General features: G+C 35.1%; 1 pseudogene; it reads right to left on the bottom strand.

Annotated features, from left to right (window-relative positions):
* Window positions 1-21,823: 21,823 nt before the first annotated feature.
* Window positions 21,824-66,955, bottom strand: LOC141512240 (ER membrane protein complex subunit 8 pseudogene; annotated as a pseudogene).
* Between the last annotated feature and the right edge of the window lie 5,134 nt (window positions 66,956-72,089).

The following is a 72,089-nucleotide window of genomic DNA, read 5'->3' as shown; positions in this document are numbered from 1 at the left end:
AAGTGGATAAAACAAATTTTTTGTAGTGAATAAAAGTATTATACTCTAAACTTGACCTTTATCATTTCATTGACAGCATCACTGGTAACACTCTAGTTCTAGAGACAAGAGAAATGATGTTAACCTTCCTTCTGTACCCATATGATTCTGACACTAGATCTCTACATTTTCAGTCTTCCTGTTCCATATTTCTTAGAGATGATGAATATTTTATCTAAGAAGATATATTAAAAACAATGTTCTCAAATTTTAATGAATTAAAATAGTGACTGAACAATTTTGTGGGCAACATTTCAGGATATGGAGAGGTTATGGTTCTATTATAATTTATTGGTTGAGACTTTGAAGTCTATATTTATAGTATGGGCATCTACCATCTCTCTGCCCATTGAAGATAGCAAAACTTCTGATACATAATACTAGCCACCAGGTCACATATTGCTAGATATTTCCTAGGTGATAATTTTTTTTGGCCTGCACCCATATATGGAACAGTATGTGCCATTTATTTGTGAAGTCTGCTTTGATAATTGAAATTTAGTTCTTTATGAAAAATTAGCATGTAATTCTGGTAATAATGATGTAGTCCTAAATTGTCATCATAAACATTTCTTCCTCTAAACAAATCCATTTAGCTTAACCATTTGTTAGATTCATCTTTATTGACATATTGCTGATAAGTTTCTATGGATATAGATTTTGATTCCATTTGTAGATATTAGTTATTTCATAGACTCCATTCTGAGGTTAGCTACTTTTGGTCATATTCAACAAATCTATTGGTGTATACCTGTTCTTAGTTTTTACCATTGCATAGTGAAAATATTTCTACTTATTTCAAAAATATACTGGTTTATCATGTGCTCTAAAAACATGTAGCAGTCCTTTGTAGTGAGAGAACAATAAAAATATTTTTATAACTACATTCAGGTAATAACACAATGTTTAATTAATATTTTATAGATTTTTATTAGGATACTTTCCAAATCTGTTATGGTACATTTCACAACTTTAAAAATTATGTGCTCATACTGATTTTGTGTAGGTGTTTAATACCTTGAATATATTATTTTCATTAAATTTTTGAATTCAATATGCACATATGAGGAAAATCAAAAGAGATGTTATGAAAAACTGGAAAGGAGAGAATATCTGGAAGAATATGATTGACAAAGACTGTGATAGGCAGTCAAGAAATATGAGAATTAGATTTGCATTTAAGAAATCATTGATAGGTAACTTTAGAGACAATAGTTTGTTTAATAATGAGTTTAGAAGCTAGATTGAAGAAGCTTTAAAAGAGAGAGGAGAGGAAGTTGTACAATTTTAGATGACTTTCTCAAGGAGTTTTACCATGAAAGTACCAAATCATGAATTATTTCAAAGAGATGATTTCTATACCAAAATTCTATTCAATTACAAAAGTCTTCTAGTCAATTACTATTACCTATGCTAGTCTACATAGCATTAAGTATTAAAAAATAAGACAGAGATTTGTATAAAGACAAGAATCATATAATAACACTCTAAATAAAAGCAAATAATATATTGTAGAGAAGCAAAAAAAGAGGATCAACTCCAATATCACCTCCAAAATACCCAAATTCAAAGAGTACAAAGAGCAACTTATTGATTCAATTATTGGACAAGCTACCCCCAAATTACATAATACTTATATTGATATGTTTAGTCTAAAGACTTTAACTCAGTTTGATACTCATGGCCTATTTGTTTTATTTAAAAATGTAAAAATGGGGGTGGAGTCAAGATAGTTGCATGAAGGCAGCATTTCCCAGGAACTCCTTCCCCTCAAAACTCCAAAAGCCAACAAATTATGACTCTAGCCAAAATTTAGAGGGGCAGAATCCACAAAAAGACTGAGTGATACATTTTCCCAGTCCAAGATAGCTTGAAGGTTCTACAGGAAAGGTGTGTTTTACTGAGATCAGGGTTTGGAAAAAGCCCCATTTGCAGCACAGCCCCAGAACAGCTTAAAGGAGTGGGGAGAGAATTATGTTACAACAGAATGAGTGTGGAGTGAGGAGCACTGGTCACAGAATATGCAGCAAGAATCTGGAGAAAGCAGCCTGCACCCCTCCAAGCAAAACCCACAGACAGTAAGGGGCTCAGGGAAGACTACAGAGATTTCTCTGCTCTTCCTTGAGATAAGACTCTATTGCTACCCCACATTCAGATACAGGTTACAGTTTGGGCTTCCATAAGAAATAGCGAAGCAGGACCCCTTCTGACAGCTCCAGGACAGAGGGAAGTGGGGGGGGGTCATCTACATATCAAAGGACAGGAAAGAGAGCAATTAGACTTTGGAGGTGTGAAGGTCCAAGGGGGGTGTCCCAGAAAAAGAACCCAAAGCCTTGGAGGTGCTGCAAAATGGTCTTGGGCTGAGGAAATAAGTAAACAACAGAAAAACAAGAATCTGACCATAGAGAATTTCTTTAGTCCCATGGAAGATCAAAACACATACTCAAATGATGACAAAATCAAAGCTCCCATAATCAAAACCTCCAAGAGAAATAGAAAATGGGCTCAGACTATGGATGAGCTCCTAAAAGACTTTGAAAAGCAATTAAGGCAGGTGGAGGAAAAATTGGGAGGAGAATGCAGAATAAGGGCGATGCAGAAAGATCATGAAAACCAAATCAACAGCTTGGTGAAAGAAATAAAAAAAAATACCGAAGAAAATAATATGTTAAAAACCAGTTTATGTCTAATGGAAAAAAGCAAAGCAAAAGGCAAATGAGGAGAAGAATGCCATAAAAAGCAGAATTGGCCAGCTGGAAAATGAGATAAAAAAGCTCTCTTAAGAAAATAAATCCTTCAAATGCAGAATGAAACTAAAGGAAGCTGAAGACTGCAAGAAATCAGTAAGAAATAAAACTCTTTCAAAAAAAGCAAAAAAAATAGAAGAAAATGTGAAATATCTCATTGGAAAAAACAACTGACCTCAAAAACAGATCCAGAAGAAATAATTTAAAAATTATTGGGCTATCTGAAAGCCATGATCAGGAAAAGAGCCTAGACTCCATTTTTCAAGAAATAATACAAAAGAGGTGGCTAGGTGGCACAGTGGATAGAGCATTGGCCCTGGAATCAGGGGTACTTGAGTTCAAATCCAGCCTCAGACACTTAATAATTACCTAGCTGTGTGCCTTGGGAAAGCCACTTAAGTTCATTTGCCTTGCAAAAAGCCTAAAACAAAAAGAAGTAATACAGCAAAATTGCCCTGGGATCATAGAAGCAGAGGGTAAAATAGAAATTGAGGGAATTCACCGATCACCTCCCAAAAAAGATTCCAAAAGAAAAACTTCCAGGGGCAGCTTGGTGGTGTAGTGGATAAAGCACTGGCCTTGGAGTCAGGAGTACCTGGGTTCAAATCCGGTCTCAGACACTTAATAATTAGCTAGCTGTGTGGCCTTGGGCAAGTCACTTAACCCCATTTGCCTTGCAAATACCTAAAAACAACAATAACAACAACAACAAAAACTTCCAAGAATATTATGGCCAAATTCCAAAACTCCCAAAACAAAGAGAAAATACTACAAGCTCCCAGAAACAAACAATTCAATTACTGTGACTCCATAGTCAGGATTACACTGCATCTGGCAGCATCTACATTAAGGGCTCATAGGGATTGGAAGATGATATTCCAGAAGGCAAAAGATCTTGGTTTACAACTGAGAATCAACTACCCAGCAAAACTGAAAATACTCTTTCAGGGGAAAAGATGGACTTTCAATGAAACAGGGGACTTTCAAACTTTCCTATTGAAACAACTAGAGCTGAACAGAAAGTTTGATCTCCAAATACAGGACTCTGGTGAACCATAGAGGGGGTGGATGAGAAGGACTAACTATGAGGAACTTAATGATATTGAACTGTTTGTATTTCTGCATGGGAAGAAGATATTGATAACTCATATGAACTTTCTCATTTATAAGAGCTGTTAGAAAGAGCATATATAGACAGGACACAGGAAGTAGCAGAATATAATGGTATAATATAGTGAAAAGATGGAGTCAATGGGTGATAAAAGAAAGTACTGGGCAGAAGGGAAAGGAGATGAAGAAGAAGCTAAGAAATTTCACAGAGTCAAGAAAAAGCTTTTTCAATGGAGTGGAAAGGGGGAAGGCAAGGGGGGAATGAATGAGCCTTTATTCTCATCAGAAATGGCTCAGAGAGGAAATAACATACACACTTAATACAGTGAGGAAATCTATCTTACCCTAGAGAAAAATGAGAAGAAAGGGATGAGATAAGGGGGAATTGGGGTAGGAAAGGGGGCAATATGTGATAGAAGAGAGGGAAGCTTGAGAGAGAGTATACTCAGATACAACATAATTTTGGACAGGACCAGGATGAAAGGAGAGAGAGAGAATAGAATAAATGAAAGTGAGGAGGAATAGAATGGAGGTATAGCTAGTAATAGCAACTGAGGGAAAAATACTGAAGCAACTTCTCTGGTGGACTTATGATAAAGAAAGCAACTAACCCCAGAGACAGAGCCATTGGAATCTGAACTTGGACTGAAGTACATTTTTTTCTCTCTCTCTCTCTCTCTCTCTCTCTCTCTCTCTCTCTCTCTCTCTCTCTCTCCCTCTCCCTCTCCCTCTCCCTCTCCCTCTCTCTCTCTCTCTCACTATTCTTGAGGTTTCTCATTTTCTTGGGGGTGGGTTGGGGAGAGGGCTTTATGTTTATTCTTGTAACAAAATTATTGTAATAACAGTAATAATAAATTAAAGTTCACTTGCAAAAAAGGAAAAGAAACCAGGAGGAATGGAAATTCACGGAAGCCTGGAAAGATTTGCATGAACTGATGCTGAGCAAGATGAGCAGAACCAGAAAAACATTGTATACCCTAACAGCAACATGGGGCTGATGACCAAGCTTGATGGACTTGCTCATTCCATCAGTGCAACAATCAGGGACAATTTTGGGGTATCTGCGATGGAGAATACTATCTGGATCCAGAGAATCCTGGAGTTTGAAAAAAAAAAGCTCAAAGACTGTTACATTTAATTTAGGGGGAAAAAACCCTCCGTTATCTTACTATGTAATTCTTCTACCTCTTATACTTTATTTTTTCTTCCTTGGGGATGTGGTTTCTCTTTCATCACATTCAACTTGGATTGGTGTTTTCCATGGAAATATTGTGAGGACTGGCAGACTATCTTCTGTAGTGGGGAAGGGGAGGGAAGGAAGATTGGGGAAAAATTGCAAAACTGAAAATAAATAAAATAAAAATAAAAATGTAAAAATGTAAAATTAACCCATATTCAAAGTCAACGTGGAAAAATGTTTTCTATTTGAAATACAGAATTAACATAATAATGCTAAAGGAATAGAAATAAAGTATGACATTTTTAAGGGACACAACTTAAATCCCTCATAATTTTGTCTAGGCTTTAATTCCTATATTTATTGTCATAAAAAGGCCAAGAAAGACAATTTAATGAAGAATTTTTATCAAGACAGTTTATTAATAACTTGATATAAATGAATAACATAATACAAAATGACATGACAACAAAAAACAAGTTGCAGAAAATAAGATGTAGAAAATTTGTGCATTCTTAATATGAGGCCTAATAGAATGACTCTACCATGGTGGTCATCATGCCATGAAATAGGAATGAAAATTCTACCTTCTGTCAAACTAGAAGTGGCAGAACAAGATAATATCCATAATCATTAGCTCAAATGTTTCATAGTAGGCAACAAAATATTTGTAAAGCACTTTACCAATCTTCTTTCAGATACATATGATTCCACCTTTCATAATGGAAGGCATTACATATTTATCCCCAAAAGACAAGAACACCAAATATTCCACTAAATATAGAACCATCAAATGTTTGTTATCTACTCCATAAAAAGCATTTACAGCTTTCTAACACTTAAAAAATCCATAATGACTCACAAAAAACTAATACATTAACTAAAGAAAAGGATATGGAAATATTCAAAAAATTTTCAGGGATGTAAAGATCAACTTATTATTGGTTTGATAATTATTAATAACATTGCCCCATAGTACCATAATGTCACCACTGCCTTTATTGATTATCACACTTAGATATACCCAAATTCATAGTGAGTTCATGTTACAAATCTTTAAAATAGAACTAAATGTAGTGAGATTGTTGGAGTATTTGATATATATCTGGAAAATTGTTGTTTATTAAAAACATTACACTAACACTATGATAACAAGTGATATTTAATGTAGCATTTTTAAGGAGACTGATTAAGTCCATTAGGATTCTGCCTAGCATTAAATTCATTATTATCTTGCCTAAACAAAACACAGCATGGTTTCCAAATGAAAGAGGGAGTTGAACCAAAGCATCTTATTAATACCTTGTTGTACATGAATGATACCAAATTGTGTCCTTTTTACTGAAAAACATATTAAATAGCATTTCTAGCTCATAGAATCTTCATCCAATCACAGCAAAATATCATTTGGACTTGATAAGTGTAACATTCTTAATCTATGACAAGGAAAGAAAGAGACTGAAGGCTTTGAGTTTGAATCCAGAGGTCAAAATTAACAAGTGAATGAAACTGAAATTTATTGATACTTTGGTTTTTCCTAAACAAGGCACATCAAAGCATGAAACTATTAAGGAGAAAATTAGGAATTTTTATGTCAAGAGAATTATTTACATTTTGAATTCAATACTTAATGGGACGAATACATTTAAAGTAATAAAATCTACACAATACCAATCGCCATACATTTTTTTGAATTGTATGAATTTTGAAATTGAATTTTGAAAATATCTTAACAATGCTCTGTAAAATATTAAGCAAATATTTAAGACTGCTATGCAAAGATTAATAGGTCCTTATCCAAAAAAGAAGAGAGTTGATAGATATTATTAGAATACCTGATATACAGACTAAACAGCTGGAACAATAGGCATTTTTTGCTGGTTTCAGGTTTGTCTGACTCTTTATAATCTCATTTGTGTTTTTCCTGGTAAAGATTCAAGAATAGTTTTGCCATTTCCTTCTCTGGTTCATTTTACAGATGAGGGAACTGAGACAAAAAGAGTTAAGTGACTTGCTCAGGGTTACATAGATAGTAAATATCTCAGGTCAGATTTGTATTCATGAAGGTGAGTTTCTCTGATTTCAAGGCCAGTGCTCTATCCATTGTGCTGTCTATTCATAATTTTACTGACTGACCAGAAGTAAAGATTGACAATAGGTTCAATAATTTGGGAGTTGTTGAATATAGCTGAAAGTAGTTTCTTAATAAATAGAACATATGAAAATTCCAGTGTTCAAAGGAGTAATTAAAAGCCCCTGAATTAGTAGCTTCCACTGAAAATCATCCAACAATGTATCACTATGAAATAATTAAAAAGTCTGAGTCATGTACATTTGTCTTTGAAATTGAAAAGAATCATGATGGCAATTTGGACACAAGTCCTCAACTTTGGAAATTACATATAATTATAGCTTGACTCCTAAAAAGCCAAGACAAGACTTCATTCTCCATGATCACTATGTAATGGTTGAAACTGAATACTGCCTACTTAATCAGCACCTCTCTAATACCTGGTAAAATATGACTAGTGGCTAGAATCATATTTTAGAAATTTACTACTATTATACCCCAAATGTGGATTTCAAAGATCCTTTCAAATTCAACCAATAAACTGAATTATATACAGACAATTTTTATAGGTAGGTCTTCTATTCACAGTTATCTGGATATAATATGCATCCACAAAAATTTAAGAATAGCATTTTGAATAGTTTTAGTTATATATAAAATATAATTCTCAAGTTATATGGAATGAGAAAAAAAGCTTTCAAACCTAGCTTAACAAATCAAAACAACCGATAAACAAAATGAGATACCCTCCCTGTCTGCTAATGGAATTATCTCAATGATGTTTTTAGTGAGTAGACAGAAGGATTTGCATTCTGATACTTTTTATTCAATTTCAATTTTTTTTCTACTAGTGCAAAAATAATAGCAATATAGCTAATTGTTCTAGTTTCTATATAAACCAGTGAAAAGGATGAGAAGGAAATGAGATGAATAGTAAGAATAATAATGACATGATATTAAAATATCATCTTGCCTCAATAGGTATAAGTTTATTTGTATTACTGAAGGAAACAGATACCAAAAACTTCAACCTTGAATATGGAGGTCAAACTAAACAAAAAATGAGAGTTTTATTTGTAAATAATTTGGTCTCATCCAAGAAGACACATCAAGCATAAACTTTCAAGGAGAAAACTGTGCCTCTGTATATAAAGTGACTTACTGGCATCCTGAAATCAAAGCTCTATAGAAAGAATACATTTAAAGCAATTTCCTCTTATACAATACTAATTTTAATGTATACTTAGGAGACTATAAAGTGAACTTTGCTAGATTTGGAAGGTATCCTGGCAAGACCTCCCAATATACCCTAAGGAGTTTTAGAAAGATGAACCACTCGCTGCCTTTTCTAAAAGAGGAAGAAAATTGATAGATGGTCTTAGAACATCATCAAATTAAGAAATCTCCATAAAATTTCATTACAGGAAAGCATCATATCTCTAAGTAATAGTAAAGCCTGACAGCAGAGAGAAATTACTGGATTTGTTGAATGAACATAGGTAAGATTGTTTTACCTTTTTTGATGGAGTCTATGGGATGGCTAAGGTCTTAGAGAGGAATCAAAAGGCACTCCATGGGTAACATCCACATGAATTCAGCATATTGATTTAAAAAAAAAAGAATTAGCAAGCATTCTCTGAGGGTAATTCACTATTAGTACCTCACCACCAGCATTTTCAGAATTATTCTTCTTAAAGAAACCAAATATTAGCCAATACAAATCATGTAAAGAAATGGTACAACATTCAACAATTTACAGAGCATTAATTATAAAGGATTATAATTTGTTGCAGAATCATTTGAACCGATGAGAAACAAATTGATGAGGAAAAAGAAGCAATAATTATTGTAACAGCAATAATAACAGTACTGTCCATCATCATACAAAATAGCATGTGTTCATCTGGTTAAGGTGATTACCAGTGGGTAAATCTATCTAATCTTATCTAATCTAAAAGGAATTTATGAAAGAAATAAAGAACAAGACCATAAATCCTAAAGGAAAAAGATCATATTTGATTCGATTATGGCAACAGAAGTAAAAATGGCATGTCTGAATGACAGCAGTAGATAAAAGGATAAAGGTTCAAAGAATAGTTCATGATCAAAGCAACAACCAAAAAAATCCTAGCTGCAAACTGGTTGGAGGAAGAGCTCAAATTGTTCTTTTGTCGTACTTAGGTTAATGGTATTTTAATTGTAGATAAATGAAATAGCAAAAGCTAGTGTCTTTGATATTCCATTGCTTTGGGAATAACTGTTTATCTCCTCAAACTCCTCAAAAGTAAACAACTATGTTTAGGAATTCAATAAATTGTGAAGACTTTGGACAATACCCTCTCTTTCTCTTGACATAAAAGATACAAACCTAAATAACAAAACCACTTATAACAGAAAGCAATGAACATGAAATACTGGGTCATTTGATCTGTATCAATAGTTGAGTTTAATTTTTTTTTAAAATGAGAGCTGATTTCTTGATAAGAGCCAATACAGAAGAAATTCAGAATTTCAGTCTTGCCAATATCATTTATTAGTCCAAAAACTTTACAATGATTTTCCAAGCTTAGCCTCTTCTCTGGATAAAGAATGCAGATTTTCTGAAATATTAATGGACACTAAGAATAAATGAAATGAATGAATGATTTAATGAAAATTATTGTGTTCCACATGTGTAAGCTTAGGGATAGAACATAGGAATATAAATAGATAAGCAAAATAGTTACTATCGATTACAGAAAGACAAATTAAAACAACCTAACACTTATCAGAAATGATAAATGCTGGAGGGGAAAAGGGAAAATAAGTACACTAATTAGCTCCCAGGGGAGTAGGGAAGTGGAGAACAATTTGGACTATGTGCAAAAGGCTATAAAATTTTGGATAACCTTTGACCCAGTAATACCACTATTAGGTGTGAATCCCAAAGAAGTCAAAGGAAAAGGAAAATTACCTACATGTACAAAATCATTTATAGCAGCTCTTTTTGTGCTTACAAAGAATTGGAAATTGAGGGAATATTTATAAATTGGGGAATGGCTGAATAAATTACAGCATATAATTATATATGTACTATGAGAAATGACAGGGAAAGTATATATATAATACAAAGGGAGAAGTGGAAGATCATTGTGCACAATAGCAGCGTTGAATTGATGGTCAGCTGTGAATGACTTGGCTATTCTGTGTAAAGACTTGGCTATTCTGAATCAAACAATGATCCAAATACCATTCCAAAGCACAATGAGGAAAAACTACTATTTAGTTAGAGGGAGAGCTGATGAACTTGGAATGCAAATTGAAATATAATTTTCCTACTTTATTTTTTGTACTTTAAAAAATATGAATAATAGGAAAATAGGTATTGCATGATTTCACAAGTGAAATTGATAACATGTGGGGTGGCTAGGTGGCATAGTGGATAAAGCACCGGCCCTGGAGTCAGGAGTACCTGGGTTCAAATCCGGTCTCAGACACTTAATAATTACCTAGCTGTGTGGCCTTGGGCAAGCCACTTAACCCCATTTGCCTTTCAAAAACCTAAAAAAACCCCAAAGAAATGGATAACATGTTACTCATTTTCTCAGTGGGGGGTGTAGGATACAGGAGGGAGGGAAATAATTTGGAACTAAAAATTTAAAAAGAAAAGGTTAAAACATGTAATAAATTAAAATAAAAAATGATAATTATTCTCTAGGAAAAAACCACTTATAATATGGGGGAAAGAAGCAATGCACAAGAGGGCTTCAGCTTCAAATAAGATGAAATGATTCCATGGTTTTAGGGGTATAGGAGAAAAGTAGATGGTAATGAATCTTCTTTTTTGTAATTTCCATTGACAAAAACCACATACATTTCTGATGCTGAATTATTGAATAGAGCAGGAATTTCTTTCTCAGGGTCTTCAATATCTATGAGGAGTGATTTGTTTATGTGCAATGTAGAGTCAAAAGATGGAATTTTTTTTTTTTCAAGGAAGGGAAAAAGCTAACAATTTTCATGCCTTCTTTAGGAAAAAAAAATGATTGTCTTCTATCTCTAGTCCACAGCTTACATTCTGAGCCTGTTCAGTCTCATTTATCTAGTCAGTACCCCTTAGTTTCTGGCCTCTACATCCTTTAAGAGTAAGGGCATAAATATCAATATATGCTGGTGATCAAGGATGGTCAGAAGGAATCAACTAGTGCAAGTAAAAAACATGGTCCAAGCCAATGTCCAAGAGAAAATTTTGCTTTGGACTCTCATGAAAATCAAAAGTTAATCAAGGGCTATAGAGAGAGTAAGCTGAGGGCAGTATAAAATAAAAGGTTTATATATCTATAAGTATACCTTTTAAATACTACAGGGAGAAAAGTACAATGCATTAATGATTGTCTTGTGAAATACCACAATTATGGTATATTACTCAATAGTTCTGACTTCAGAAAGAATACTAAGGGAGATGGGATATTATGATCACATTTGCTTGAATTCTAGTTTTCTTGCAGTATTAATGTCAATGTTGATGCTTTTTAAAATTTCTTAATTTAATATTCATGTTGAACTTCTCTGAACTGCTTCTTTTTTAATGTTTGACTCTGAAAAACTATTGTTTTCAGAACATAAAAATACACCACAAGATTTTAATCACTGGTTATAACCTTAAAGGATGTTGACCAAAATCTTTTTGAAACTAACCTTCTTCGATTAGCTGTCAAGTAGAATCTTTCTTTGTACCAAGCCTAAGTAAGTCATTACCCTTGATACGGTTCCTTTTCTTTCATCTCATTAACTCCCCTGCATTAAGCCTGTCCCTCTTCTTCCAGCGAAGGAGAGATGTTTAACATTTAAATATTAGGATGGCAAAAGTTACTAAGAACAAAGATCATTCAGCCCTGTTTAAAATAAATCACATTCAATGGCAACCTTGAGGTACCATTTACAGTAGGTACTGGGCAGGCCTTTCTGTGATCCCAAACCCTTTACTTGTGTATTGGATGAAAGTGTAATTTTTTTCTCCACTTGGCTATAAATCAATTGAAATCCCACAAAGGAAAGGAAGTGATTTAACTAAATTTGGCAATTTTCTTCTCCATTTCATTGGTTGGTAATGACCTTCCCCTCATGGTTCATACAGCACTTTGTTTTAGAATCTTCTAAGACCTTCAACATGTATTATTATAACTCATAGGTAATGGCAGATCTCAAAGTGCAAACTGATACTCCAAAACTCATTCCAGGATGGAATAGCAGTGGGTCTCAGCTAGGCCTGGATAGGACTCCCACCCTTTCCCTTCCATCTGCTATCTTCAAGACAAAATTGCTATTCTTAAATATAGAATGAGAAAGCATTTTAAGATCAATGTGCATAGTAAGAAAGAGAAAGTCCTAAAACAGACTGATAAGAAATAGAGGTGACAAAGCCTGAGATTAGCCCCAAGTTATCTTGACCCTATTTGACAATCCTCTCCTACCCCTGCCAACCCCTCCCCCCTAACCCCAGATAGATGTCTTATTCAGCATTTGGAAATAGAAGAAATAACAGGGAGGGAGATCATTTCTATTTTGATGCGATAAAATGCTCATCAAGACCTAGGACAGGAGTCTGGAAGAGAGACACAAGAGAGGAGACTCTTCTCTAATATAATTGCCACTTTTGATTCCTGTATGCTTAGATTGGTAAAAGCACTATGAGCATTATTAGGGTCTGAGGGTTAATTTTAAACTGGATTCCAAACTCTAGGTGGTGTATATGGGGTGGAATGTGATTTAAGAATGAATTCTGATTGGGATTAAATTTGTCTTGGTTGAATTTGGCCAGTATTTATAAGGTGAGAACTTTTGAATTTTTCTATTTCTGCTATTGAACTATTCCATGGCACCATCTTCCTCCCAGTTATCTAGGCTCTCAGTCTCAGGGAAACCTTTAACTTCTTATTCTCATTCACTCTACATATCCAATCTATCAAATGTTGTTTCTCCATTCACAAATATTTATACACACAGACATGAATTTGTGTATATATATATATATATATATATATATATATTATAATTTAAATGTATGTGTGTTTATATACCTTTATTTATGTATATATATATATGGTGTTTTTCCTTTGTTATCAAAGAAAACTATGGCATCAGGGAGGTAAAGCCATGATAAGATTCTGAATTGGATTTGAATGAGGGGATGCTGTGCTAAGTCACCAGCCTCACTTTCTCCTTCAGAACCATCTGGGTCCAGTGGTCAGATGCAAATTATGATGACTAGAGATGGTCTGATTGCAAGGCAATCAAGATTCAGTGACTTGCCCAAGGTCACATAGCTAATAAGTGTCAAGTGTCTGAGGCTGGATTCAAACTCCTGAACTTCTGACTTCAAGGACAGTGCTCTCTGCTCTCTGCCACCTAACTGTCCTATTCATACCACATATGTAGCCAAATCTCTCTCTCTCTCTCTCTCTCTCTCTCTCTCTCTCTCTCTCTCTCTCCTCTCCCCCTCTCTCCCCCTCTCTCCCTTCTCTCTACTCTGACACTGCAACAATCATATTTAAGGTGTCACCCAAACACTTTATTTCCATAGCTATCTATTAATTTCTTTTATAGTTTAGAGAAAGGCATTGATCAATTAAATTAGCTTTGACATATTCCTCAATGTCCAACAATATCTTACAATTTATTATAAGGACTAATGAAAGACCTAAGTAACTCAAGATGAATTTCTCTAACATAATACACTCTACCATCTCACAATGAACTCAATTGTCTGACAATTCAATCCAGCAATTCACAATGAAATCCAATGTCTATAATATTCCTGTGTCTCACAATGAGCTTCAGCACTTACAGCATTTGCCAGATGTTTCACCATGAACTCCAGTATGGGGTAAGCCGATCAATATCAAATCAGTTCTTCTGTAGTTTGATTAAGTTTTGTGGACAGAGCTTTAGTTAACAAGTTTCAAGAAAAGGAAGTATTTCCAATTACCAAATAAAAGCAATGTTAATCATTAATTGATGGATCTGTCCTCATTACAGTAAGCTCCACACTTTTAAAGGACCTTTAAATTTTTTTTTGCAGTGACATTTTGTTTTAATTAGTACATTGTAGGTGACTTGTACTTCCAGTGTACATTGGAAGCCTTGGTGGGTAGAAGCAGAATTCAACATATTACTAGTTCTAATTTGGACATAAGAAATGATATAAAATGATTAGGTAAATGGATGACTGGGAGCAACTAGGTGACACAGCAAATAGAAAATACCAAGCTAGAGTCAGGAGAATCTGTGTTTAAATCTTGCCTCAGACTCTTACACAATATGACAAAGCAAGTTACTTATCCCTGATTTCTCCTGTGCTCCCATAAAGAATAGACAAAATAATAGAAAAAGAAAGCTCTATAAATATATAATACATATACATACATAAATATATTCATGTAAATGTATATATACATTATATGCATACATTTTGATCAGTTTCATATATGTATGTGTATATTTACATAGATTTAAGTTTTAATAACTTAAAACTACAATGAGACTTTTGGAACCCTATGTATATATAGAGAGAGTTATACTATAAGAACTTAATCAGAACAATTTGAAGTGAAAGAAAATCTATCAGAATAAAATCAATAGATAACAATATTTAAGAACATATGATCTCACCCAACAATTGGGGAATGGCTAAACAAGTTTTACTATATGAATGTTATGGAGTACTACTATTCTATAAGAAATCCTGAATGGTTGAACCCTAGAGAAGCATGGAAGGAATTACATGAACTGATACTGAAAGAAAGGAGGAGAACCAAGAGAACATTGTACACATTAACAGCATTGTGAGTTGATCAACTATGATAGAAGCAGCCTCTCTCAGCAGTTCAGAAATCTAGGACAACCCTGGAGAACTTATTATGGACAATGCTATCTACATTCAGAGTGGAAAATAAACATTATGTTTTTCTTTCCTATGTTTTCCCTTAGTCCTATTTCCTCATATACAAAAAGACTAATACATAAACATGTTAAACACAAATGTACAGATACAACATTTACTAGAGTATTTGCTACTGAGGGGAGGGGACTAGAAAGGGAGGGTGAAAGAAAATTATGTAACACAAATATGCAATTGAATTAATGTTGAAAAACTTTCATAACTAATAATTGTAAAATTAAATAAAATAGCAATCAAAAAAGAACTTATGATCTGAAGAGTATCTTCATTTTGCATTTTTCTTAATTATTCATGCTTTGCAGCATTTTTCATATGGTTGTTGATAGCTTTGATTTATTACTCTGAAAACTTCCTGTTTCTATCCTTCAGTCATTTATCTATAAGTAATGACTCTTGTTCCTCCTCATATATATAAAATTGTTAAATCTATGAATTGGTCCAGTGTCTGTTGAAAGCAATATGGAACTATGCCCAATTAGTCGCTAAAGTACAGATACCCTTGGCATTGGTCCTTTATACACCCCTCAAAAAATCAAAGAAAGAGGGAAAAAAAGGGCTCATATGTACAGCAATATTTATAGCAGATTTTTTATAACAAAGAACTTAGAACTAAGGAGTACCCATTAATTGGAGAATGGCTGAAAAATGACATATAACCATAATGAAATATTATTTTGTCATAAGAAATTATGGAAGGGATAATTTCAAGGAAACCAGGAAGACATATGAAATAATGGAGAGTTAAGAGATCAGAATAAGAACTACTTGTACAATTACTGCATTTAATGAAAACAACTTTAAAAGACTTTTTAATTCAGAATTCCATACTCATGAGGAACCATCCTACCTACATCCTCAAAGAGAAGTAATGAACTCAAGATAAAGAGTAAAACAAATAAAAATAATTAAGACATTGTTAAAATGAGAATTTGTTTGCTTGCCTGATAAAAGGGATCTCTCCCTCTTCATCTCCTCCTCTTCCTCTTCTTCTCAATTCTCTCTTTGTCTCTTATTTTTTAGATTTTGTTTTATTTTTACAATTACACATTAGGAATGTTTTTCAGCATTCACCCACATGCATATGGATATATGCATAATATCCTACCATGCTTCCTTCCCACCCCTCTCCCTTCAGTGGTGAGCAGTCTGATGAACATTGTACATATGCATTTGTGTTAAACTCCACCATCAGTTCAGTAATGTCCTAATCCTCCCACAGCCTCTCCAACTTTGATCATAGGGCAGTTAGGTGTCACAGTAGATAGAGCACTAGTTTTGAAGTTAGGAAGATGGGAGTTTGATTCCAGCCTCACTTGACACTAATTAGCTTGTGACCTTGGGCAAGTCACTTAACCCTGATTGCCTCACAATCAGTGTCATCTCTAATTCTGACATTGGATCCAGTTGACTCTGGAGGAGAAAGTGAGACTAGTGACTTAGCTGTTTTTATTTGCATTTTTCTAATCAGTAATGATTTGGATAATTTTTTCATATGTTTAAATTTAGCTTTAATTTCTTCATTTGAAAACTGCCTGTTTATATCTTTTGATCGTTTATCAACTGAGGAATGATTTTTAACCTTATAAATTTGATTAAATTCTCTATTTTAAAAATGAGACCTTTATCAGAATTCTTAGTTGTGAAGATTGTTTTCCAGCTTTCTGCTTTCCTTCTAATTTTGACAACATTGATTTTATTAGTGAAAACCCTTTTTAATTTAATATAGTCAAAATCATTCATTTTGCAGTTTATGATGTACTCTGTATCTTGTTTGATAATTAATTTGTCCTCTTTCCATAGGTCTGATGGATAGAGTGTTTCTTGGTCTATTAATTTAACTTTGTTGTCAACCATTATATGTAAATCCTATACCCATTTAGACCTTCTTTTGGTAGAGGGTGTGAGATGTGGGTCTATGCCTAGCTGTGCCAAACTATTTTCTAGTTTATCCAAAAAAAATTTATCAAATAATGAGTTCTTATCCCAGAAGATAATGTCTCTGTGTCAAACAGTAGATTAATGTAGTCACTTGCTACTATTTCTTTTGAACCTATTATAATCCACTGATCCATTACTCTATTTCTTAACCAGTACCAGGTAGTTTTGATGACTGTTGCTTTATAGTACAGCTTTAAATCTGGTAGAGCTAGGCCACCTTCTTTTGCATTTTGTCCCATTAGTTTCCTTGCTATTCTTGACCATTTGTTGCTCCAGATGAATTTTGTTACTATTTTTTTCTAGTGCAATAAAATAATTATTTGGTAGTTTGATTTTCATGGCATTGAATAAGAATTTAATTTGAGTAGGATTGCCATTTTATTATATTAGTTAGACTTAACCATGAGCAATTGACATTTTTCCAATTATTTAGATCTGACTTAATTTGGTTGAGAAGTGCTTTATAATTTTGTTCATACAGTTCCTAGATTTGTCTTGGGAGGTAGATTTCCCAAGTAATTAATGTTGTCTATAGTTACTTTCAATGGAATTTCTCTTTCTATCTCTTGCTCTTGGGCTTTGTTGTTCATTAATAAAAATGCTGATGATTGACATGGGCTTATTGTATAACCTGCTACTTTGTTGAATTTGATAATTGTTTCAAGGAGGTTTTAGATGTCTTTCTTGGGTTCTCTAAGTATACCATCATATCATCTGCAAAGAGTAAAAGTTTTGCTTCCTCATTACCATTTCTGATTCCTTCTATTTCTTTTTCTTCTTGAATTGCAAGAGCTAACATTTCTAAAATGTTGAATAGGAATGATGATAATGAGCATCCTTGTTTCACCCTGATTTCATTAGAAATGCTCCTAGTTTATCCCCATAACATATAATATTTGTTGATGATTTTAGAAAGATTCTACTTATTATTTTATGAAAAACTCCTTTTATTACTAAACTTTTTAGTGTTTTTAATAGGAATGGATGCTTTATTTTATCAAAAGCTTTTTCAGCCTATTGAGATAATCATCTGATTTCTGTTGGTTTTGCTACTGATATGTTCAATTATGTTGAGTATTTTCCTAATATTGAACCATCCCTGCCTACCTGGTATACATCCTACCTGATAATGGTGTATTATCCTAATAATAGGTTTCTGTAATCTCATTGCTAAAATTTTATTTCAGATTTTTGCATCATTGTTCATTAGGGAAATTGGCCTATAATTTTCTATGCCTGTTTTGATTCTTCCAGGTTTAGGTATCACCACCATGTTGATGTCCTACAAAGAATTTGGAAGAACTTTTTCTTCTCCTATTTTTTTTTTAGTTTTTGGCAAGGCATGGGGTTATGTGACTTGCCCAAAGTTACACAGCTAGGTAATTATTGGTATCTGAGACCAGATTTGGACTCAGATCCTCCTGACTCCAGAGATGGTGCTCTATCCACTATACCACTTAACTGCCCCTTCTCCTATTTTTAAAATAGTTTATGTAGAATTGGAATTAATTGTTACTTAAATATGTGGTGGAATTCACTTGTAAATCCATCTAGAATTGGAGACTCTTTTTTTTAGAGAGTTGATTGATGGTTTCTTCAATTTTTTTCTGAAGTGGGGTTATGTAAGTATGTTATTTCCTTTACTGTTAATTGGAGCAGTATGTATTTTTGTAAATATTCATCTATTTTATTCAGATTATGAAATTTATTGGCATAGTTTGGCAAAGTAGCTCTGAATTATCTCTTTAATTTCTTCCTCATTGGTGGTAAGTTCACCCATTTCCTTTTTTTTTTTTTTTTTTTTTGCAATGTAATGGGGTTAAGTGGCTTGCCCAAGACCAAACAGCTAGGTAATTATTAAATGTCTGAGGTCAGATTTGAACTCAGGTACTCCTGATTCCAGGGTTGGTGCTCTATCCACTGCACCACCTAGCCACCCCCACCACCCTTTTCATTTTTGATACTGGTAATTTGGCTATCTTCTTTCTTTTTTTTAAAGCAGATTAACTAAAGTTTTATCTAGTATAGTGACTTTTTCATAAAACCAACTCTTAGTTTTATTTAATAGATCAATGGTTTTCTTGCTTTCAATTTTATTAATCTCCTTCATTTTCAGAATTTCTAATTTGGAATTTAATTGGGGATCTTTAATTTGTTATTTTTCTAGCTTTTTTAGTTGCTATTCATATAAACATTTAGAGATATATAAAATTTCCCCTCAAAATTGCCTTGGCTGAATCCCTTAAATTTTGGTATGATGTCTCATTATTTTCCTTTTCTTGGATATAATTATTGAAAATTTCTATGATTTGCTGTTTGATCCACTCATTATTTATAAATTAAGTTACTTATTTTCCAATTAGCTTTTGGTTTATCTTTCTATGACCTTTTATTACATGTAATTTTTATTGCAGCAAGATCTGAGAAGTATGCATTTGTTATTTTTGTCTTTCTTCATGTTATAAGGTTTTTATACCCACTTTTAAAATAGGTGCCATATATTGGCAAGAAAAAAAGTATATTTTCTTTTCTATCCTCATTAAATTTTCTCCAGAGGTGTATCATATTTAATTTTTCCAAGATTTTATTCACCTTCTTAACTTCCTTCTTATTTATTTTGTGGTTAGATTTATCTAGTTCTGCGAGGAGTTTAAGATCCCCTATTATTGAAGTTTTGTTGTCTATGTCTCCTTGTAATTCACTCAACTTTTCCTGTTGGAATTTGGATGTTATACCACTAGGTGCATACATGTTAAATAATGATATAGCTTCATTACCTATGGTACCTTTTATGAAGAGATAGTTTCCTTCCTTATTCCTTTTAATGAAGTCTATTTTTGCTTTTTTTCTTTATCTGAAATTAGGATTGCTACCCCTGATTTTTTTTTACATCCACTGAAGCATATTATATTTTGCTCCATCCTTTTACCTTTACTCTGTATGTATCTCTCTGCTTCAAGTGCATATTTTTAAACAACATTTTGTAGGATTCTGCTTTTTAATCCATTCTGCTATCTCCTTCCATTTCATGGGACAGTTCATTCCATTCTCATTTACAGTTAAGATTATAAATTCTTGCTATCTTTCCCCATTTATCCCTGGATTTGTCCTCTCATTTCTCCTCACCAAAGTTTTACTCCCAGCCCTAGAGTCAGGAGTACCTGGGTTCAAATCTGATCTCAGACACTTAATAATTACCTAGCTGTGTGGCCTTAGGCAAGCCACTTAACCCTGTTGGATAGATTTTTAAACACAAGTAGGAATGTATCTAATACTCTCTCTAGGTCAACTCTGTTGAATAGAATTTACTCAGTGTTCACAACCCTCCCTTCTTTCCCTCTAAAATTATAAATCTTTGTGCCTCTTCGCCTCTTGTTATTTATCACTCAAATACTATTAAATAGCTATCATCAGTCACAGCTTGATTAATTGATTGCTTGATAAGCTCAAAGCGGTTTCAGGAAATTTTGGAATTCCTCTATTTTATTAAACATCCATCTTTTCCCTTGACAGTATATGCTGAATTTTGCAGGGTAACAAATTCTTAGTGGTAATCCAAGCTCTTTATGCTCTGATATATGGTATCCCAGGTCCTCCAGTCATTCAATGTTGAGGCTGATAAGCCCTATGTGAGTCTGATTGGGTTTCCTTTGTATTTAAATTGTTTCTTTTTTGCTGCTTGCAGAATTTTCTCCTTTATTTGAGAATCCTGGAATTTACTATAACAATCCTTGGGAATTTTATCTGGGGTCTCTTTCTGGATGGTATCTATGTATTCTTTCAGTGGCTACATTGTTTTCCTGTTCTAGCAGATTTGGACAGTTTTCCTTAACAATTTCCTACAGGATGTCAGGTTATTTTTTTGATCTAGGCTTTTAGTAGTCTTTAGTAGTCTGATAAATTATCTCTCCTGGATCTATTTTCCAAGGCATTTATTTTTCCTAAAAGGTACTTTCCATTTTCTTCAATTTTTTTAGCCTTTTTATTTTGTTTGTTGGAATCTTGCATTCTCTTAGATTCATTCATTTCTATTTGTTCAATTCTAATTTTTAGGGTTTTATTTTCTTCAATTAGCTTTTGTGTGTCCTTATCCAGTTGGTTATTTTTACTTTTTAATGGAGTTGATTTCTTTGGTCAATTTTTCATAATTTTCATGTATGATTCTCATTTCTTTTTTCCATTTTCTCCTTTTTCTCTTTGGTTTTTAAGTTTTTTTTTTTTTAGCTCTTCTATATTAGCTTTTGGATTTGAGTCCAATTCAGACTCTTTTGAGACTTGTCTTGTGAGTAATTTTTATTTAGGGTTTTTGCAAGGCAAGCAGGGTTAAGTGGCTTGCCCAAGGCCACACAGCTAGGTAATTATTAAGTATCTGAGGCTGTATTTGAATCCAGGTACTCCTGATTCCAGGGCTGGTGCTTTATCCACTACACCACCTAGCCACCCCACTGTGAGTAATTTTTCACTGATTTCTACTTCCGTTTTTTTTGTTAGTTAAGATCATTTAATAAGAGCATTCTTCAACAAACAGAAATAGCTTTGATTTTGAAGGTTAGAACAATATACAACTGGGAAAGAATCTGCAGGGACAGCTAGACTTGACAGTTTGTATCTCCTCCAGAGATCTTTGTTTTAAAAAGATGACCACTTAGACACATTGCCTCTTTTGATCCTCATGCCATTTCTGAAAACTGTTGCCTTTCCAAACAAGTTATGAGATATTATTCTAGTTACATTTAAAAATATTTCTATTTTCCTCTTCTGTGTAGTGGAAATGCCCATAAATCAGTCAGTGGAATCCCTCCCTAAAATAGATATAGAACAGCTTTATTGATCCCTGGATTTGTCCAATCATTTCAGATGTTATCCAGATGTTTATCAAAATATACAAGGGTTTCATAGGACCTGCTTTCCAAGAGAGATGCTGTGATCCTCTGGGCTTCCAGTCAGTCTTCACAATAATCATAGTGTGGATCTCTGTACCACCATTTGTTTTCATGTTTATACACATGAGTAGTGGGTCCTAAGCACTCCATTGTAGAATTTGTGTTGTCTATCATGATGAGTGCAGTGTCATTGAAGCCCTCTGCAATTCTGGAAGCTGCCTTCTCAGCAAGTTTGGACTGGCATCCTTTAAATGATTATTGGCTTGATAATAACCAGCCACCTCCATCATGGGGGCTAGGGTGCAGTGGAAGAGAGAGATGCAGTCCATGAAGAGGGTCTGCAGCAGTTTCGGGCCTCTGTGCGAGGGCTGCTCCTTGCGGGGCTTCTGCTTCTCCACCATTAGGAGTCTGTTGACGGTGCAAGTGGGGGTACTTGGTGCTATGCAACACCATCTTGCAGTAGGCCTGGATGGCAGCCTGACAGGCTTCCAGGCACAGCTCAGACCCCACCCCCCCTTCAGCAGCGTGGGTTTGCTCTGGCCCTGTGGCCTCTCAGTATAAAAAGACAGCTTCCACGGCTTGGCACAGCTCCCCCAAGTGCCCTGCCATCTTCTCTCATCTGTTGGTGATCACGGGGCTGTCAGCTCTGGTCCATGGGTCTGGAAGTGCTCAGCAGCCACAGATTACTCCAGAGGTCAAAGAGCTGCCTGGCTCCTCTCAGGGGGCCTGGCCACAAAGCAGTGACTGATTTCTACTTCTGACATGGCATTTTTATCATCTTTATCTGTAATGTAGTTTTCTATAGTGAGCATTCTTTTAACTTCTTTGCTCATCTTTATTGTTTTAGCTCTGTTCCTGGGACATAGGGAATACAGTATAGATCCAAAATTTTTTGCTGGGACTGGGGCCTGATCCCCAACTTGTCATTGACCAAGGCCTTTCCTATGCAGTCCAGGCCTTATCTTTGCAAATGTTATTTCTTCCTTTATGTCCAGGTTCTGCCTATGAAGTAGTTTGTTTGCAACTCAGACATATTGCTGCTGGGACCTCCGAGTTGCTGCTGGGACCTTTGCTGTTGTCTAGAATAGTAATGGAGATAATGGGCAAGCTTATTTCATCCTTGATCTTATTGGAAATGCTCCTAGTTTATCTACATTACATATAACGTTTGTTGATGGTTTTAGATAGATGCTACTTATTACTTTAAGGAAGACTTCATTTATTCCTATTCTCTCTAGTATTTTTGATAGGAATGGATGTTGTATTTTATCAAAGACTTTTTCAGTATCTATTGAGATAATCCTATGATTTCTGTTGATTTTTCTATTGATGGGTTTAATTTCCTCCTCATTGGGGGTAAGTTCACCCTTTTCAGTTTCGATACTGGAAATTTGGATTTCTTCTTTCTTTTTTCAAATCAGATTAACCAAAGCTTTATCTATTTTATTGTTTTTTTTCATAAAACCAACTCTTAGTTTTATTCATTAGGTCAATGGTTTTCTTGCTTTTAATTTTATTAATCTCTCATTTGATTTTTAGAATTTCTAATTTGGTATTTAATTCAGGATCTTTAATTAACTTTTTTCCTAATATTTTAGTTGCATATCAATTCACTGATCTCCTCTTTCTCTATTTTATTCACAGAAGTATTTAGAGATATAAAATTTCCCCCTAAAAACTGCTTTGGTTATATCCCATGAATTTTGGTATGATGTTTTATTGTTATCATTTTCTTGGATGATATAATTATTACCAGGATTTGTTGTTTATTGTTTAATCCATTCATTCTTTAAAATAAAATTATTTAGTTTTCAATTAATTTTTGGTGGATCTTTCTATGACCCTTTATTATATATTTTATAACATCATGATCTAAAACTATGCATTAATTATTTCTGTTTTCCTGCATTTCTGCTTTCCTACATGCCCTAGTACATGGTCAGTTTTGGTATTGGTGCCATGTTCTGTAGAGAAAAAAAGGTATATTTTTCTGTATTCTCATTCAGTTTTCTCCAGAGGCCTATCATATCTAAGTTTTCTGAGATTTGATTCACCTTTTTAACTTCTTCCTTGTTTATATTGCAGTAAGATTTATCTAGTTCTAAGAGATGGAGGATAGTTTTGCTGTGTATGTCTCCTTGTATTTCATTCAGTGTATCCTCTAAGAATTTGGATGCAATAACACTAGATGTATGGATAGATAGATAGATAGATAGATAGATAGATAGATAGATATAGATGTAGATATAGATAGATAAAGATATATCTACATCTATCAATATCTATATCTACATATGATATACATAGATATAACTTCATTGTTTATGGTGACTTTTAAGAAGATTTACTTTCCTTCCTTTTTCCTTTTAATGGGATTTATTTTTGCTTTTGTTTTACTTGAGATCATGATCACTTCTGCTGAGTTTTTACTTCCACTGAAGCATAATATATCTTGCTCAGCTTTTTATCTTTATCCTGTGTATATCTCTCTACTTCAAATGTGTTTCTTGAAAACAACATTTTCTAGGATTCAGTTTTTTAATCCATTCTGCTGTTTCCCTTTTGTTGGGAGAGTCCATCCCTTTCACATTTACAATTAAGATGATTAATTCTTTATTTCCCTCCATCTTATCTTTCCCCATTTGTACCTTTTATTTCCTCTTATTCTTCCTCACCAATATTTTGTTCTGTTTCCCTTTTAAATTTACTTTTAAATCTTGGCTTTCAATTATGCTTTCAATTTCCCTTTTATTGGTCCATTCTTCCTTTTTATTTCCCATTCCTCCCTACTTCCCTGTAGGTTAGGAAAGATTCTTTTACCCAATTTAGAATGTTTGTTATTACTTCTCTGGGTCAAATCTCTTGAATAGGATTTACTCAGTATTTACACCTTCCCTTCTTTCCCTCTACTCTAATAGAAGTACTAATTAATACTAATAATTAGTACTAATAGTACTACTCTTCATCCCTCTTCGCTTGGTGTTATTTATCCACTAATGCCTAGTCTTCTTTTTATGATTTTATTGCTTTAATTTTCATATTCAACTACCTCCTGAGCCTTGTCTATATATGCTCCTTCTAATCCCATGGAGGAATACAAACAGTTCAACATCATTAAATCCCTCATCATTTGTCCTTCCCATCCACCCTTCACCTGAGTCCTTTACTTGAAGATCAAACTTTCTGTTTAGCTCTGGTCATTTCAAGAGGAAAGGTTGAAAATTCCCAATTTCATTGAAGGTCTATCTTCTCCCTGAAAGAAGATATTCAGTTTTGCTGGGTTGTTGATTCTCAGATATAATCCAAACACTTTTGCCTTTCAGTATATCATATTCCAAACCATATCAGCCCTTTATGTAGACACTACTAAATCTTAGTTCCATGATGTTTGAATTGTTTCTTTCTGCTTGTAATATTTTCTTCTTGGCTCTGGAATTCTGGCTACAATATTCCTAGGACTTTTTATTTTGTTATCTCAGGCGATGATCAGTGGATTCTCTCAATTTCTATTTTACCCTCTGCTTCTAGGATATCAGGGCAATTTTGTTGGATTCTTTCTTATTTATAACAAGATAATGGGGTTAAGTGACTTATTCAAGGTCACACAGCTAGGTAATTATTATATGTCTGAGACTGGATTTGAACTCAGGTCCCACTGATTCCAGGGCCAGTGCTATATCCACCATGCCACCTAGCTGCCCCTGGATTATTTCTTGAAAAAATGAAGTTGAGGGTCTTTTCTTGGTCATGACTTTCAGGTATCCCAATATTTTTTCAATTATCTCGCCTGTATCAGTTTTCCAGGTTAGTTGTTTTCCTAATGATTTATTTAACATTTTCTTCTAGTGTTTCATTCTTTTGGTTTTGTTTTATTGTTTCTTGATTTTTCACAAAGTCATCAATTTCCCTTAACTCCATTCTACATTTTACAAAATTATTTTCTGTAGAGAGCTCTTGTATCTCCTTTTCTATCTGGACAATTCTTCTTTTTTTAAAGCATTCTTCTCCTCACTGGCCTTTTTGGACTGTTTTTTTTTTCCATTTGACCTAAACTGGCTTTTATTTTCTTCAGTATTTTTTTGTATCTCCTGCTTACTTGGTTTTTCATGAATTTTCCAAATCACTCTCATTTAACTTTCCAATTTTTCCTTCCTCTTTAACTTGATTTTTCAAAATCTTTTTTTAAACACTTACATAGCCTGAAACTGATTCACATTTTTCTTGGAGGCTTTGGATATAGAAACTTTGAATTTCTTATCTTCTGATTGTGTATTTTGATCTTCCATGGGACCAAAGTAATTGACTGATAAGATCTTTTTCTCCTGTTGTTTGCTCATTTCTACAGTCTGTGACTTGATTGTGACTAATATAAGATATGACTTTGCTGCCAGAGAAGAGAAAACACTTTCCTAAGCTTTTGAGGGTTTTTGCAGCTGCTTTCAGGGACACCTCCCCAGGGACCTCAATTCCTTCAAAGTTTTATGAGAGGCTTTGACTGCTCTCCAGGCCTGAGCTCTGGACTGTGAATGACTACAAGCCCTCCCCTCTGTCCTGTAATTGTGAGAATAGTCCCTGCTCCACTGAGGCAGTAAAACTCCTTTTCCTAAGACTGGGACCCAGATGGTGTGAGTATGGGCAAAGCAACAGGATCCTGCCTCAGGTTCTGCCTCTGCAGTCTCCCCTGTCCTCCTTACCTTCCATGGACTCAGAACTCTGGAAGCAATTGCTGAGTCCTCACTGTCTGGTGTCTCTCCAAGTTCCAGGTCTTTGCTGAGGTCTAGACTATTGTGTGAATTCTCATACTGCAGATTTTTCCCACTGAACTTCCAAGTTGTCCTTTCCAATACCTGGATAGAGAGGTCTGGAAACAATGGCAGCTGCCATGGACTCAGGTTCCCAGGGACCCAGGCTCCCCATGGGCTGTTCCTGGATGGCTGGAGTCAGTTTGCTCTGATGGTTGTCATGGTCTGGGCTACACTGTGACCTTTTCCAAAAGGAGTAAATAACCTATCCTGCTGATCTTCCATGTTGTCTTGGGCTGGAAAATTGTTTCACTCAGTCTTTCTATGGGTTCTGCCACTCTAGAATTTGGTTAGAGTCATCATCTACAGGTATTTGAAGGGTTCTGGTGGAGAGCTCCCAGGATTTCTTGTCTTCACTCCACATCTTTCCCTGTAAACTTCAATCTCTCTCTTTTTTCAATCTCTTAAATAACTTAATGTCCTCTTTGATTTCCTCATCTATAAAATGGGAATAATAGCATTTACTTCACAAAATTACTCTAAGAATCAAATAAAATAAGGAGAAAATATTTGTAGCAAGTGCTTAGTACAACTTCTGACGTAAAATAGGTATGTAAATAATATTCATTTCCTTATCATATGCATGTCTGTATTGATTATCTACATATCTCGCTATTTCTATAACTACTCTTCAGCAGTGTATGTTGAACAGTCATGGAATGCTTGTATGATAGTGTCCTTGTGGAAGACCTACTTCTGTAAAGTCAGGTTGACATGAAATGGAAGGACCCTGTTCCCCAATTTGTATGTAAAGACATTTCTACAATTGATTCTAGTTTCCCTGTCATATATTGAAGAGGAAACTGAAGGGCAGCTAGGTGATACAGTGGATAGAGAACTGAACCTGAAGTCAGGTAGACAGTAGTTTGAATCTGGCCTCAGATATCTGACACTAAGTAATGGTGTGACTTTGGGCAAGGCACTTAACCCTGATTGCCCCACATCTAGGGCCATCTCCAGTCATCTTGATCTATTTCTGGCCATTGGACCCAGATGACTCTGGAGAAGAAAGTGAAGCTGGTGATTCAGTACAGCACTCCCTCATTCAAAAAATCCAATTCGTGTTCTTGTTATGGCATCACCTGCCCTTCGAGAATGAAGGGCAAAACATCATCATCATTGTCATCATTGAAGAGGAAACTTTTATTTAACTTTGGAGCTAAAACTTTGGAGCATCCACAAATAAATAAATAGCTTAAGCAAGTCTCTTGGCTCACTCTGTCCTGCTTGTCCCTGCTTGTCTCTAGAGGCAATGAATACTGTAAACCCCATAATGGGAAGAAAGAATTCAGGCTACAAATGCCTGGACATTCTTTGGTTTTGGTCTTTGTTGTGTCAGTTCTTTCTGGATTTAGATGGAGTTTTAGAGACAGTTATGGCTTTAAAAGTTTTGTAAAGCCAGAATGGTGAAGTTCTGGAGTCAACGTCCACACAGGGTTGTGACTCAGGATCCGGGGCCTGAGAAATTACCTTTGGAATTGAACCTGGAAGCAAGGCAATCAGGAATCATTTGAGCCACCCAGCTCAATAACCCAGCTAATAAGGTTAAGATTCATTCAGTGACTAAAAGTTAGGCATAATATTTGGGCATGGTCAAAGTGAGAATTTTCTTTGTGTGACTGAATATTTGTGACATTAATGGAAAAAATAAAATAAATTAGAAAATAGGTGAATTTGACAGGAAGAATGTTGTATAAAACTACTTTAAATAAGAACTTTCTCTGAAAAGGGACTAAATTGCTATTAGGAGTAGGAGGAATAGTAATACTTCTGTTCTTATTATATCAATGAAATTAATTCATTTATATTAGTTGGTTAAATTAAATTGGAGAGTTAATCACTGGTGGCTAATAGGGAGGAGTATGCACTAGAATGGGAAACCAAGCTGACAGCACTAGAATAAGACACTTCAGACCTTTCAAAGGATATCCCTTGAGATATAGTTGGCATATCTGAGGAACCCAGACTACTGTGTGTGTGTGTGTGTGTGTGTGTGTGTGTGTGTGTGTGTGTGTGTGTGCTAAATCTAGGCCTTGGCTGCAGAACCTGTAGCTCTAGTTGATGAGTCCTTCAGGATTGGATGAATCTTCTCTTTGTATCCCTAGTGTACCTAAATCAGTGCCTGAACAGATAATAGATACTAATATGCTTATTCACTGTTTTCATTTCTGAGAAAGGACTGAACAAGAACCTTTTGAGTAGATTTTGTCTGGTGAAGGAGAACTGGATAGAGAAGGGAAACAATTTTTTTTAAATTGATATTTCATTTCATTTTTCCAATTGCACATTATAGAAGTTTTTCAACATTCATCCATTCATATATTTACAGATTAAACATTTTTCTACCCCCTCCTTCCCACCCCTCTCCCCTTGTGGCAAACAGTCTTTTAAAAATTGTACATATACTTTTGTGTTTGACACAAAATTTCTATCATATCCTATCATATTTAAATATTAATCATTTTATATATGAGGAATTAGGACTAAGGGGAAAGAAAGAAAATCATGGGAAAGAAATTTTTAAAAGGTGAACATAATATACATTCAGATTCTGGGTTTTATTTTGTTTGTTTGCTTGTTTTTTCCCCTCTATATGTGGATGTCATTGTCCATAACAGGTCTCCCAGGGTTGATCTAGATCTTTGAACTGCTGAGAAGAGCTGCATCCATCATAGTTGATCCATCCACAATATTGCTCACAAGTACAATGTTCTCTTGGTTCTGCTCCCTTTGCTCAGTATTAGTTCATGTTTTTTTCCCATACTTCTTTAAAGTTCTGTCATGCATCATTTCTTATAGAACATTATTACTCCAACATTCATATACCATAACTTGTTCAGCCATTCCCCAATTCATAGGCATTCCCTCAATTTCCAGTTCTTTGCCACTACAAAAATAACTGCTCTAAATATTTTTGACCCTTTGGGACTTTTCCCATTTTTTATGATTGCTTTTGTGTATAGGCCTAGTACTGATATTTCTGGGTCAAAGGGTATGATGAGTTTTATTGCCCTTTGGGCACAGTTCCAGATTGCTCTCTGGAATGTTCACAACTCCACAAACAGTACATTAATATCCCAATTTCCTTACAGATTCTCTAACATAGATGATTTTCTATTTTTGTCATCTTAGCCAATTGGTGTCCCATAGTTGTTTTAATTTGCATTTCCTTAATCAATAATGATTTGGATCATTTTTTTTCCATATGACTAGATATAGCTTTAATTTCTTAATTTGAAAACTTCCTGGAGCCAATCTTTTTAGGGATGTATGTGCTGATAGTGGTACCAATTCATAAACTCCAGTACTTTAGATTTGATATTCAAAGAAAATGAGGAACCCATCGATCATGGAACATTAATTAACAAAAGGAGTTTTCTTTAGCCTTAAAATAGCAATTATATTCAATAAGAATACAGCAGCATTATATTTAGTAGATGCTTCCTTGCTTGTCTCCACACTTTTGGTCAGTAGAGTGAAATGTGATAACTAATGTGTTGGAATATTCATTAAGTCTAAAAGTTGTCTACCCACAAGAGTGGACTTTTACTATTCTTTTAGTTAATCAGAAAACCATGAATCTTTGTCAATGAAGTGACAAGGAAGTGTGACCCTTGCCTCCTTCCTGGACTAGTTAAATCCCAGTTTTGTTGCCTTTTAGTTAAAATTTAACCTGAGCCATGTTTTAGGAGAGAGAGAGAAACTCTGATAACTCTTGAGCCCATCACACCATTCAGGGACAAAATCACCAATTAATTGTTGGAAGTGAACTAGGTTTGTAGATATATAGGTTCATCCCCACAACTTTCTTTCTTCAAACTTTTAGATGTTTTGACATTTAACTTTTTTTTTGTTTTTACCTAAATAGTTGGGAAAATCAGATGACCTTTATAGCTTGTGTTAATTTTAACTCTGAGCTAAGACTCCTGCTACCTCTAAAATTCTGTGATCTTAGACTAAATGAGGAAGAGATAACTCTTTCAGGACCTTAGTATGCTTACCTATAAAATGAGATAATACTAGATGATTTCTAAAATCTCTTCTTTTTCTGAATACGATTCTCTAAATAGGAGGATTGCTGCCTCTTCTTGGCAGAACAGGACCATAGATCTCGAGATGAAAGGCATCTTTGACATGAACAAGTACAACCTCCACATCCAACCCCACCTTTTTTTTAATTACTGAGAATATTGAGGAACAAAAAAGTTAGGTAACTTGTCTAAGGCTACATAATTATGTTTGCAAGGCAGTGTTGGAATTTAAGTCTTCCTGACTCCAAGTTCAATGTTGTAGTCACTACTCCATAATAACCACAAAAATGTGAGGAAACATTTTTGTTTTCCTTATTTTCAATGCAAAACTCTGCAAAACTAAGTTTTTATAGAAAACAAATGTTACATGGATAAGAGCTGAAAATGATATTCATTAAAATTGGAAATGCATTATTCACTAAGGAGAATTTCTTATACTCATGTTAAAACACAATTACTATAGGAGATTTTTAGAGATATGGAAATAGCTATATGTATGGAATACTTTGTTAAGAATCAACTGATTATGTATCTCATAAAATGCATCTCATACTCAGATCTGATAATAACACTAGTAAGTTGCAAAATTTGTTAGAATTTAGTAAGGAAGAAGAGGAACAGGCAGAAATGCCCAGCAGAGAAGTCCTCAGGCTCCTCTTCCACCAAAGTCATGTCTCATAATAATCCTTTACCTAGTAAGTAGAGAAGACATGGAGATTATCAACCCGAGTAAGGAAGATTATGAGCATTTGCTGTCCAAAGCTAATAGACTTCCAATACCTGTTACTCCCCTCACCTCCTTTTATTCCCATCTTCTTTAACCATTATCAACTGCTCAATAAATATCCTTCCTTACCCTATTATCATTTTTCTAACCCTTCTGCTATGTCCTTTTAGATTCTTTTCCCACTTCTCAGTAATGAATTAATTCTAGATTTTTTCTCCTGATACTCCTTCCATTCTGTATTCATGAAGAGCTCTCTTTTCTTGGGTTACATCATAGCCTTGATAATTTAGTAAAATGTTGACTGTAATTTTCCTCACTTGACCCATCTTTCACACTTGCTCTTAAAGAGAGAAGGAATATTCCTTGGTCCCTACTTCCAGATTCCTTGTGATCAGTTTAACTGATGTGAAGAGTTCAGAAATAGGAGTAATATGTAATGAAATTAGAAAAATATGATCTCTGTTTTAAATATATTGATTTTAAGAAGCCAATGTGACATCTAGTTTTTAAATGTCCAATAAGAAATTGGAGATGTATAACTGAAACTCAGGAAATAGATTAGGTATGTACATATAGATTTAGAAATTATCTATAAAGAGTCTATTATTAAATCATGGGAACTATCGATGTTATAATTAGAGAGAAAAGAGAGCCCAGGGCTAAAATAGGGAATGCTATGAATGATGATCCAGCAAAAGAGACTGAAAAAGAGTTGTTAAGCTACACTCAGCAACACATAAATGGAGGCAGACAAGATGGATAATCAAAATTTATGATTTGAAAAGGTGCATTGATAGGCTGAGAAGATATGGAATTTATGAGTTAAACACACTGCTTTATAAGATAAAAGTGCTTCATAAGATAGAGATACCAAAAGGAAAAGTGAAATTAGAGCAAATGTGATACTATGAGAAAGAATACTGAGGGATTGGGGGATTGTGAGGATAAAGATTAGACTGTAGTAAAAGCTATTTTTCTATAGATAGAGTTAGAAAAATCAGAGGTTATGCTCTGAAAGGTTTTTGATCATGAAAGTGAAACACTCGTTTCAAAGGAAGGTGGAATTATGTAATTGTGTATCTAATAGAATGAAAAACCAGTCATGAAAGCTGAGAAGACTAAGAAATTAGGATAGTAGGGAAGGCTTCATGAAAGAAATAAGATAGGTGGAATTTGAGATGCAGATGTGGATTGTTTAGAGCAGATCTCTCCCCTAACGATAATAAAATCCCTGATTATTATCATTCTCATTTTGGTGTCTTTGACTACCTTTTGTTGGCAATGGAGAAAGCAGAGAAAATGGTTAGTTTCAGGGTTAGGCTATTCATGGATTGAAAGTATGTCTCAGGGAAAACAAGGACAGTAATATGGTTACAATATTGTAGATAATGAAGATCCTTAAATGATAGGCTAATCCTTTTTTTTGTTGTTGTTTGGTTTTTACAAGGTTTTTTACAAGGGTTAAGTGATTTTCCCAAGGACACATAGCTAGGTATCTGAGGCCAGATTTGAACTGACTCGAGGGCCAGGGTTCTTATGCACTGCCCATCTAACTGCCCTGAATTTCAAATTTTTTTTTGTAGGCCATGGGAAGGCAATGTATATTTCTATGTAAGAGAATAATGTGATTGAAACAGTATTTCAGGAATATTACAGCAGTATTAGTATTTATGATGGGTTGGAGAGAGGTTAGCTAGTTAGGAGACCATTGTGACATTCTAGGAAAAAAGTAATGAGAATCTTAATTAAGTGATTATAGAAATGATTAGAGAGAGAGAGAGAGGTAGATGGAAGAACGATTCTGAAAAAAACTAATTGCCAAGATTTAGCTAATAGTAGGATGTAGAGGGAGGAAAGTAAGAAAGCAACAAGACTCAAACACAGATTTAGAGCTAAAAGGGATTTTAGATGCCATCAAGTCCAATTCTTTCATTTTCTAGATGGAGAAACCAACGTCTAATGAAGTCAAGTGACAAATCTAAGGTCTCACAAGATGAAATCATGTTTAGAATTCCAGATCTATAAATCACAATCTAGTAGCTTTTGCTGGATCCATGCTGTAATACACTGCATGTTCTTGAGTTAAGTTAACTGGGAGTCCTCAGTCTAGGGAAGGAAATTATCTTTGGAAAAAAATATCAGTAAATCACTCTCCTTGTCAGCGATTTCCTCTAATTCTCATTTAGTTACTGTGAATGAGTAATTTCTTTACCCATTCATTTTTGTTTAATATTTTCAATATCAGATTCTAGTCATTCTTCTGGGTCATTGTTAAGAACAACTGACAAAATATTCACCTTTATTAAACACAGGCCAGTGGGACCGGTTAGTAGGCAATAACCCCTTTCAACATCATATATTCTGACTTTAATTCTAAGCTTTCCAGAGAGAAATCATTAATCACTGATCTTACTCATACTTCTGTAAGAAAGAATAAAGACTGATCAAAATTGAAAATTGCGATCTACTAACTATACAAACAGAATTTGCAGCTGGTAATTAGATTCACGTAACAGCACAAACATTTCAAAATGTATCAGAATAATGGTATAACTAGATTGAAAAAATCTATTAATTAAAAAATAACTTTAAGGAATAATAAAATCAATTCATTTAGATTTCATTTCAATATCAAGATTTGTGAATTTGGAGTAACAAATAATTATTTTGTGGTCCTGTATGTAAGATAAATTTTGTTATTAAATAGATTTAATTTTTTTCATCAGGGAAAGGTTTGGATCTATTATTTAAATCTCAGTGTAAGCCATTATCTACTGATTCCCCAGGGTATTGTCTCTCCTTTTTCAATAAGTTCAATGCTTAGTCCACAGTTTCCTTATCATCTCATCTCCCAACTTTTTACTAGAGAGCTTCAACAAACATTTTGATGTTTTCCTTCAACCATCATGCCATTACAACTACTCATGGGGGAACCAAACTGTTGTTCTTGCTTCTTTCAATTTCAAGAACTCCTAAATTGCTTTATCTTATTTTAGTCTTTTCTTTTCATTCCAACTCTCTTGATGCTGTACTACTCCTAAAATCATTTGTCATTCTCACCATATTTTTTCAATTAATGAATATTTGTCCTTTCCTGCTCTAGCCTCTCTTCACACCTCCCCTCTGCTTATACTAATAAAAAAGAAAAAAAAAAAGAAAATCTCAGTAGCATATATAGGTAGTTGGGGCCACTAGGTGACACAGTAGATAGTGTAACAGCCCTGGAGTCAGGAAGATCTAGCTTCAAATCTGGACACTTAATAATTACCTAACTGTGTGACCTTGGGCAAGTCACTTAACCCCATTGCCTTGAAAAACAAAAAAAATAGCAAATATAGATAGTCAAGCAAAACAAATTTCTATATTGGCCCTGTCACAAAATGTATGTTTCATTCTGTGTATTCAGTCTATCAGCAGGTGTATGTCTGTGGTCTTCTGGGATTATGGCTGGTCATTATCTCTAGGTATTATATCAGGACATTTCTATTTTATCTAAATTTCTTTGATCTCACTTTCTGGGTGAATCATGAAATCTCTATATTATGCTCTAAACCCTTGTTCTCTTTTCCCATCACTGCACATCTCTCTTTTTTTTTTGCAAGGCAATGGGATTAAGTGGCTTGTCCAAGGCCACACAGCTAGATAATTCTTAAGTGTCTGAGTTCGGATCTGAACTCAGGTACTCCTGACTCCAGGGCCCGTCTGCACCACCTAGCCTGCACTGCACATCTCTTACCAAAGCTGAATACTATATTACTCCCCGCACCAAATCATTCCTATCTATATACTGCTGAGTAGAGTTGTAAGAAGTTAAAAAGAAACCTGAACTAATAAGACTCCACTACAAATCTAATGTCTAGGTAATTTTATTTGGTTTCTCACCAATATAAGGAAATCCTTATACTCTCTTCTAAAAGTTCTCTATCTCACCCACCACAACAGCTGTTCCAGACTTTCTTTTCTCAAGTTTCCAATAACACGCTCTGACTTTCTTCAAAAAAAGAAAAAAAAAAGTTCAGGTTGTTGATAGGGAGCAGCTTTTTTATCCTACTATTTGTTGCCTGGACATAATTTCATCTCTACTCCATTCATTTTATTGATTAAAAAATGATCCTTCTTTCATTATCAATCCCCTTGTATATACTCTTTATCCCATACTTGCCACTTTCAGCAAACTGGTTCCTTTTTTATTCACCCCTGCCTCTAATCTTCAATCTTTATCTATTGATTTCTCTCTAGATACTCCCATATTTTCCCATCCTTTAAAAAAACTAACTAGATTCTATCCTTCTTGCTAGATCCCTCTTTCATCCCTCTGCTAATTCTCTGTGTTTTGCCTCATTTCTCATCTGACTTCAAAATCTGAAAGGCTTCATCATCTGTAAACTCCTCACCTTGAAAATGCCTCTATAACCCCTCCTACCATTGGTAAATTCCTCCAGGACCTCCAATTTAGAGTTGAGTTCAGATGGGCTATTCTTCATTCCACTCTTGGCCTTCTTTCTGACTCTGGATTTCAGCACCATTTCAAGAAGGGGTACTTTCTCCTCTCCTTCCCCCTTTCTGGTTCCCTCTCAAGTGTTGTCTTCCTCTTACAGAATGCAAGTTCCTTGAGGAGAGGGACTATTTTTCTTTTTGTTTGTATTTATACTCCTAGTGTTTAGCACAGTGCATCTAATAATCTAAGTGCTTCACAAATGTTTGCTCACTTGACTTTGAATAGATATGGTTTTCTCTCTCCATCTACAATTTTATCCTCTTTCCTGATTAATATGTGCTGCTGTCTTGACTTGACCCCTGCATTTATATAGTCTCTCTCTTGAGCTCCAGTTGTATTTATCTCAAACTATCTTTTAGACATAAAGAACTACAAATATCCCATAGCAACTAAACTTTAACAAGTTCAAAATGTAAGTCATAATTTCCCCAAACTCAGATCTCTTCCGAATTTCCCTGTCAAGGGCACCACCATTCTTCAAATTCACACATTGGTGTGATTTTCAGTTCCTCACTCTTACTCCATGTATTTAGTTGGTTGCTAAATTTTGTTTCTCTGTCCCTATCTTTGATAATTTATGCCCCTCTTTCTACTCTCATGAACTCCATACTAATTGAGGTCATCCTTATCCTTTATTCATTCCAATCCATCCTCCATATATCTGGTCAAATAATTTTGTTAAAGATCAGGTTTAACCATGTCACCCCCACTCAATTCCAGTGATTATTGAAACTAGGATCAATATAAACTTGTTGATATGGCATTTCAAATTTGTCACCACCTGGCTCCCTCCCATATTCCCATTTTTTTACATATCACACACTTATACATCCTATGATCCAGCTATGCCAATATACTATCCATTTCCCATGCTTGGAATGAATACTGCCCTATCTCTGCCTCTTAGAACTCCCCATCCCACTCAAATAAAGCATCATCTTCTCTAGGAGGTCTAGGAGGGTCCCCCTCATCCCTTGTCCCTCTTCTTTGACTTTGAATGCATCTTCTGCATAAATAAATATTCAGATCCTGTCTTGCCAATTAGAATGTGTGAATCCCTAAAGAGCAAAGAACATTTGTCTGAATCCCTAGCACTTAGCACATTGTCTATAGTGTACTTTCCTTCATTCTCCTCCACTCTTCTCCACTTCATTCCTCTCTGCTCTCAAGTACTCCACTCCTCTGAAATCCACTCCACTTTATTCTATTCTAATCTACTCCCATTTTCTCTTCCATTGTACTCTACTTCACTCCATTCTATTATACTTTGTTCCACTTATTTCCAATGACAGTCTACTAAATGTTATAGTTCTTCACTCTATTTTAGCTCACACCACTCTGCTGTACTCTACTGTACTCTGCTGTACTCTGCTTCATTCCTCTCTAATGCACTTCACTTTTACTCTACTCTGTTCTACTCTACTATACTTTTATCCACTCCACTCTATTCCTCTCTAGTCTCCTGTATTCTATTCCATTTTTCTACTCTCCTCCATTGCTCTCTGCTCTCCAGTGCTCTACTCCCCTCTGTTCTACTGTACTCTTCTTCACTTCCTTCTGCCTCACTCCACTCATCTCTATTCTTCTTACTCTGTTCTAGTCCACTCCATTTCTTTCAGCTCTATTCATTGTGCTATACTCCTCTCTGCTCAATTCCACCCCATTCTGCTCTACTGTATTGTACTCTACCATGCTCTGCTCCATTCCTCTCTACTGTCTTGTCATGTACTCTTCTCTATTCCACTCCACTTTATTCTACCTTGATCTATTTCATTTCCTTGTATTCTGTTACCCTACGCCACTCCTCTCATTAACTCCATTATATTTCACTCTATTCCTTTCCCATATATGTATTATATCCTATGGCACTTCACCCAGTTTTAGCCCACTCTGCTCTACTGTCCTGTCCTCTTTTCCAATCTATTCTACTTCATTCCTCTCTAATCTACGCCACTCCTCTCATTCACTCCATTATATTTCACTCTACTCTTTTCCCATATATGTAGTATATCCTATGGCACTTCACCCAATTTTAGCCCACTCTGCTCTACTTCCCTGTACTCTTTTCCACTCTGCTCTATTCCACTTCATTCATCTCTAATCTACTCTGCTCTACTCTATTCTATTTCATTCTTCTCTTCCATTCCATCTCTATAAGTGTAGTCTATATTGTACCATACTATATGATATACTATACATCACTTTGCATCATATATTACATGATACTGTTTTCTTTTATCATATGTTGTGTTATTATGTCACATATTATGGTATCTCATAGTTATAGTATATTAATAATATGACATATATGTATATACATATATATATATATATATATTTGTATGTATTTCCTGACCTAGTTATTTCACTGGTGTAGAAATCTCTGAGTGAGGAATCTGCATCATTGCTGGACCTGCTTTGCAACTTGGGGCCTTAATGATCCCCCTGAGGCACCAGGAGAATAAATGAATTGACCAGGATCATTTAGCCAATAGGTATCTTGAATTATAGCCTTCCTGACTCAGAGGCTAGTTCTCTAGTATGCCAACTTGCCTCCATTGCATATTGTAAATATATTTTATTTATTATTTAAGTTAATGAGGAATTCATCAACAAATTCCTTGGTGATATCAATTTTGAATAATTCCAGCTATGCAATCCTTGATATTTAGTGATGTAAAGCATGTTTAGGCTTTGCCTGCAGCTATTGTTGGTTATTCAAACATAATTCTAGCTAAAGCAGAATACAAGTTTACATTTGCTCTCCTGGAAGGTAGTGAAACAACAGTAGCATCATCCATCTGTTATTACCCGCATTTAGGTTTGTACTACAATTACCTAATGGTGTAATTACTGTTCTTTTGAGAATCTTATCTTGTAAGACTTTATCACTCCCATCTTTTCCTTGCTGAACTCATTTAGAAAATCACTATGTCTCAGAAAAGGCTTATATTGCAGTAGCCTTATCATCAACTTTTGTTTTCACACAGGTATGTTCTCTTATTTCCCATTCCAGAGAATCTTTCTTTTTAGCCACATGACTAAGGGCCTTCATTAGCTCTTTTGTGTTTTGTATAGTGGTGCTAAATCTTCTCTCACCATACTCACCACACCTCCTCTTTAGAAATGATACAGCTTTCCACATCTAGATAGAAAAAAAGTTATGACTGATATTTAAGAGACTGTGATTATATATTCTTGATATCTCAGTTTTTTGTTTTCCTTTTCATTTCTGAGCATCAGTCTGAGAATTGTTAGCAGTCATTTTGGGAATTTTTTGGAAGCTCCTTATGAGACCACAGTAACAATCCCAGTGGAATTCCTGGTGGGGATCTCAGAAGTCAGTACTAAAATAGAAGTAATAGGGGATCTGGCAGAGATTCTTATTGCATGGCAGTGTTATAAATAACAATCTTTGCTCCTTAGGAGATTGGTAGAGCAGGTGAGGTATGCTCTGTGACACAGAAAAGTTTCTTTTTATTAATATATTTTTTATTATTTTTATATAAATATTTTACTTGTTTTCCAATTATATACAATCGTAGTTTCTACCAATCATTTTTGTAAGGTTTTGAATTTTACAATTTCCCCCCCCTCTCCTTCTTTTCCTCCCTTCCCCCCCCCCAGGAGAAGGCAATCTGATAATCTTTACACTGTCCATGATATGCATTGATCAAAATTAAATATATTGAGAGAAAAAATATATCTTTGAGGAAGAAATAAAATAATACAGATAGCAAAGTTATGTAGAAAATTAGACAACTTTATTAAAAATTGAAGATAAAAATTTTTGTTCTTCATTTAAACTGCACAGTTCTTTATCTGGATATAGATAGTATTCTCTGTCACATATACCCTAAAATTGTCCCTGATTATTGCACTGATGGAATGAGCAAGTCCATCAAAGTTGATCATCAACCCATGTTGTTGTTAGGGTGTAAAATTTTCTTCTGGTTCTGCTCATCTCACTCAGCATCAATTCATGCAATTTTTTCCAGGCTTCTCCAAAATACCACCCCTCCTGATTTCTAATAGAACGATAGTGTCCTATCACAAACATATACTACAATTTGTTCAACCATTCCACAATTGATGCACATCCCCTTGATTTCCAGTTCTTTGCCACTACAAACAGAGCCATGAATATTTTTGTACAAGTGATGTTTTTACCCTTTTTCATGATCTATTTGGGCTACAGACCCAGTATTGGTATTGCTGGAACAAAGGTCATGCACACCTTTTTAATTCCAAATTACTCTCTAGAAAGGTTGGAGCAATTCACAGCTCAACCAACAACACATTAGTGTCCTAGATTTCCACATCCCTTCCAACATTGATGATTGTCCATTCTGGCATAGAAAAGTTTCCAAGCTGCTTAAGGGGGCAGAAAATGTACTCTAGGCTGGGGTGAGGCATAGGGAGAAAATACTTTGAGATGATGTTGTCAGTGTCTTATAAATTTTCTACCCTAAGAAAAAGTTCCTGTTCTAGATATATCTTTGCTGCTTGGTGGATGTGATCAAATGATAGGTTAAAACAAACCATACATCTGTATACTTGATAATAAAGTAGTTTGCTCTCTATACCTGATTATTGTTTTTAAGATTACTAGCTAGTCAAATTCAGTCAAGACAGAGTATTCAAACAAAAAACTAATTGGAACCTAGCAGGCTAAGTTCTGCTTCTTTGGGCAAAGAAAATGTAATTAACATATGAACTAACTAAAATATACTAGCTTGCTAACTTGCTAGTTAAATGCATATAATTTTCCCCCTGAAAAGCCTTTATATCCCCAATAGGCTATTTCCTTTGGGGAAAAAAGTTGGGTATAAGTCATTGTGCCCCAAGTTGAGTGGAGTGGTGGAGTCAGAATCAGTGGAGAGTCAGTAGGACTGAGAATCCAAATATTAAAAAAATCAGAGAATTTCAGAGTTGGAAAGGTCCTCACTATCTAATAAAATCCACACTCAAAAGTAATCTTCATTACAACATACCTGACAAGAATACAACTAAATTCTACTGGAAGGCTTCCAAAAAGGGGTATCTCACTGTATCCTGAAGCAATTCATATAACTTTCTGACAGCTTTAATCTTCATAATTTTTTCTTGATATAAAGCCTAAAATTGACTTTTTGTTATTTTTGTAATTATTCCTATTTCTTTCCTTTAAGTTCAAGCAGAACTATTCTAATCTCTCTTTCATCAAATACTTGATTACAGCTGTCATTTCTGCTTTAGTCTCTTCTGTAACCTAAACATTCCCAATATTTTTAACCACTCCTCAGATGACATGGAGGCAAGGCCCTTTACTGTTCTTGATGCCAATCCCTGAATTGACTCAAGTCTATCACTGTTTTCCCAATCTGAGATGCACAGTACTAAGACTAATATTCTACTTGGGTTCTAGCTAGGCAGTATAGAGGGAACACATCATCTCCTTAATATTGAAAGTTTTGCTCCTTTTCATGCACCCCAAGATTGCATCAATTTTTTTTTTGCATTCAATCCACTAAAATTCTCAAGTCTCTTTTTTCTCCCCACACAAACTGCCATCTAACGATGCTTCCCCCATTTTGTATTTATGAAAATAAACTTTTGTAGTCCAAATATAAAACTTTAAATTTTTTCCTAAACAATTTTATGTTATTCTATTCAATTTTGAATCCTATCTGTCATTTGGTGAACCAATACCTCCTTGGTGTTACATCATTTGTCATTCTGATAAGCATAACTGAATGACAATTCTGAATGGTAATTCCCTATAGGATTGTGAGCTCTCTGAGAATAGGGACTGTCTTTTGCTTCTTAGTATCCTGAGTAAGTAGCAGGACATGGTGTTTTTCAGTTTTTTTAGATGTGTACTACTTCACGTAACCCAATTTGGGACTTTCTTGGCAAAGATACTGAAGTACTTTTTTCTTCTCCAGCTTATGATTTAGATGAAGAATTTGAGATAAACAAGGTACTTGCCCAGGATCACATAGCTGGTAAATGTTTGATGCAAGATGTGAACTCAGGTTTTCCTGATTCCAGGCCCAGGGCTCTCTCCCTTATCTGGCACAAAATCACAGTTTATTGACTGACTGCATAAGGATGATCTTGTCAACAGTGAGTCATTAACAACCAGCTTTGAATCCATCTAATTATATTGTATAGTTTGCCTTACTTTTCCATAAGAGTGGTATGATATATTTTACCAAATCCTTTTCTTAAAAATCTACCTGGAATATAACTACAGCATTTTCCTGATGTACTAGTAAATAAGGTTTTCAGAAAAGGAAATGAGGTTAGCTCAGCATCTCTCAGCATCTTTTTTTTCCAAATAAGGGAGAAAATAGATTATGAAGAGCTTTGAATCTCAACTAGAGCATTTTGTATTTGATCCTAGATGTAAGAGGGTACCCTTTAAATTCTTTGAAATAATGATAGTTTCATTCTTTTTATTTATTTCCCCAGGACCTAGAATAGTTTGTGACACATAGAAGGAAATTTTTAATATATTTGTTGATGGATTGATTGATTGATTGACTGATTAGCCATTCTCAGTGAAACCATTTTGACATTCTGAAATCATGATTTTCTTTCTTAGATATTTGCCAGGTTTTTTTCCAGAATTTTCTTCAGAATTGAATTCAAGGTCACTCTTATAGATTTTAGACTTTGCTCCTATTTTTTGAAAACTTAGACCAAATTTTTCCTTACCAGTCTGGCAGTACCTTGCCTGTTATCTATTTTCCTCTAAATATTACTGACAGTGAATGAGAAATCATTTCCATTAGTTCATTTATTTATTTGATTTTTTTGAGTTCAAGATTTTTAAGTGCAAGATTAGGTACAAGGCTTGAGCCAGTTACAGATAGCAGTTGTGTCCCTCATTCATCTGGTTAAATATTTGAATCAGCAAGCAATTAAAATTTTTTTTTTATTTATTTAAGGCAATGGGGTTAAGGTCACACAGCTAGGCAATCATTAAGTATCTAATTTCAGATTTGAACTCAGATCCTCCTCACTCCAGGGCTGGTGCCATTACCGAGCAAGTTATGTTATTTGTTTTTGTTTTTGTTTTCTTAGGTTTTTGCAAGGCAGTGGGGTTAAGTGGCTTGCCCAATGCCACACAGCTAGGTAATATTAAGTATTTGAGGCTGGATTTGAACTCAGATACTCCTGACTCCAAGGCCAGTGCTCTGTCCACTGTGCCACCTAGTTGCCCTTGAGCAAGTTATTTTTAAAATATTTTTATTTTTTGCTCTTTTTATCACATTTCATAACTCTTCTAGGAATTCTTGATGGTCTCATGTCCAATCTATATATTTTTTTGAAGGTCTATTTGTGGATGTTTTCAAGCCACTATTTTTTTGTGTTTTTTTTTGTCTCAAGTTTCCCTGTCACCATAGTGTATTTTTCTGGTTAGTTTATTTTTTGATTTGTTCATTTTTTTAGTCTATTTTCTGATTTTTGCATTTTAGGTTAGTGTTTGGCGGATGTCTGACCTGAATTTCTGGCAGCTTTGACTAGCTCATGAGAAACAGTTGAGAAATTTTGAATGTAAAAATTTACAACTTAAATATCTATAAAAGCTAGAGATCAGGGCTTGATTTATTGTTTTGTTGATTTCCATGCTTATGCACTTGATGGAGAAAATATTAATAATATATATTAAACAAAAAGTATATTGAGTACATATTTTGGGGATGATTGCTTAAGGTTTATTAGCGTATCTCTAAATAAATGTGAAGGTAGAAATAGCTTAGAGGACTACCCCCAAGACCCACAGTTACAAATCCAAATATGAGAGTTAGAGGAAAATTTTCTGGAAGTCAGATATCAATAACTTTACCAAACAAAATCAGAAAGTGAGAACAGGAACTCATGAATTATCTAATGTGGTACTCAGAAAGAAGACTGAATGAGAATAAATTAAATTCAGTTCCTTGTAGATGAAATTCAGGATGAGGCTTCAGTAGTCAAAGTAAGCTTGAAATACTCTTCTTTATTTTGTTACTGTATCCCTATTGCATATTATTTTCCTAGAGCATATATTGGCACAAATATGCCAGTATCGAACATTGTTACCAATCTATTACTTAATAAGTATATTTTAGAATTGCCTGTGACCCAGAGAGGTTAAACAACTTTCCCACAGTCACACAATTGGTAAGGTTTCAGAGTCAGTAATTGAAAACAATCTATCCACTATATTATATCACTTTTAAGAGTCTAAGAGGACAGTAAAAAGAAAAAGAAAAATACAAGACTAAAAAAGGATTTCCAGGGAACAGGAATAGATCCACCCAAGCCAGGTGGATATGAGTCCAATTCAAAGAACAAAACAAATCAAACATCCCTCCTGTCCCCCAAAAAACCCCAAACTAGATGATAGCTGCAAGAAAAGGAAACCAATAGATGGCCCTAGTAAGCCAGATTTTGAGGCTCACAAGAATGAATCCCATTCTATGGGCTGGCCTGGTTCCCTGGGCCTCATGTCACCATGCAGCCACAATATATTCAGTCATGTTTAAAAAGTTAAACTGTTTCCAGATTCAAATGAATCTTGATAACATTCAAGATTACCTGCGTAAAGATGATCTGCCATCACTGTGCACTGAGTGTAAGAGAAAGAAACTAACAATGATTTCTATAAAGTATATACCTAATGTGCCAGGAACATTATTATCCTAGACTTAGCCAGTTGCCAGCTAATTACCTTAACCACAGGTTCTAAAGTAAACACAGATGCAGAAAAACTAATCACACTGAAAAACAAAAGGCTTGAGTCAATTATAGATAGCAGTTGTGTCCCTCATTTTAAGAGAGACAGCCACAAAAATGGAAAGCTTCTACTAGTGGGCAAACAAAATAGTTAGGGATCTGGAAATTATGCCATATGACTGGAATAAATAGGAATGTTAGTCCAGAAAACTGATGGGGGTAGGTGGGGCATGCTAAGTGGCTTCCACGATTGGAAGGTTGGGGGGAAAAAAAGACTCATTCTCTATATTTCTAAGGTAAAGAACTAAAATCAAGGAGATTGATCTGGGGGAGTGATTATGTGAATGAATAAAAGAAGGACAGATAGAAGGGATGCTGAGGAAGTAGAGTTGATAGAGTTGCCTCCTTGCAGGCAGATAATATTTCAGTATAAGGAAGAATCTTCTAGTAATTGGATTTTTTCAAAAGTGAGATGGATAACCTTGTGCAGTAAGTAATGAGCTCTCAACTTCTGAAAGTTCTCAAGAAATTTGATAATTCACTGTAAGGAGTATTGTAGTCTGAATTAGATGGAGGTTTCAGGCTAGAAAATTTCAAAGTTATAGGGAAGCAAGGACTTTGAACTCCAAAATTCACTGATCTTTGTATTAAACCTTAATGACGGAAGCTAGTAGGTGATAGGGTTGACTAAAGATGAGAGAGGAGAGAGAGTATCTGTAGTATATAGACAGCTTAAGTTGGAGTGAATAATTGGAGGAAATCTTTCAAATCCATTGAGTTTTAATAAATGAAGAAACACTGAAATAATTGTGTCTGAAAATTTTTCACTTGAATTGAAAAGCAGAACAATTTTGGATAGAGGATAATACTATTCACTTAATTTTCCAGTCTATAAAACTAACATATACATACTCCAACTTAGAAGGTGAAAAGAATATTGTCTAATGCTAATGAATCTCATGTTATCTTTAGTTCATTAGTGTCTTCAAATTATGTTAGGCACATTGCAGAGGTATTTCTTTTGAATCATTAAGATTTCACATACAAAGACTGGAATTTTTTTTCTGATCTAAAGACACACCAGATAATTTAGACATACAGATTTCTCATTATTCCACACCTTCTCTTATGAGATATTAAAGGCCATTCTCACAAATTCCTGAAGTAATCATGACTGCTTCTTCATAAAGTGTGATACTTATAATCATAACTTTCCTTAAGCAAAATTATTTAAGAAAAAGAAGTTTTCCTTGGAGCCCACCTATCTCAGTTCATCAGTCAATAAATCATTATTAAGAATTAGTATGTGCTGAGCATCATTCCAAGCACTAGAGAAACAAAAAAAAAAATTAAAAGACAATCCCTGCCTTCAAGGAACTCCCTGTCTAATAGTGCCCTTTTTCCCTCTCCAGAAGTGACTATATATTTTTTCTGATTTAGCTGGATTTCCCAGGGCAATTCCTATAGTATTTCATGAAGTCTTTCCTTCCTCCAGTTGCTCATCCTCTGAACCTAAGTTTTCTAGAAGATTCCAAGTTCCATTTTGACAGTAGAGTGAAATGGCAGCCAAGGAAGTTGACACTTTCTAAGATTGTGTTCATATCAATTGAATATCTTATCAACTCTACTTCCTCAGCATCTCTTCTATCTGTCCTTCTTTTATTCATTCACATAATCACTACCCCCATCAAGCTTTAATTAATTCTCTATTATGCATATTGAAAGAACTGAGTAATTTCTTCCCACTTCCTTCACTTTTCAATCCACCTTTCACAAATATTCCAAAATAATCTTCCTAATCAACTAGGCTCAAGAAGAACCCTTATTGTCCTGAGAGAAATTATAAGTTACTATAATCAACAACATTGGTGTTCTCCAAGTGTATATCTATATATGAAGGATGATGGAAGATATTAAAGAATAAAACACTGTCCCAAACTCAAAGAGAGACTATAGGCTTGTTTAGGAAAGAAGATTTAGATGCCCCTTTACCACAGTGAAGTATATAATGAGCTATTAGTCAATAGCTAAGTCTCAAATATTGGAGCAGTGAAGAACAGGGCTAGTTCAAAGGGACTGGAGTAAAGGGAAAGTCTTCATAAGGAAGGCAAGGACATGGAAAAATTAAGAGGAGAACAAAATAATAGCATAGAAAGTAAGGGAAAACATGGTGAAAAGTGTTTTTTAATGAATACATAGCATGATGAGTTGATGAATAAGTGAAAAATATTATTGAGCATTTCCTATAATTGAAAAAATTAGAGATACAAATACAAAAGAGGAAAATATCTGAGGTTCCCAAGGAGATCATAAACTAACAGGAGTGACAACATATATAGGAATATTTAACTGAAAGTCAAATGGAAAAGCCCCATGGTACTTAGGGTGCAGATGCAAAGCAGATGATAATCTAACTTTTAAAATATCATTTACTTTTGATGCTGATCTATTTGGCAGTGCCAAGAAATTTGATGGGGACTTTCTCTTTTGCCTCTTCAGTGGTTATGATTTATAAGAAGGCAGGAGAAGCAGCATATGTCAAAGGAATTAAGTCACCTTTGACAAAATGATTATTTCTTTATTATATTAATAATCAATTATTGACTGAAATTAAGATTTTCTCTTTTTTGTTTTTTCATTTAGAAATCAGTCCCTTGTAATTTATTCAGTCAAAATCTGAAGGGCATGAGATTGCCTTAAATCTTCAGGTACTATTTTCAAACTCAGGTAGGACTCTACCTAATTAGAACACCTTACATAGCAAATCTAATCTAGTTGGAATTTTTTTTTATATTTTGGCAAGGCAAATGGGGTTATGTGGCTTTCCCAAGGCCACACAGCTGGGTAATTATTAAGTGTCTGAGACTGGATTTGAACCCAGGTACTCCTGACTCCAGGGCCAGTGTTTTATCCAATGTGCCATCTAGCCACCCCTCTAGTTGGAATTCTAAATCCAACATCATCCATTATTTAATGACTATATGGAAGATAGATCCTTATGTATAGATTAGGTGAGGCAGGAGCAGATTGCCTTGAGATGAGGCTCTTTTTTGATTAGTGACTTCTGAGTCACAAACCCAGTGCTTCATTAGAATGTGGGCAGCTCGATATTTCAGTGAGAAGAGCACTGGTCCTGAAGTCAAGCAGATCTGAGTTCAAGTCTGGTCTTAGAGACTTGACACTTACTACCTATGTGACCTCAGGCAAATTACTTAACCCTGATTGACTCACACTTAGGGTCATCTCCAGTTGTCCTGATTCATTTTCATATTCTGGCCTCTGGACCTGATGACTCCAGAGGAGAAAATGAGTCTGTGCCATCTCTCTGATGTCATGGTCTTCTTCAAGAACAAATGACAAATATCATCAGAAAGGACCCCCCTCTCATTATAATATTGATTCTCTTAGAGTTGATTCCCACCTGCTGAGAAAATCCACTCTTTTAAAGGTATATAAGGGTCAACAGGCCTCTATGAGAGGTTTTGGGTTTATGAGTGTAAAGGAAATGGCCATCCTTTTATTAATTATTAATTATTCATATTTAATAAAATGATTACTCCAAAATTATGGCTCTTGAAATATTTATAAATCACACATTGCCACAAAGGTTGTCTGGTAATAGAAATGCTTTTCTGGAGGATTCTACCACTTCAGGAGCTCTTGGTCTTACTTTTCCCATTGATGCCAATAGCTATCATTGGAGCTGGTGATGATAAGGAAGGGAGGTCAGTTCTTCACAGTAATTGCTACCCTCAATGATAACTGTGAGACACAGTAAGGAAGAAAGGATGTGATCTGTGGGGCATGTTTGTTTTCAGGAATCTTGAGTTCATGGTCCAGGACTTTTTCCATTTGGTCCTCAAGGTGGATGATGGTAAAGGTGAAAATACTTATTTAACTCTCCTGGTATATGCTGCTTCCTTTCCCTCCTTCAGAGTGCCTTGCAGCTTCAGCTAGGCTGGTCTGCCTTCTAAGTAGGTATTGTTCTGGGAAAAAAAGGACAGTTAGGAAGACTGGGTTCTGTCTGCAGTCTTGATACTGAATACTATTTGATACTAGGTCCTTGAGTGATTCATTTACCTTTCCTGGGGCTACAAAATAGGGATAATTAAAAAAAACTATTTTACTTACATTATAAGGCTAGTAGAAAGAATAAATGAGGAAATATAAAAGAAAATACTTTATAAAACTGCAAAACATTAAACAAATTTGAGACTCTTCAAGGGAAGTCATGTAGCATAGTAAAAGGGATTGAAGTTGGAGTTTGATCAAATTCTTATTCAGCAAATCACTCACTACTTAAGCGACTTAGGATAAGACATTTTCAATCTTTGGAACTCAGTTTCTTTATTTGTAGAATAAGAATTTTGAACTAGATCATCCTTTAGGTCCTTTTCAGCTTTTCAATCTATATAGCAGAAAGGATAGGATTATAATGAGAATGGGGGTGACAAAGGAAACAGAGATCACCTGTTTCCTTTGTTCTTACAGGAGTAATTTTAGATGTGTTATTTTTTTCCACCAAGGAGGATTTTCTTTAGAGGTGTTTATTGTGTTTAGACTCGGGCTTCATAAATGAGTAAAGGCATTAATTATCACTAATAATAATAAAAATAATAATAGCTAGCATTTATATAGTGCTCCATTTGAAAAACACTTTATGAATAATATCTCAATTTACCCTCATAACAACCCTGGGAGATAAATGCTATCATCCCAAAATAGCAACTATCATAATTGAAGTGTAATGAAAAATTAGATAGAGACTCAAAATTATACCCAAAGTTATGCACATGCACAGGGATTTATTCACTGACCACCAAAAAGAAAAGCTTCCAAATTTCTTGGGAGTTTGTGCTCTGTAGGGAATGATAAATGATGGCACACATATGAAGACAAGAACAATATATAAAAATAAACATGTGTATTATTGCTAGACATACCTTTAAATTTCATTCCCAGAAAATGTTCTCATAAATCAAACTGGTTGAAGATGGCAATTGAATATTGGTGAAAATTTCTATGATATTACTGATGGCAAAAACCAGGTATAGTATTCACACTGATCTTTAATAAACTGATGATACAATGATAAAATAGAAATTGAGGGAATCCTCTGATCACTTCCTGAAAGAGATCCCAAAATAAAAACTCCCAGGAATATTATAGCCAAGTTTAAAAATTCCCAAGTTAAGGAGGAAATATTACAAGCAGTCAGAAAGAAACAATTCAAATATTGTGGAACTAGAGTTAGGATAATACAAGATTTAGCAGCTTCTACATTAAGGGCTCATAGAGCTTGTAATAATGATATTCCAGAAGGCAAAAGACTTGGATTACAAATGAGAATCAACTACACAGCAAAATTGAACATCTTCTTTCAGGGCAAAAGATGGATGTTCAGTGAAATAGGGGACTTTTAAACTTTCCTGTTGAAATGACCAGAGCTGAATAGAAAGTTTGTTCAAGTACAGGACTCAGGTGAAGCATAGTGAGTGGATGGGAAGGGAGGAATTTAATGATGCTGAACTGCTTGTATTCCTGCATGGGAAGATGATACTGATAACTCATATGAATTTTCTCATTTATAAGGGAAGTTAGGAGGAGCATATATAGAGAAGGCATAGGAGGGAACTGAATATGAAGGTATAATATATTACAAAGATGTAGTTAAAGAGCAAGAAATGAATTTACTGGGGAAAAAGAGAAAGGAAAGGTAGAATGGAGTAAGTTGTTTCCTATGAAAGAAGCAAGAAAAAAAACTTTTGAATGCAATGGAAGTATGGAAGGTGAGGGGCACTGAGTGGGCTTTCACTCTCATTTGAATTACTCAGATGAAATAGCATACATACTCAATTCTATCTTACCCAAGGGGAAAATAGGAGAGCAAAGGTTTGGGAGAAAGGGAATGTGGAAGGGAAGGGGAGAAGAGGTGTTGGCAATAGAAGACAGGGAAGATCTTAGGAGATGGTGGTCAGAAACTACACATTTTTGAGAAAGGACGGGATGAAAGGAGAGAGAGAATAGAATTATTGGGGATGGGGAGGAATAGGGTGGAGGGAAATATAACTAGCAATAGCAACTGTGGGGAAAAATAATGAAGCAATTTCTCTGAGGGATTTTTGAAAAAAAGCATACTATCCATCCCAAAGACAGCTGATGCTATCTGTATGCAGTCTGAAACATAATCTTTTTTTCCCTTTTCACTTTATTTTTCTCAAAATTTCTCTTTGTATATGTGTGTGTTTGTGTGTGTTTGTGTGTGTGTGTGTGTGTGTGTGTGTGTGTGTTGGGAGGAGAGGAGTTATGTTTCCTTTTATAGCATGCCTATTGTAGTAATGTAGAAAAAATAAATAAAAGTAAAGTGCTTTACAAAAAAAAATAAACTCATGATCCAATGGCAGCAGGGCAGTGGATAGAGTGCTGGCCCTGGAGTCAGGAGAACTTGAGTTCAAATCAGACCTCAGACACTTAATCCTAGCCCTGAGACCTTGGGTAAGTAATTTAACTCCATGATCTACAAAATTCCCCTAAAATAAGATGCAAGAACATGAACATACTATGCTCATATCTATGTGCATAATTTTTAAAAGAAATTTATTATTATAATTTTATTACATATAATTTATTACTTTAATATGTCATCTTTTATATTATGAGTGTATATGAGATATGGGTGCATATACACATATTTGTGTTTGTTATTCTATAAAATAATTTTGAGATCAGTATAAATTATATGCTCATAATCTTATGATGGTTGAGGCATAATTAAAATTATTTTTTCCCCAAACTGAGAAACTAGAAAAGAAAAGGATATTTTTGGTTTTCTATGAAAGAACAAGCTATGAAGACTTAGAATTCCCTAATGAATCTCTTGGGTGACTAGCCTAAGAATTTAAGCAAACATGGGTCTTAATCAGAATCAGGGTTTAATTATGTTATTTGATATTCATGAGTTTTACAGTGGTATTATGAGGGATAACAAATTGCAATTCAAATATCCAAGGTTGAAATCAGGATGCAGCCTGTACATTTCATTGAGGATTTTTATCAAATATGCACTGACTCTTCTTCCTGACCTGCAACTTCCCCAGAAGACAAAGTCAGAAAAGGATCCTACTTTTCACTACTATTCTGCTATTTTAATAAATACTTATCCTTATTCTCCTTATAATTTTAAAATGCCTTGTCTAACTCATAATATTCAAATAATTTTTCCTTAAGAGAACTATGAGATCATTTTAAACTTAAATTCTTTATCTCTTGTGACACTTAATTAAACCCTCTGGAATAATCAGAGGAAAGGGAGTCAAGAGATATAGCCAAAGTGGGAGCTATAGACACTAATCCTAGCTATTGTATGATCTTGGACAAGCCATTTAACCTCATTGGGCTTCAGCTTCATCATATATATAATGAAAGGATTTGACTTAACGATCTCTAAGGTCCCTTCCAGCTCTAAGTAAATCAAAAGTAAAACTAATTATTAAGTCTTTTCATATGGGTATAGTCAACATTCGCCATGTAAGCATGACCCTATATTGAAAGAGCTGGCATGCTATGGTAATAACTTATTTAACAAAGGAGTGAAAGAAGAGTTCATAAAATTAAAACTTGAAAGTAAAAGAGATATTTGTGAACCTTGTTCTTTTAATTAGTATTCTTGAAACAATTCTGAGAGGATAAATCTCAAAGTGTCCAGTCTCTCATTCATGCACAGGGTATTTGTTCACATAATTCCTACTAGTTAGGTAAATCCACTGTGCATCAGAGATAGGACATTCTAAACATAATCTTATTAGCTAGTGTGTGCCTTGATAGACATTTACCTATTTTTTGTTGGAAATATATTAATTGCCATTAGAATTTATATGCCATCTTTAAATTATTTTGTTTAGGATATGTCCAATATATTTCTCAGAGGGAAGTTTGTTGAAATATGAATTTGAGCTAACAGGAGAAAATGTCTTAGTGTTACTAATATTAGCTAGATATATAATTTACATATTATGCAATATTTAGATGTATATAACTAACATGTATTTAAAGATTATATTTTAAATATAGTTTTCAAAGTATTTCATATTATTAATTCAAAATTACAAATATTAGTAATAACAACTCTGGGTAGCAGATACTACTATTATCCTTATTTTTTAGATGAAGAAACTGAAAGAGGTTAACCCAGCTAACTCATCCAGGGTTACCCAGCTACTATGAAGTGTTGTGGACAATTAGACAAAATGGGAGGGATTGGATGCAGAAGGAATGGCATTTTCTCAAGATATCTGTCATCCAAATATGAAGATCTAATTCCTGTAAGGCTTTGTATGTTTGGAGTATAAATTTATGGGCAGTGAGGTGATACAGTGGATAGAACATTGAACATAGGTTAGGAAGACCTGCGTCTGAATCTTGACTCAGACTTAATAAATGTGTGACCCTGGACAAATCATTTAACCTCTATCAGCCTCAATTTCCTTATCTTTAAAATGACGATCATAATCCCTTCATAATCATAATCACATCCCTTGCTTGATGTGAGGATAAAATTAGATAATACTTTGTAAAGCACTCCACAAAATTTAAGCTTCTATGGAAAGTTAGATTTCATCATCACCATCATCATTATCATCATCATCGTCAGTTCCAAAGGATTGAATTGAAGGAAGACAGACAGGAAGATAGAGGATATATATGTGTGTGTGTGTGTGTGTGTGTATACATATGCACACACACACACACACACACACACACATATATATATGTATATACATATATATACATATATATATATGTATGTATGTATGTATCTGGTGCAGATATTGTTAATGAATTAGAGTGTGAAGTTACCTAAAATTGCCTTCTGGAAGGAAATTGTTTAGAGGTCTATTATATTGAACTTTTTCCCTTGAAGCATAGGCTTGTCTTATATTAAAAAAAAGGAGCTAGATGAGAACTGAAGAGATTATGTGCCTTTGTAACATGGAGAGATTCAAGGAAATGGTGAAGCAGAAGAGAACATTTCAGCTAAATCCATGAGAAGAATATGCTTTGTTGATGGTGTTGGGAGGGCATTGGAAGGAGAGTGCCTTGGTCTCTGTCTCTGTCTCTGTCTCACCTCAGAAGAAGACATTGATTGTATGCTTTGAAGGATTTTGGACTTCCCACCTTCTCATCAGTCTCCTAGTCATAATCTTGGAATGGGTTATGGAAGTACCTTCACTGAGAAGCAAGGACAGACTGAGATGAGAAAAGTAGATCTGATGTCTTACAAAGTAACTTCCAAAAATATCTACTATATTTAAGAGAAACATACAGGTTCAGAATTGGAAAAATGATTTCCATGAGTTGTGAGATGTACCTTTTCACATGTACTCTCTAAACTTGAGTCAACTTTGTCCTGGATCTTGTATGTACCTGTGTTGCAGATTGGGGGTGGGGTGGGGCGTGTCATGCTTCTATTAACTATTCTCAATCTACCACAGTACCTTTCCCAAAGTTAATTAAACCTGGATCATTAACATTAATTAATAATCATGGTGGGATGCATACTGTTCTAGGATTGGGAGCTATAGCACTAGGAAGACATTTCTCCATCTCCTAAACTCTCAGGGTTACCCCAGATTCTGAGGGAACCAGAAATAGCTAAGCTTTTGCAGCTGATCTGCCAGGGCAAGGGAGAGTTGGGAGAATAGCTCTAGAGTCTATATGTATCACAGCTGAATATAATTAGATATGGGTTTTTGTAACTGAACTGTTTGTGTGGGTAACATATTGCAGCATGCTGTGCTCTTTTGTAGTTCTGATGAAGTTACTTTTATTTACAGTGTTTCACAAAATCCAAGACTGTCCAATCACATTGGTTTACTTAATATAAAATCATTTAATCTAAGAACATTTAATACTGGGACTAGGACCGCAACTTTGTTTTATAGCTTCCAGGCATTGTAAATTTCAGCTCATTTTAAGCCCTAACCTAATCTGCTAATGTTATTTGAAATATTATGTGCACTAGTTCATTGCTGCTTGGAAGAGTTCATTTCCCTGATGATCTGCCTCTGCAGGTTCCATTTTCACACCGGCACAAGAGTAAGTTAAAAAGCTTCGTGGCTGGCATCACTAATGTGGATACATGTGAAAGAACAAGCACAAGCTCTTTCTGGCACAGACTGTGTCAGTGGCGGTCCTATAAAATGCAAAGTAATCTATTTTAATAATCTTAATAAATACATTTTTAATGATACCAAGGATCTTCCCTGTCCATATCTGGAAACCTAGAATGTTCCAGCAAGGCTAAGAGACATCAAAGGTCTAAAAGAAGTATATTGGTTGCAACAGGTACAGATCTAAGGCAAGGGAGAATTTGGTGCTGCTGAATATGAGATCAAATACGCCTGCTTTTCCTCTCACCCTTTGGGGTCGTATGGCTGATAAATAATTCACAGACTGCAGTACAAAGTCGTTTGCATACTGACAAGATTAAAAAGAATGCTTTGTCTGGGTTAAATATACAATCTGAAACCTTCCTTTAAAATGTCAAGAAGGTAATTAATTTAAGATGGTTCACGGAGTGGTATCCTGACCTGTCAGGAAAAATTTCATTACCTGAGGGTGAAGGGGAGGTTACATTTATCTTATCCCACTTTCTTCTTTCCTCTTCTCTCCTCTCCTTAGACCACTTCTCTCTTGAAGCCTCATCAGCTCCCATGGGTTTAATATTCCTCTGCAGATGATCCCCCAGAAACATAATATCTAGCCCTACTTGTCTCCCAAGTTCCACTCCTGAATCAGAGTTATAAGACTTTGGGGAAGTCACTTAACTTCTCCTATGCTTCAGATTCTCATCTGTTAAATCAGGAGTTTGGATAAAATAGTGTCTAAGGTTCTTTCGACCTTTATATCTATGATTTTATAACTTCAACTACCTTAATATCCTGGATATTTAAAATTTTTACATATCCAAAAGCAGACCACATTTTTCATTACCCTCCCCCCACTCCATTTACCTTCTCTTTCAAACTTCTCTATTTCTGTTCAAGGGCAACTTGATGATGTATGGGAAAAGTAGTGGACTTAGAGTAAGGAAGAATCATCTTCATAATTTTAAAGTCAATCTCAGACACTAAATTGAATTGTGTGACTCCAGGCAACTATGTTTGCCACAGTTTCTTTAATGGTAAAATAAGCTGAAGAAGTAAATGGTGAAATGGCAAATAGTTCCAATATCCTTGCCAAGCAAACTCCAAATTGGGAGGGAGGAAGATTAGGGTTAAGGCATGACTGAAAAACAACAAATTTCAGTTGAAAGCACCTCCTCTTTTCCAAACTTGATTCCTCACTTTTTAAGTCAAACATGTTCATTAGATTGCCCAATCTTGCAGTTTATATTTCTAAAGCATCTTTCACATTCATTTTCCTTCTCCACTCAGTGTAGTCACCACCTTAGTTCTATACCTCATGACCTCTTGGGTGGACTGTTGCCATAGTTAGAAAGCTAAATATTATCTTTTTGATCCTTGCCTTTCCTCTTTTGCATTTTCTATATAATTATTAATGGATCGGATCTCTTTTTTCTTTCTCTCTTTGCTTTTTTTTCTTTTCTTTCCCTCTCCTTCATCCTTTTCTTCTCTGTTTCTGTCTCCTCTCTCTCTCTCTCTCTCTCTGTCTCTCTGTCTCTCTGTCTCTCTGTCTCTCTGTCTCTCTGTCTCTGTCTCTCTGTCTCTCTGTCTCTCTGTCTCTGTCTCTCTCTCTGTCTCTCTCTCTCTGTCTCTCTGTCTCTCTGTCTCTCTCTCTCTCTCTCTCTCTCTCTGTCTCTCTCTCTCTGTTCCTGGTTTGGTTATCTCTGGTTATCTCTATCCCTCTTTTCTTCCCTCCTACTCTCTCCTCCCACTCCTTCATCTTCCTCTTTTTCTCTCTTTTTCTCTTTGTTTCCTTTCTTCTTTCTCCTCCCACTCCTTCACTTTCCTGTTCCTCTCTGTCTTTGTCTTAGTCTCTCCTTCTTTCTCTCTCACTCCTTCACCTTCCTTTCTCTCATTGTCTCTTAGTCTTTGTGTCTCCCTCCACTCCTTCACATTCTTCTTCCTCTGTCTTTGTCACTTTCTTTCCTCTCCCCCTCCAGCCTTTCCTTCTCTTACTTCCTCCCTTCCTTTCTTGCTCTTCTGTTTCCCTTTATAACCTTATTTTCCTGAGCCATTTTATTTTAAGTGAAAATTAACCCAGGAATCTTTCCTAGTGAATTTTCTGAAGATTACCAAATAGTCTGTAAATTACCCCTGAATGGAAAATGGAGTACAAGTCAGACCTTTTGACTCGAACAGAAGACGAGCATTTTCCATAGAGTGCAGTCTCCCCCGCCTAAACATTCAGACAAGCATGTTGAGTAGCAGCGGGAAATGCATAAATTCAACAGCATGAAGATTCGCTTTTGGCCCTAGCAAAACATTCTGTCCCACATGGGCCCAGTCGTGGGCATGCTTATGAATGAATGCTTAAGTGCACAATAGTCAATGGGGTTTTACATCTGCTCTTCAAGACAAGTTGACTGGAGTCAAATTTTATTAGCAGTGGTATCCCCTAAGCTACATCCTGCAGGCACAAAAGAGAGATTTCACAATGCCACAACACTGAGAAGACTAATCTTAAATCTGTGTGATACCCATTCATTTTCCTTATACCAAAACCAAAATCAATCTAAAAGGAAAAATGCTATTAACTAGAAACATGTTAAAAATTTCTTCTCCTCCACCTTTCACTGCCCCAGGATTTTAATTTTAATTTTCTGAATGCTGAACTTGATGGACATCAAAAATAGCTAACATTTATATAGAGAGATGTAAGGTTTGCAATCCATTTGTTTAAAAAATAAACTTAACTCAACATTTTATAGTTAGGAAACTGAAGCATACAGGTTAAAGGACTTACCCAGTATTACATAGCCAGTATCATTTTGAATTCAGGACTTCCTGACTTTAGATCCAGTAGCCTAACCACTGTAAATTCTAGTTGCCACTAACCAAAGAGATATTTCCATACATAAAACTATATGAGAGAATAATACGTGAAATTGCACATCTCTATTTTTTGTAGTTAATAAAGAAAATACATGATGAAGTTTGTTCTTTGTTATCGAAGAAGACCATGACATCAAGAGATGATCCCATGGCAAGGACATGATTTGGATTTGAGTGAGGGGAATGCTATGTGGGGTTACCAGTCTCTATTTTTCCTCCAGAGCATCAGGGTCCAGTGACCAGACATAGATCAGGATGATTGGAGATAGTCCTGGATGTGAGGTAATCAGAGTTAGGTGATTTGCATAACTTATAAATATAAAGTGTCTTCCTGTCCTTCTGTCCTCCAGTCCTCCTGACTCCAAGTCTAGTGCACTACACAACCTTATTGCCCTAGAAAGTATATATATTAAAATACAAACATATATGCATATATTTGTACATATATAAATATATATATATTTGTGTATCTATCTATAAATGTATATATATATATATATATATATTTCACATCAGTTCCAAAACTGTTCTTCTTGTCTTTTTCATAATGTTTTTCAGTCTTTACAGTCTTCTATGAATTTTAATTGATATGCTTTCATTTCTTTTTTTGTACATTCACACTCCCCCAAAATGTAAAAAAGCTTTCTTGTAATGAATAAGCATTGCCAAGTAAAATATATATGTACATTGGCCAAGTCTGGAAACATGTGTCTCATTTTGCACCTCTAGTCCAACAACTCTGTCAAAAGGATGGAAACATGGCTCATTTCAGGTCTTCTGGAGTTGTGATTTGTCATCAAATTTCTCAGAGTTCTTAAGTCTCTTAAATATGTATTTTTATAGTGTTGTAGCTGTATAAATTATTCTCCTGGTTCTACATAGTTTACTACTGTGTAGAAGATAGATTTAGAGGGAAAAGATGGAGGCAAGAAGAATATCAGAAGGCTTCCTCAGTATTCCAAGGACAAGTAGGTGCACAGTAGCACAGAGTGCCAGTCAGAAAGATCTGAATTAAAATCCACCCTCAGAAACTTTTAGTTGTGTGACCCTGGACAAGTCATTTAACCCTATTTGCCTCAGTTTTCTCATCTGTAAAATGAATTGGAGAAGGAAATGACAAATCAGTTCAATCTCATTTCCAAGATACTTCAAATAAAGTCACAAAGAATTGGACATGACTGAAATGTCTCAACAGCAATGTCTTAATAGCCAGTAGGAAGGTAATGGGGACCTTAATTGGAGTGTTAGCTAAAAGAGTGGAGAGAAAAGGACATTTTTTTTCTGAATGCAGAAACACTATTTGACAATTGAACAGAAATGGAGGAACAAGGATCATGCTAGGTTGCAAATCTGTGTCACTGAGAGGATTTTGATGTCCTTATTAGTAATAGGGAAATTTGGAAGAAGAGAGAGTTATTGGGGTGAGTGGAAAAGAGAAGATGAAAGTCCTCAGTACAAGGCCATGGTTTTGAAATCTGGAGGTCAGGATCAGAACTAGGATAGGAGTGAAAACTGATATACCCAACCCCTCCTTCCATAAAGTGTAGTACTCAGGAGAAACTTACCAATAAGAGAAGGGGACTTTATAGAGGAACATGTTAGATTAAGAAAATTACAGAACTTGGATGGTCCAGGATCAAGAAACCCAAAGGGCTGAAGCAGTTTCCAGAAACAGAATATGATTTTGAAGTCCTAAATTCTGGATCAGAACTGGGAGGTGAATCTTCATTCTGGTCTTCCAGTCTTTATCTCTCCCTATAAGTTCACTTCCCATTTCTCATGCATTTTTTTAAGCAAATCTACTTAAATGACCTGATAACATCTAAAAGTCAGTATGTCCCAAACTAAGCTCATTTTCTTTTCCCCAAAACCTATTTGTAAAGAATCTAGCAGAGTGCCTGGCTAGTTGCTGCTTAATAAATTCTTGCTTCCTCTCCATTGTCTCCCTTCTCTATTTCTGTTGAAAATCTTCCTTGTCATCAGACATTTTACTTCTCAATAATCTTTGTCTTGCCTTGGGTTGCTAGGTAGTCCAGTGAATAGAGGACCTGAATTCAAAACTGGCCTTAGATTTTAGATACTAGCTGTGTGACCCTGGGAGTCACTTAACTCCAATTGACTCACATCCATAGCCACCTCCAGTCATCACTATCCATATCTGGCCACTGGACCCAGATGGCTCCAGAGGAGAAAGTGAGGCTGGTGACTTTGTACAACACTGTCACATTCAAATCTAATCCATGTCATGAAATCACCTCCCTAATTGCATGTTCTTTGAGAATGAAGGACAAATAACAATAGCATGTTTGTAAGTTCACTGAGTCATTAGTTTGATGTGTCAACCCAAAATATCTAATGTGATTTTTGAGTTTTATTATTTGAGGTGTAGCTTTTAGAAACTGGGAAGTTTTCATTCTTCTCTGCTTTACTCTGATGAAGCAGCATTTTGAGTACTGTATTAAATTCTCAGTACTACACTCTAATAAGGATATTTGCTAAGTTACTGAGCATCAATAAAAACATCTTCACATGAAGACTAGGTTGAAGGGATTGGTCATATTTAGCTTAGGGAAGAAAAGATTTAGGAGAACATGATAGCTATTTTCAATTGTTTGTAGAAGATAGATCAGACATGTTCTACTAGACCCCAGAGGCACTGGATCAAAGTTGCAAATTTAGGATTAATGTTGGGAAATTCTTCTTAATTCTTCTTAATAATTAGAGCTACCTCAGAATAGAATGGGTTTGCCTTGGGAGGTAGTAGTTTTCTCTTGCTGGAACTCTTCAAGAAGAGGACATACAGAGATGACCACTTATCAGTAGTCTATAGTAAAAATTCTTCTATAACTTCATGGTTCTTTGACAGGATATTTCTTTATCCCTCACATCTAGTTGCCCCTATTTTGCCAAATTTTGTTGTAAATCACTTCTTTCTTTCCTTTGCACCTTTACTTTCTTCTTTGCCTCATTTTTTATCTAGCCTTAATCACTGAATAGGTATAACCTCAGTCAAAGTGAGACCTGGGAAAGACTAGCTTAAAAAGGCCAAGATCTCCCACTGTATCCAGGCCACCTCCAAAAGTCCTGATTTATATCTGGCCACTGGACCCAGATGGCTCTGGGGGAAAAAGTGAAGTAGGTGACTTTGCACTGCCTTACCTCCCTCTCTTAAATCCAATTCACTTGCAAATCAAGGCAACTTCCTGACTTCAAGGTCCTCTTGAAGAAAGAAGGACAAACACTAAGTACTTTAATTTATGCTTTTGTTTCTATTTGCTTATATACTCTTTGAAAAACCTCCTGATTTCTTTTTTACATGCCTTAAGCCTCTTCTCTCTCCAACATGATATGGCTAGAAAAATAAACTTTCATACTCAAAAAATCTTTAGTGACTCTTCAGTGTCTTTGGAATAAAATACATATTCCTTGTAACCCCAGGAAATAGACTCACAAATAACTTTCTTTTAATGTAAACATTTTATTTGTTTTCCAAATATATACAATAGTAGTTTCTACCTATCATTTTTTGTTAAGATGTTTTTGCTTTTGTTTTTTTGCAAGGCAAATGGAGTTAAGTGGCTTGCCCAAGGCCACACAGCTAGGTAAATTATTAAGCTTCTGAGGTCAAATTTGAACTCAGGTACTCCTGACTCCAGGGCTGGTGCTCTATCCACTGCACCACCCAGCTGCCCCTTTGGTAAAGTTTTGAAGTTTACACATTCCCCCACCTTCCTTCCCTCTGCCTTACACCTCCCCCCCCCCCCACCCCAGAAGGCAGGCTGATAATCTTTACATTTCTTCCAGGCTAAGCATTAATCAAAATTGAATGCTTTGAGAGAAAAATCATATCCTTGAGGGGGAGATTAAATATTAGAGATAGAAAATTATGTAGTACATAAGACAACTTTAAAAAAATGAAGTAATAGACTTCGGTCTTTTTTTTTTAAACTCCACAGTTATTTCTCTGCATACAGTTGGTATCTCTGTCACAGAACCCTAAAACTGTCCCTGATTATTGTATGTACTGATGGAATGACCAAGTCCATTAAGGCTGATCGTCACCCCCATGTTGTTATTAGGATATAAAATGTTCTTTTGGCTCTGCTCATCTCATTGACCATCAGTTCATGCAACTCTTTCCAGGCTTCTCTGAAATCCCATCCCTCCTGATTTCTTATAGAACAATAGTGTTCCATCACATACATATGCCACAATTTGTTCAACCATTCCTCAATTGATGGGCATCCCATTGATTTCCAGTTCTTTGCCACTACAGAGTTGCTATGAATATTTTTGTACAAGTGATGTTTTCACCTTTTTTTCATGATCTCTTCAAGGCATAGACCCAGTAGAGGTATTGTTGGATCAAAGAGCATTCACATTTTTATTGCCTTTTGGACATAATCACAAATTGCTCTCCAGAAAAGTTGGATCTGTTCATCGCACTATCAACAATGTATTATTATCCCAGATTTCCCACATCCTTTTCTAACACTGATCAGTCCTTTCTGGTTATATTGACCAATTTACGAGATGGGAAGTAGTAACCCAGAGATGCTTTAATCTGCATTTTTTCTAATAAATAATGATTTAGAGCAATTTTTCATATGACTATGGATAACTTTGATTTTCTCATCTTCAAATTGTCTTTGCATATCTTTTGACCATTTGTCAATTGGGGAATAACTTTTTTTTTTATAAATTTGACCTAGTTCTCTATATATTTAAGAAATGAATCCTTTATCAGAACTACTAATTGTATAAATTGTTTCCCAATTTACTACCTTTCTTTTGATCTTGGTTGCAGTATTTTTATTTGTACAAAATATTTTTAATTTAATGTAACCAAAATTATCCAATTTTTTTTATTGATGTTCTCCATCTCTTCCTTGGTCATAAATTGCTTCTCTTTCCATCGATCTGACAGGTAAACTATTCCTTGATCTCCTAGTTTGGTTATAATATTGTCTTTTATGTCTAAATCCTGAATTTGTTTTGATCTTATCTTGGTATAGTGTGTGAGATGTTGGTCTAATCCAAGTTTCTGCCATACTAAATTTGAATTTTCCTAAAAGTTTTAATCTAAGAGAGAGTTCTTATCCCAGAAGTTGGGCTCTTTGAGTTTCTCAAACAGCAGATTACAATAATCATTTCCTGATGTCTCTTTTGTACCTAGTTTATACCACTGATCTACCACTCTATTACTTAGCCAATACTGACAGTTTTGATGACTGATACTTTATAATTTAATTTTAGAACTGATAAGGCTAAGCCACCTTCTTTTGCACTTTTTTTCCATATAAATTTAGTTACAATTTTTTCTAGCTCATTAAATTAATTTTTTTGGAATTTTGATTGGTAAGGCACTAAATAAATTTAGTAGATAATTTAGTAGTAATAAATTTTAGTAGAATTGTCATTTTTATTATATTAGCTCAGCTTATCCATGATCAGTTGATATTTTCCTAGTTATTAAATCTGATTTTATTTGTGTGAAAAGTGATTTATAGTTATTTTCATAGAATTTCCTTGGCAGGTACATTCCCAAGTATTTTATATCATCTGAAGTTACTTTAAATAGGATTTTTTCTTTCTAGCTCTGACTGCTGTATCTTGCTAGTAATACAAAGAAATACTGAGGATTTATGTGGGTTTATTCTATATCCTGTGACTTTACTGAAGTTGCTAATTATGTCTAGTAGTTTCTTAGATGATCTTTTAGGATTCTCTGGGCATGCCATCATATTATCTGCAAAGAGTGAGAGTTTTGTTTCTTCCTTCCCAATTCTGATTCCTTCAATTTCTTTTTCTTCTCTTATTACTAAAGTTAACATTTCTAATAGAATACTGAATAGTAGTGGTGATAACAGGCATCCTTGTTTCACCCTTGATCTTATTGGGAATGCCTCTCCCTTATCTGCATTGCATATAAGGCTAGTTGATGATTTCAGATACACACTACTTATCTTTCTAAAGAACCATTCATTTATTCATACACTCTGTTTTTAGTAGGAATGGGTGCTGTATTTTGCCAAAAGCTTTTCCATTATCTATTGAGATAATCATATGATTTCTGTAAGGTGTGTTATTGATATAGTCAATTATACTAATAGTTTTCCTAATATTGAATCAACCTTGCATTCCTGGGATAAATCCTGCTTGGTCATAGTGTATTATCCTAGTGATAACTTGTTGTAATCATTTTGCTAAGATTTTATTTAAGAGTTTTGCAACTATATTCACTGGAGAAATTAGTCTATAATTTTTGTTCTCTGTTTTGACTGTTCCTGGTTTAGTTATTAGCACCATATTAGTGTCACAGAAGGAGTTAGGCAGACTTCTATCTTCACCTATTTTTCCAAAGAGTTTTTATGGAATTGGTACCTATCATTCCTCAAATGTTTGATAGAATTCACTTGTGAATTCATTTGACCCTGGGGATTTTTTTCTTAGAGAGTTCAATGCTGGCTTGTTGAATTTCTTTTTCTTAGCTAGAATTATTTCAGGATTTAATCTCCTCTTCATTTAACCTGGGCAACTTATATTTTTGTAAATATTAATCTACTTCACTTGGATTATCAAATTAATTGGCATACAGTTGGGCAAAATAGTTCCAAATTGTTCCTTTAATTTCCTCCTCATTGGTGGTGAGTTCACCTTTTTCATTTATAATACTAGTAATTTGGTTTTCTTCTTCATTTTTTTAAAACAAAGTGATGAAAGGTTTATCAATTTTATTGGGTTTTATTCATAAAACTAACTCTTGGTTTTATTTATTAGTTCAATAGTTTGATTTTATTAATTTCTCCTCTTTATTTTTAGAGTTTCTAATTTGGTATTTAATTGGGGGGGGATTAATTTGTTCTTTCTCTGATTTTTTAGTTTCCTGCTTGGTTCATTGATTTCCTCTTTCTATATTTTATACAAGTAAGCATTTAAAGATAGAATAGAGTGAAGGTACAGCTAGTAATAACAACTGTGGGAAAAATATTGAAGCAACTTCTGTGGTGAACTTTTGATAAAGAAAGCAACTCACCCCAGAGACAAAGCCATCGGAATCTGAACACAGACTGAAGTATATTTTTTTTCTGTCTCTCACTATTATTCTCTCCCCACTCTCATTTATTCTATTTTCTTTCTCCTTTCATTCTGACCCTGTCCAAAAGTGTGTTGTATCTGAGTACCTTCTCCCTCAATCTTCCCTCTCTTCTATCATCTATTCCCCCCTTCCCTCCCCCCATTTCCCCTTTATTTTATCCCTTTCTTCTCATTTTCCTCTAGGTTAAGATAGATTTCCTCACCCTATTAAGTATGTATGTTATTTCCTCTCTGAGCCATTTCTGATGAGAATGAAGGCTCACTCATTCATCCTTACCTTCCCCCTTGCTACTCCATTGAAAAAGTGAATCTTGACTCTTATGTGAAATTTCTTAACTTCTTCTTCATCTCCTTTCCCTTCTGCCCAGTACTTTCTTTTTTCACCCATTGACTCCATCTTTTTACGCTATTATACCATTATATTCCACTCCTTCCTGTGTCCTGTCTATATATGTTCCTTCTAACAGCTCTTATAAAGGAGAAAGTTCCTATGAGTTATCAATATCTTCTTCCTATGTAGGAATACAAACAGTTCAATATCATTAAGTTGCTCAAAGTTATCCTTCTCATCCACCCCCAATATGGTTCACCAGAGTCCTGTACTTGGAGATCAACCTTTCTGTTCAGCTCTGGTTGTTTCAATAGGAAAGTTTGAAAGTCCCCTGTTTCATTGAAAGTCCATCTTTTCACTTGAAAGAGGATGTTCAATTTTGCTGGGTAGATGATTCTCAGTTGTAAACCAAGATCTTTTGCCTTCCAGAATATCATATTCCAATCCCTACGAGCCCTTAATGGAGATGCTGCCAGATCCTGTATAATCCTGACTATGGAGCCACAGTAGTTGAATTGTTTGTTTCTGGAAGCTTTTAGTATTTTCTCTTTGACTTGGGAGTTTTGGAATTTGGTTATAATATTCCTGGAAGTTTTTCTTTTGGGATGCCTTTCAGGAGGTGATGAGATAATTCCATCAATTTCTATTTTACCCTCTGCTTCTAGGATTTCAGGGCAATTTTGCTGCATCATTTCTTGAAAAATGAAATCTAGGCTCTTCTCCTGATCATGGCTTTCAGACAGCCCAATATGTTTTGAATTATATCTTCTGGATCTGTTTTTGAGGTCATTTTTTTTCCAGTGAGATACTTCACATTTTCTTCTAATTTTTGTCTTTTTTGGAAGAGTTTTATTTCTTACTGATTTCTTCTTTAGTTCCATTCTGCATTTGAAGGAGTTATTTTCTTCAGAGATTTTTTTTATCTCCTTTTCCAGCTGGCCAATTCTGCTTTTTTTAAGGCATTCTTCTCCTCATTGGCCTTTTGTTTTGCTTTTTCCATTAGGCATAAACTGGTTTTTAACATATTATTTTCTTCAGTATTTTTTTGTATTTCTTCACCAAGCTGTTCATTTGGTTTTCATGATTTTTCTGCATCGCTCTCATTTCTCCTCCCAATTTTTCCTCCACCTCCTTTAATTGCTTTTCAAAGTCATTTAGGAGCTCATCCATAGTCTGAGCCCATTTTCTATTTCTCTTGGAGGTTTTGGATATGGGAGCTTTGATTTTGTCATCATTTGAGTATGTGTTTTGATCTTCCATGGGTCTAAAGTATTCTCTACGGTCAGATTCTTGTTTTTCTGTTGTTTACTCATTTCCTCAGTTTGTGACTAATTTACACACTTCCAAAGCTTTGGGTTTTTGTCGGGGGTGGGGACACCCCACTGGGACCTTTATTCCTACATGGTCTTATACTCTCTTGACTGTGGTTTGATATGTAGATGACCACAGCACTACCCTCTGCCCTTGAGCTGTAAAGAGGGATACTGCTTGTCTATCTTAGTATGGAAGCCCAAACTGCAACATGGATCTGGGCAAACAGCAGAGTCCTACCCCTAGGGAAATCTATTTTTGTTAAATGTCTATGTTTTCCCCATTAAGAGAAAGCTCAGTTTTGCCAGACAGGGAATTCTTGTTTGCATTCCAAACTCCCTTGCTCCTTGGAATATCATATTCCATGCCCTTTGACCTCTTTTTGCAGTCTTCCCTGACCCCTCCCCCCTTACCATCTATGGGCTGTGCACTGGAGATGCAGGCTGTTTTCTCCAGATTCTCACTGCAGGTTCTGTGGCTGGTGCTTTTCACTCTATACTCATTCTGTTCTAGTCGAATTCTCTCCATGCCCCTTCAGGCTATTCTGGGGCTGTGCTGTGACTGAGGCTTTTTCCAACTTCCAGTCTTGGAGAAATGCACCTTTCCTGAGGAACTTCTAAGTTATCTTGGACTGGGAAATGTATCACTCAGTCTTTCTGTGGATTCTGCTCCTCTAACTTGTTAGCTTTTGGAGTTCCCTGGGGAAGGAGTTCCCAGGAAATGCTGCCTTCATGCCACCATCTTGGCTCTACCCCTCCTGCACTTGATTTTTATTGCAGTATGATCTGAGAAGGAAGTATTCACCATTTTTACCTTTCTGCATTTGATTATGAGGTTTTTTGTCCTAGTACATGGTAAATTTTTGTGAATGTACCATGTACTGCAGAAAGGAAAGTATATTGCTTTCTAACCCCATTCAATTTTCTTCAGAGTTCTATCATATCTAGGTTTTCTAACATTCTACTTACCTCCTTACATCCCAAATTTTTTTATTTTATGGTTAGATTTAACTAAATCTCAGAGAGGGAGGTAGAGGTCTCCCACAAGTATATTTTTTCTCTCTTGTCTTCGCATAACCCATTTAGCTTCTCCTCTAGGAATCTGGATGCTACACAACTTAGTGCATACATATAGAGTATTGAAATTACTTCATTGTCTATGGTACCTGCTAGGAGGTTATATTTTCCTTCCTTATCTCATTTAATGAGATCTATTTTTGCAGCCGCTTTGTCTGAGATAAGGATTGTTATCTCTGCTGTTTTCACTTCAGCTAAAGCAAAATATCTTCTTCTCATACATTTTACCTTTATTCCATATGTATGTCTCTGCTGGGATTCAGTTTTTTAATCCACCTGCTGTTCACTTATGTTTTATAGGAGAATTCATCTCATTCATATTTAAATTTATAGTTACTAATTCTTTCTTGCCTTCCATGCTATCTTCCCTCTGTATTTTTACACTTTTTTCACCTCATTCATATTCCCCAGCATTTTGCCTCTGAATACTACCTCATTCAGTGTGATTGCCCTCTTATATCCAACTCTCCTCTCCTTTATTTCCCCTTTCCCTTTTCCCATTTTTCCTACTCTGCCTTCTCTCAGTTCTTCTTTTCCTCCCCGTTCTACCTTTCACCTTTTAATGCTATTATAAAAGGAGTTTTCCATTTGCCCATGTGTAGTTTTGAGAGAATTTTCTTTTTGTATTTGTCCAATTGTATTTTCCAAGGATTTGTTTCCTTTGTGCAATGACTGTGTATGTTCATTCTTCTTTGAGCCAATTCTGATGAGAATAATATTCAAGTGGTTCTCACGTTCTCCATTCTTCCCTTTATTACAATAGGTCCTTTGCACATCTTCATGTAATGTAATTCATTCATCCCCCCATCTCTTTATTGTCTTCCTCTTTTTAAGGAGATATAGTTTTTAAATCATTCTATCAGAGCAACAGACAAGTCATGAGTGTCCATTACCTTTGGCTTAATATATTACTTCTGGCAAAATATACATATGGAATAAAGGTAAAAGGTATGAGGAGAAGATATTTTGGTTGAGCTGAAGTGAAAAAGAATTGCAATTCCCAAAAGTTATGGGGATCTTTTTCCCGGGTGGGGATATAGCCAGTTTCATCTTATTGGATAGCAGTTTATTTTAATTTTTTTACATTTTCATGTATCTCTTGAGTTTTCTGTTTGAAGTCCAGATTTTCACCTTACCTCTGGTCTTTTCATCAGGAAAAATTTGAAGTCTCCTATTTTGCTAAATGTCTATCTTTTCCCCATGAAGAGAAGGTTCAGTTTTGCCAGGCAGTGAATTCTTGTTTGCATTACAAACTCCCTTATTCCTTGGAATATCATATTCCAGGCCCAGTGATCCCTTAATATTGATGCAGCCAGATCCTGTGTAATCTTTACTGGGGTTCCTTGGTATTTAAATTATTTTTGCCAGCTACTTGTAGGATTTTCTCTTTTATCTGATAGTTCTGAGATTTGACCACAGTGTTCCTTGGTGTTTTCATTTTGGAATCCCTTTCAGGAGGGGATTGATGTATTCTTCACATATATTTATTTAATTTGCTCTCTGGTTCCTTGATATCAGGGCATTATTCCTTTTAAAATCCTTGATGTCTTCAGGAAACCCAATGATTCTTAAGTTGTATCTCCAGGATCTATTCTCTAGGTCAGTCATTTTGCCAATGAGGTATTTTACATTTTCTTCTATTTTTTGATTTTTGTGACATATTCTTGTTGTCTCATGAAGTCAGTAATTTCCACAGATTCCATTCTTTTTTAGAGAAGAATTTTCTTCATTTGCCTTTTGTAAATCCTTTTACAATTGGTCAATTCTATTTTTGAAGGAGATTTCAATCTGCCCAAGTGTAGTTTTGAATAAATTTCTTTTTGTGTTTGTCTAATTTTATTTTCCAAGGATTTGTTTTCTTGTTGCAGGGTCTTAATTTTCTCTTGTGTTTCTTCTCCCAATTTTTCCAATTTATTTTTAAACTCCTTTCTGATCTCTTACAAGTCTTTCTAGGCTGGGCACAAATCATATTCTCCTCAGAAGTTCTAACCTTCTCTGAATTAGGATATTTGTCTTTGAGGTAGCTTTCAATGAACCCTCTTTCTGCTGGCTTTTCTTCATTTTCCTAAGGATCTTGTGTTGGGGGAGGGTCTGCTTCACATACTTTTGGTTTTGAAATCCCTAGAGACTTTGCTCACTGGGCTTAGTAACTCTAAGTGGATTGGTCAGTAGGGTATGTAAGACACTTTCTCTGGAGTGTCTATGACCTTGATTTGTTACACACTCCCTTGCTTAGAGTGGGGGGGGGGGAGCAGCAGGATCTGGGTTATCTGGAACACTGTGGGCTGGGCCCTTGAGATATGTAGTTAATCTCCTTAATCCACACTCAAAACTGAGGGATATCTGTGGCCCACACCTGTTCCTGGGCTGATCAGGGGTTGGGGGGTGGGGCATGAGAGGGCTGTACTGTGTTTGTTCTGGGAAGAGTCACTTTCTCCCACAAGGATAGGGGAGGGAACTCAACTAGAAACTCCACTGAAAACACAGGGGCTCAGGGCCCTGGTCTTCCAGACTAGCAGAACTGACTGGATGGGTGTCTAGCCACCAAGTTGGAGCTCTGCCACCTGTTGTGCTGTAACTCTCCCTCCAGCCTCATCGAAACTCTCCCACCTGCTGCTCATACAATCAAAGTTTCCATGGATGCTCTCCTATTAGTTCCTGGGCCTCACCCTGACAGCCCTGCCCTGGTTCTCTTCCCCCAACTCACTCAAGCTCCCCTGAGACAGACCTTGCTGGTAAATGTTCTCCTAGATTCTTTTTCTGGGTTTTGTGGATATGAATTCTATTAAGAGGTTTGGTTCATATTAGTTCTGAGGGAAAACCAGGAGACCTAAACATACTGCCTGGCTTCTCTCTGTCATCTTGGCCAGAAGTCTCAGAAATAATTTTTTTCAGTCTTATTTCATGCTGGACCCCTGTACATACTCCATTTCCCAAACAATACATTTCCCAATACTATCTCTCCTTGATTTTGCAAATCTGTGTACTGTTTCATGTAACTAGAAAACATACTCTCTCACAACTCATTTGTATAAGTTCTCTTCTTCATTCAAGATGTGCCATTAAACTTTTCTTAGTCTCAACCAAAATTCATCACTCATTTCTTGCAACTATTTAGATATTAGCTTTATCAAATTAATTTTGTATCTGTTTTATTCCCTCCCCTCTTTATATTGGCAGCTCCTTAAGTAAAGATTTATATTCTTTCTTTGTTTAAAATTTTATTTATTTTTATCAATGGGGTTAAGTGACTTGCCCAAGGTGACATTTTTAGGCAATTATTAAGGGTCAGAGGCCGGATTTGAACTCAGATCTTCCTAACTCTAGGGCCAGTGCTTTATCCACTGGACTACCTAGCTGCCCTGAGCTATTTTATTTCTTAGCTTTTTATTCCTAAACAACTAATGCATAAAATTTACATGTTTAGCATGTAATGCTAGCTTAATTAAATCAATAAAAGTTTGTTGGATCTGTCATTGATCCTATTTGATCTCAGAGTAGAACTTAAACAAACAAAAAAGTTTTGTTTGCTGGTTTTTCTTCCATTTTTTTTAACTACTTGAGAGTAACATGAAGATCAAAGAAGGGATAGGGCTTTTGCATAGGGGCATAGGAGTGAATACAATGAATGATGATTCTGCTCCCTTTGTTCAGCATCTGATCCTGTAAGTCATTACATACTTCTCTATAGTCTGACCACTTAGGTTTCTTATAGAACAACAATATTCCATAATATTCATCTACCATAACTTGTTTAGACATTCCTCAATTGATGGGCATCCCTTCAATTTCCAATTCTTTTCCACTATAAAAAGAACTGCTCTGAATATTTTGGAACATGTAGAACTTTTTCCATTTTTTCTTCTGGATATGAACCTAGAATTGGAATTGCTGGTCAAAAGGTATGAACAGTTTTATTGCTCTCCAGAGAAGAAATGTTTCAAGCATGGTAGATATTCAGTGAAAATGTTTGAAGCTGGGACATGGAATGTCATGGGTGAGGAACAATAAGGAGGTCAATATCATTGAATCACAAAGTAGATGAAGGAGAGTGAGATGTAAGAAAACTGGAAAGAGAACAAGAGGTCAAGTTATGAAGAAGGACTTTAAAAGCCAAACACAAAATTTTATATTTGATACTGTGATCTTGAGCTGAATCCATTAATTTATAGATAAAGAACCTGAGGTCCAGAGTTTTTTTATGTCCCCTTTCACAAAAGTTATTAATTCACAAATTCAGTGCAGCATTTCCTCTTCTCTCTAATTCCTTGAAATCTCAATAAAATCTAAAAAAGTTCATTTTTTTGCCTTTTGACTGTCCTTTTTTCTTTTTAAAAAACATTTTATGCATTAAAATATAAATGTGAAAAATGATTTCATTATTTAGACTTTTTAATAATTGTATTTATCTAATTTTCTTGTATTTCTTTCACTTGAAATATTTGCAAGTTTCATATTCTGTTCAGGCTTGGCCTTTCTTTTAGGAGTTCATAGGATTCTTGGTTAAGGTGCAACCTATAAGTCGTTTTGGGTTATAAATTACTATTTAGAACACATCATTCCATTCTCCCTTCTAATTTTTCAGT

Source organism: Macrotis lagotis, chromosome 2 (assembly GCF_037893015.1).
Source record: "Macrotis lagotis isolate mMagLag1 chromosome 2, bilby.v1.9.chrom.fasta, whole genome shotgun sequence".
In the NCBI taxonomy this organism is placed as follows: Eukaryota; Metazoa; Chordata; class Mammalia; order Peramelemorphia; family Peramelidae; genus Macrotis; species Macrotis lagotis.
The sequence above is the reverse complement of the archived record's forward strand: the minus strand, read 5'-3'. Positions and strand labels throughout refer to the sequence as shown.